This window comes from Magnolia sinica, unplaced genomic scaffold (genome assembly GCF_029962835.1).
Source record: "Magnolia sinica isolate HGM2019 unplaced genomic scaffold, MsV1 ctg39, whole genome shotgun sequence".
Lineage (NCBI taxonomy): Eukaryota > Viridiplantae > Streptophyta > Magnoliopsida > Magnoliales > Magnoliaceae > Magnolia > Magnolia sinica.
This window is the reverse complement of record NW_026682832.1, coordinates 228114-300202: the sequence shown is the minus strand read 5'-3', so window position 1 is coordinate 300202 and position 72089 is coordinate 228114. Positions and strand designations below refer to the sequence as shown.

At 40.2% G+C, this 72089-nt stretch overlaps 1 protein-coding gene and 1 long non-coding RNA gene across 3 annotated transcripts; both read right to left on the bottom strand.

Annotated features, from left to right (window-relative positions):
- Positions 1 to 25695: 25695 nt before the first annotated feature.
- LOC131236332 (4-diphosphocytidyl-2-C-methyl-D-erythritol kinase, chloroplastic/chromoplastic-like) lies at positions 25696 to 56093 on the bottom strand. The gene is made up of 11 exons (XM_058233454.1): positions 56042 to 56093; positions 55900 to 55997; positions 55268 to 55324; positions 53699 to 53914; positions 51205 to 51283; positions 51000 to 51113; positions 50796 to 50895; positions 47664 to 47749; positions 44634 to 44728; positions 28667 to 28752; positions 25696 to 25817 (listed from the first exon to the last, which is right to left on the bottom strand). Exons 1-10 carry the CDS (start codon positions 56091 to 56093, stop codon positions 28696 to 28698), a joined length of 954 nt encoding a protein of 317 aa, XP_058089437.1. The 3' UTR covers positions 25696 to 25817; positions 28667 to 28695.
- LOC131236329 (uncharacterized) lies at positions 33983 to 35823 on the bottom strand. Of its 2 annotated transcripts, none has more exons than XR_009166691.1 (3): positions 35494 to 35823; positions 34772 to 34876; positions 33983 to 34200 (listed from the first exon to the last, which is right to left on the bottom strand). It is a non-coding gene; the product is annotated as an uncharacterized LOC131236329 (long non-coding RNA). The 2 variants fall into 2 exon arrangements; XR_009166692.1 differs by having other exon boundaries at positions 35522 to 35823.
- Positions 56094 to 72089: the final 15996 nt, after the last annotated feature.

The window sequence follows — 72089 nt, the reverse complement described above, 5'->3', positions numbered from 1 at the left end:
AGGGTCCAAGTGGCCATCAAACGTAGGGGCATCTACTCTAACTTCCTTGAGGAGTTGTGCATCTAGGTCATATTGATCATGATATCCCTCGCGGGATGGGTGCACGGGTGCTCGCCCATGACCAATTCCTTAGCCACCTCCATTCCTTGGTCTAACCTCCTGACCACCTGCCCAAGATTGGGTGTCCCCCCAATGGTGGGGTTTGCCCCGAGGGAGGTCTCTAGTTGGGTCACGCGCACATTAAATTGCTCAAGGCGTTGATCCATACGTTGTTCCAAGCGCTTACCCAAAGACTCAAACTGTTGGGTCAACTTGTTCACTGATTCTTGAAATTGTTCTATGTTTAGTGTAGGGTGCAAACCAAAACCACGACCCGTACGTGTGGGCATACAACTACTAACTCACCTAAAGACCTACTACGACTACATGCGCCTAGATGGGACTAAATGCTCCTATAAGACTACGGGTAAAACGACACAATACTACACGATTTTCAGCAACCTACCTATCCAAAGAATCTGTCAGCAGAAAATCCAGCAAAGAGATATTGGGGATTTTCTGATAGCAGAAAACTCAGCAGCTTGTACCGGGAATTATAGACCTCTAAACAGCTCTTTATGATGGGGCCTGATGCATAACGGACATGACAAACTAAACCCTAAACCTGTAAAGCATTCCCCTATAAGAACCCTAAGCTCTAATACAAATTTTGATGCCGGACATGAAATTCAAATATGATGTGCAAGATTTTCAAGCTTAGATCACGTTAGTTCAAAAACAATCACACAAAAGTTCAAGCATTCAATTAAGGGGAATCTACGCAGGCCCAGGCCTACACAAGCTAGGGTTGGATCAATCAAAATTACAGACCAAACAATAATCAAAGGAGGATAAATTCATCCACACATGCACAGAAATAATTCCCCAATCCAAGGGGTTCACAGATTTCAATTCGGGGAACCCTAGGGTTGAAGAAAGGGCATAAAATTGGGGATTTGAATAACTTTGGGGTAGATTGAGGGATTTTCGGTGAAAGAGGTGTGAAAGAGAGGAGAGAGACGAACCAGAGAAGTACCGCCCGTGTGGACAGCAGCAATGGCCCAAACGTACATGCGTGTGTTCCCGGCCACACGTGTGTGGGGCCCTCTATTCAGAAAAAGGCCAGTTGGCCTTGGTCGGCCAGGGGTGGACTCCAAAACCCAAAAATATCATCTCGATCCGATGCACGGTTTGTGCGTGGTGATCCGCCGAAGTTTCGGCACTCTTGTAGGGCCAGATTTTGGAATTCTATTGTAGAGAGAAAAACTGTTGCAATAGAGGATGGATTTGAAGCGTAGATGATTGTAGGAGAAGAGAAATATGGATAGTAGAAGGTGGAGGCGAATTGGAATAGGTGTGGCTTCGCACCACGGTAGTCAGCCCTTCGAGGAAGGGAGGGTTTCACACCCAATTGGATTTCCACAGCTCAGAAGCTCAGAGGAGTAGAAAAACGCAAGAATTTTTATTGATCTTCAATGAATTAAAAAGACTACAAGGGGTGCCAATTTATAATAAAATTTTATACCCCAAAACTCACGTCTTGTGCACAACCTATTACATGGTGATGAAGTAATAAAAAATAACAACTAATCAAAATAATCTAAACCGTCCATGACACTTGTAATAACAATAATAAGAAAAACCTAAAATACGAGATTAATTAGACTAGTGGACCACGATCATGATAACCCATGGCGGGCTTTATATGGCTATTGGGCCCACTCCAATGAACCAAAACGTAGTCCTCTAACTAGGAGGCCCTCCGTGGACGTCGTCATCAATCCAGATCGATAGTGGGGCCCTCCTCCTTGCGTACGTGCGTATGGAGGGCGTGCGTGTGCGCATGATGTCCCCATCAATTTCTTTTTTTCTTTTTTTTCTTTTCTTTTAGAGATTTATATATGAGGTACTCTTTTTTTTTTTTCTTTTGAGATTCATATAAGAGGTACTCTATGATGCACAACAGAAATAAACAACAATTTTTTTGCTCAACCGAAGTAGGGTTAAGGGTGGCAATCGATCTGGTTCAAGTTGGGTCAAGGTCGACCCAAGCCCGACCTATTACTAAATGGGCCAAAAAATCTTGTCCAAACACAACCCACAACCCATCACCCTCTAACCCGACCCGACCTACCTAAAAGTTCATCAAGCTCGACTTGACCTATTTAATTGTATGGGTTAGGCTCGGCTGACCTAAACCCGATCTGCCATAACCCAACTTGGGTTTAAGAATGAAATATGACACAAAGGCTATGCAACCTAACGCACAAAACGGATACGTGGGTGTGTATTCTTCTTCTTTATTTTGTTTCGGATTCTGGGTCGTGCCAGGTCAGGTCATCTAGACAAATTCAATAATAACCTATATGGTTGGATTGGGTAGGGTTCAACCCAAGCCTGACACATTTAATTAAACAGGTCATACTTCAAGCCCGAGCCCGACTTGCTACCCATTAAACTTGCCCGAACCCACCTCAAAAGTGAGTTGGTTAAGTTGACCCACGGCCCAAACCCACCCATTGCCACCTGTAGCTATAGTACGAGTGTTGCCCACATTTCGGTATCATAAGCAGTTGATTTGATGGGCACCATCATGGGTCGTACCATGCTTTATTATCTCCCCTATCACAACATCCTAACCATCTGATGGAAATGGAAAACATATGGATCACATTTAACAAGGGCCCCTTGGGACAGATTATCTACTTCATCATATGACTCAAGCAATTAGGCACTTACACATCCATCACGTGTCTCGTCATTCAGTATCTCCCCACCCATATGATGGATGGTCAGATTTTTGAAGGATCACCCCTCCATGTTGCCCCCCATGTGAACAATTTGGATTGCCAAATGTGACATCATATGTACAGTATTGAGCCAAGAATTATCTATTTCCGCATATGATTCAATTAACTACGCATTTACCCAGAAGAAGTTGTCACTGCCGGTCTTTTTTCTGTAAAGGTTAAGTGCCTCGATAATCTGCAAACAACATGCTGAAAACTTAGTTTCAAGAAGAAACACTTCAAGCTAACAAAAAATAAAGACGTCACTTCCAGCGTCCAACAGAAAAAATGAGGATCGTTGATTTTCAGTGGACTGGATCATGTTTTGAAAAAATCGTCTGATATCACTTAGTATCATCCAATTTGTATTGGTTTCGGTCCAAAATGAAATGAGTTTCCATACTGATACGGGACCAAGTAAGACTGAGTCACGGTGAGTCATACAGGTATCAATCCCTAGGCGAGTTGCACACCAAAACTGCTACTTAAATCCATGGACTAGAGGCTTTCAGCCTATGTAGGAAGTGTGACCAGGTCAGCACAGAGGCACTCTTATTATCCCACTCGCCATTTGGATCGGAAATAACAACGAAACAGGAGCCTGCCTGATGTGGTTCCTGTTTCCTGCTCTGCCCCAAATGCAAGGAAGAAGCATGAAGCCAGTAGGATGTGACTGGAGATATATCAAGTAAGAATTTGATAATTTGAGGATCCAATGTATGAGTCGTGGATATTTAATCTACTCCTATGTGTGTACTACAACGATGTATTGGACAGTAACAAAACTAAGCCAAGAACTACTGACTCCAAATTTGCTACAACATGGTTGGAAGAAAAGGGAGGAACTAAAAGAAGAAGCCAAAATTAATAATTGTCTAGGGAGAATGGAAGGGATAAGTTATGTCGACCTTAAAGGAATGATTGATTTGTATTGGCGAAGGCCAGGAGCTTCACCTTGAGAATTGCTTTTATAGACTTTTGAGATGTGATGACCATGCGTAAGGTTCCGTGACTTGCGAATGAATCTTCGAATTATGCAGTGGTCGTATCTTGTTACAATATGAATTCCTTATTTGGTGACACCATCGTATGTGATTTGCTTCTATTTTCGGATAGTTTTTCATTATTCGCTCTTGGTTTCTCACAACTTTTGAGAAAATCTTGGGCATCCCCTTTGGGAAATTCCCCTTTCTCAGTTGATCCCCGGATGACTATGCCATGCATATGCTAGTTACAAAGAATCTGGCAGGTCTTTTAGAAACTTCCTTGACACACTAAGGGTCACACTTATCATGTGTCAAGTCCCATGAGAGATGATCGCCTTTTCATGTCCTAGTTGTGTGTATGATTCTGAGCATCAACTCATTGGTAGTCTCTGTTGGATCGAGTACGTTTTCCTCCCATGTTCTATACGAGTATGTCAACACGTGGCAGCTTCTTGTTGGTTGGTGTGGACTGCGTCAAGCCAGGTATAAATTATTGGATCTACTATTTTTGCATTTGTCTATTAATAATGTTGGTGTGCATATGTAGGATGGGTTGAATGGGAGCATAACACATGGGCCCCACAATCTCAATTCTCCACTTTGTTATAAAGAAAAAGAATGGGGGGCAGTAACATAATTTCTCCTCTAGAAAAGCACTGCTTGAGAATATCAATTATTTAGTAAAATCCAAATCCAGGGCAACTTTGAGTAAAAATCCCACGAAAAAAAAATCAGGGGCTGATGATCGCCGTCTAGTAGGATTGAGTAGATGGAAAAGTTTAATGGAGATGGTTATAAATGTAATTTACTTGAAAATATTTTAGATGGTACATTGTTACTCATGCATATAGAACTTCTTAATATTCTATTTGAAAATTTGTATTTTAATAAAAATTGCTAATTCCTCGCGTGTACAAAGCCCTACACAGCCATGCACAGATTTGCTAAATCCACATGAATATATAGAGCTACAGAAACCAATGTGCCGAAAATGTACAAATATGAAACATGTGTCTACCAATTGAACCTTACATTAGGTTAGAAACCATTCTTAGACCTATAGCATAAAGAATCAACGCAATTTCACTCTTCAAGTGGGCCACATCGTATAAAGTAAATTACCGGTTTAGAAATCTTTTCCATTGATTTATTGGTTTTGACTTGGTGGCTTAATTTTTTTATGCCAAAAAAAAAAAAAAAGTGTAGCTCACTTAATAAAAAAAACTAGATATCAAATGTTATATTGTGCTACGTGTGCTTGTGTGGATGCGTGTGGCTACCACACGTCTAAAATTAGTGAACCTTCTATTGAAAACTAGTAATTAGGACCAGTGTTCGAAATATCGGTATCGCACAATGTATCGCACCCTTGAGATACAGATACGTATCGGTTATCGCACGGGATATATCGTTTGTATCGCATAGTTTATCGCACTTTTTGGGAAACATGGGGAAACATTGGGAAAATGGTTGAATTTTTTAATGGAACTTTGGGGATTGTTAAAAAGGCCCTTAATACACACTTTTAAATCATAACATCTCAAAAAAAAGATGCACATAATAAATTTCCTTTGTATAGGGTCCTAAGTTATGCGGTGTTTAACTGAACTAATGCAACTATATTTAAATTGAATGAATGATATTTATAAATATATCATAGTCATGTATGAAAACACAACCAATTCATTGAAAAGCAAAATAAGAACTGAAGAAGTAAAATTTGATAAATATACATATCAATGATGGGGACTAGTTGTGGTCTAGACCCACATAGAGTTGTGTGGTGGCTCGTAATCATCATCTCCATCTCGACGAGGCTGGGCATAGTACTGCTGCTCCACAATTCGACAATATTGTGCCCAAGTCATAGTAGAGTGGTACCAGTTAAGATACTCCCTTACATAACGCTGGTACTCATCCTCTCCAAACTGAATCAATACGCCCATTCGTGGGTACTGTGTAATCGTCACAGGCTGTAACTGATATGGATCTGGGAAGGGCACATATGAAGCTCCTTGGTATCCATATTGTTGGCCATATCCATACTGCTGCTCATATCCTTGCCCATATGTAGAAGTGAACTCCTGACCAGGGTTGAAAAATGATGTGCCGTAACTGCTGGAGTCACTCGTCGCATATCCACTAGGTCCATATCCATGCCCATACTGTGGCACAGAACTCGAGCTACTCTCCAGTGTTTGTGATCCAGATTCATGTTGTGGCCTGTAACTCGAGCTCCCCTCCCTCGTCCGTGATCCAAATCTAGAGCCACCTCGCTTGCCACGAACGCTTGTGTCCCTCATGCATTTTGCTAGCAGTTCCTCCTCAAAATCTGAAAGTTTATGAGTCTTCTTTTTCTGCAGTAGCTTTTGACGCGTGTATGTTTTATTGTAAACAAGACGAGGTCGTGGTTCTCCTGGACGAGAACCGTGGTCAGGGTCCTGCGTGGAATGATCGAAATTCTCCTCCCCGGTAAAAGGGCTAAGATGCCTCTTATCCTGACTCCCACCCGTGTCGCCACCATCCCCGTTGCCACCACCATCATCATCATCATCATCCTTACTGTCATCAGAGTCATCGTCACCCTTATTGCCGCCATCATCATCACCGGACTCATTTCCTGCATCACTCTCTGACTCAGTCTCGGTGTCAGATAATGTTTCCCCGCCACGTGTCCCGCGTGATAGTGACTGCCTCGGGCTGCCCTCCGGACTCCTCGTTAATGGGTCGAATGCTTCATCAGGAGACCTCTGCTGCTCCACATGTTTGTCAACATTAATCCCTTGTGTCTCTGCTTCTGCCGCAATATGTGGCTCTGGTCGCCCATCCGAGGTATCTAAGTCATCCGACCTAACCCACTGGTAAACTAGGTCATCCTCCGCATCCTCAACATATGCATGCTGTCCGACCGTCATCAGGTCCAGTGGGTCTTCCTGTGCTTTTCTTCTTCTTTCCGAGCGGAGCAACCTCTCTCGTAACTTCATATTGTAGTGACAATACACTAGCTTCTGAAGCCTCTCATACCCTATTCTATTACGTTTATTTGTATGTATGAGGGAGAATGTACTCCAATTCCTTTCACAGGGTGACGAGGACGCCGTCTGTGCAAGCACACGGACAGCCAGTCGTTGTAAAACCTCACAGTCAGTCCCATACATGGACCACCATTCGCCTGCATATCATAAGATTCTTTCATTATCCTAGATTTTTCAAAATAATATAAAAGTTAAGTTTACTACAGTGACTCACATGGCATCATGGCGTTCCTTGACTTCACTGCAGGGTGACATCCAAACATCCCAACTGCATCGCGGAATTTAACAATCTGTTGATGGTGTATAGCAATTAGAATAAGTGTTTAATGATTGAGATGAAGATAAGGAGAATGTAAGTGCGGAACATATTTACCTCACTACCAAATGTGCCTTTCCCTGGACAGTCGGGGAATAAGTGATCGTACACCTCATGCACAGCCCTTTTTAATGAATTATCATCGAAGAGGTTCCGGCTGTAGTGGTATTTGGGATTTAGGAAATATGCTGAAAACCAACATATACACATCAATACAACCCTCATTTATTATTGCATATGGAAAAAAAAATCCATATAGGTACTTACCGGCCTGATGTAGTGGGTGAGAAAGCGTTCTTTCCCAACGATCGTCTATTATTGCATGCACCCACTTATATGCATTGGGAGCTTTAACCATGATAGCCTCTTTCATCAGCTGTATAGACGGATACAACGACCCCATCGACGGATTTGTCTCATTATCCACCATCCTCAACACCACATAAATAGGCTCTATAATACCCACAACACCACGCACTTTATCCCAAAATGAATTTCCCAGCACCAACTCTTCAATTCTATAGGTTACTTTTGTCAACCTCTTTTTCCATTCTACATAATCATGAGAGGCGAAAAGCTCTCGTAACCCTTGTTTGTGTTTGAGAAGGCTACTTAAGGCAATATAATTTGTGGCGAACCGCGTCGCTCCGGGGCGCACTATATCCCCACCACACCTCTCGCGCATTGCGGCTAATAACCAGCTGTGGTTGTATACAAAGTTTGTGATGAGTCGTGCATCAGTAATTACAGTCTTCACCGATAGCCTATCCCCGATCCCCTCCAGCATGAGATCGATGCAATGGGCTGCGCAGGGGGTCCAATACATATGATACTTGCTCTGAATATCCTTCCCCGCCTTAACAAATGCACTCCCATTATCCGTAACAAACTGCACAATATTTCTCCTCCCAACATCTTGCATGACGTTGTGCATTAGTTTGTAAATGTAGTTAAAATCCTTGATCTTACTACTCGCATCTATACTCTTTAGGAACACCGCCCGTCCCCTGGAATATACCATAAAATTTATAATCGACATCTTCGTCGGTCCGGTCCAACCGTCACACATGACGGTGCAGCCATACATCTCCCATGACTGCCGATACGAATCAACGTATGTCTTCATTTCTGCATGTTCATCATCCAAGTATTTTCCCATGATCTGGGCGGGTGTGGGAGGCTGCACACCCTCACCCCCACGCTGCACTTCACTTATCATATTTTTAAAGTGCGGGCTTGCTGCGGCATTTGCGGGGATTTGATCATATATAAAACATTTTGCTATAAATTTTCCAACTTTTTTCCTCACATCCCCTCCACTAAACATCTCTTTTATTTTTTTTTGTGTCCCTCCTGCCTCTTTGTACATCCTCGGATCTGAAGGTAGATCCGGTACCCGCATGCTGCTACTCCTGCCCATGCCCCATATTCCTCCCCGCCTACTACCCTCCCCTGATCCACCCTTAACACTCTCCCTTGCTCCACTCCCTCCTGCTCCACTCCCCCCACCACGCTCATGGATAGACCCCTCAAATCTAGGCCTACTTGTGTCCCATCTCCTATCCTGATCCCTCTCCCACTGATCCCGTATGGACTCTTGAATTGCACGTCTGTATTCGGGATCATCATCATTATCGAGATCCACTACATCATCCTCACCTGCATATGGTGGCCGCCCCAACTCCTCCCTAATCTCTCTCTCCCGTGCATGTCGTTCATCTTTTGTCTTCACATTTTTTTTCAATATGGTCCTCATCTGTTCTCGCACATCCTGTGGGCACTTCGGGCAATCCACAACATTGCGATACCCTCCCGCTAAATGCTCCTTTAAGCGGGTTACCCCACCACTCCTCGATACATGACCACACAAATTACATATACTCCCGAATCGATTATCGGGAATGGGCCGACCGTACGTCCACCCTATATCAGGTTGCCTACCTCCTCTTCCTCCCGACATATTTTATCTGTAAAATAATATTATATTAGTACTTGTTAGGGCCCATCTTGGGGCATGTGCTGTATATCCATGACACTCATCCATTTTGTTAGATTATTTTAAGGAATAGTCCATAGAGCACCATCCACATGTACATGGCATTGGACGCTTAGATTTGCCCGATTGGTGTGATTTTTACATGGTTCTCCATGACATGTATTGTGCATCCAATAGACGGTACAGATCAATAGATTGGACTATTCAAGTATCATGGTGCAACTAGAAGTACTATAACTTACAGTACCCCGAAGGCGCTGGAGCAATTTTTTCAAAATAGATGGGAAAAACTTGTTTTCTTTTTTTATCTTGGCCATGCGTTCACGTTACCTTTTTATTACTGTGTTTAGAAATGCTGCGCTGGGCTCATAGCAACATAACCTAGTGTGCCTCTAGTTGAAGTGGGGCATTTTGACAATTCCATCAATCAATCTGAACTGTCCATCAAGTCTAGAACATATTTGCTAGACTACCCAGTGAAAATCATACCAAACCGATGATCTAATTCATTTTTTATTTGGTCTTATATCTTGTGGACGTAGATTGGGTACTACCCCACGTATCTCAAAAGCTCAGCACAAGCAGGGCCTCTGTGGGGCCACCTTGATGTATGGATTTTATCCACACTGTCCATCCATTTTTCCATATCATTTTCAGCGTATAAGCCCAAAACAAGGCAGATCCCACGATGAAGTGGACCACACCGTGGTGTTTGAACGCACACCGTTAAAAGCTTATTGGGAGCCTTAGAGCTTTTTTTTTTGCTTTTTTCTTTTTTTTAACACACGCACAGACACAACCCCACACACTCACGCTATTGGAATTTCACCACCTATGGATGCTCGAAATCTAATATGGTTTTCCTTAATCTGGTTTCCACTGCTTGCTTCATCATCACCGTTTCTTCCATTAGTGTAGTCCACTTGAGCCTTGGATCTGCCTATTTTGATACGACAAAATGGATGAACGGTGTGGATAAAACCCATACATCATGGTGGGGCCCTCAGAGCCCCTGCCTATCCCGAGCGTCAATCAGGCAAGATGGTACCCATCCCCATCACTTTTTGGTAGCCATCCTTTGACTAAGCCATACATGCAATGGTTAGGATTGCCTAACCAAAGCAATCCACAGTGGGCCCTGATAAATAAATGAATGTAACTTTGATCTCCTTTGAACCGTTCGTACAGCTGGAGCTCGAGGAGCATCAGTGCTCCCCTTTTACAGCAGGAAGCGGATTGCGTACTGCGTAACTCAGTACGCTTAGCGCACTGAGTAAAATCTGTGGGGTCCACTTTGATTTATGCATTTTATCCACTCCGTCCATCCATTTTACCTGATAATGTTAGGGCTTTAGCCAAAAAATTAAGTATATCCAAACCTCAATTGGACCACACCACCAGAAACAGTGTTGAATGAATTTTGACCATTAAAAACCTTTTGGGGCATTAAAAGTATTGGATCAAGCTGATCTTTGTTTTTTCCCTTCATCTGGGTCTTTATGACCTAATCAATAGATTGGATTTCAGATAAACAGTACATTAGGCCTTAGGAGGATTTAAATGTTGGATATCCAATCACTATTGTTTTCATGTGGTGTGGTCCACTAAGATTTATATCACTCTTATTTTTAGTATGAAGGGCTAAAATGATCTTTTAAAATGTATGAACGGAATGGATGAAACACATACATCATGGTGGGGCCCACATACCACCGAACACCAGCCATGGGGCTGGTGTCAAGGGGAGTAGCCAATCCGTTCCCGTCTTGCGCGGAACCGGATGGACGCGGATTTCCTGCGAAAGCCTCTGGAAACCTGGGTGGGGCCCAATGTGATGTTTTTGAGAAATCCACCCCGGCCATCCATTTTCCGAGATATTTTTAGGATGATAGGCCAAAAATGAACCGTATCCAATAGTCAAGTGGACCTAAAATGTGATTATTGAAGGTACACAGTTGAAATATTTGTGGGCCACAGAAGTTTTGAATCAGGCTAATATTTGTGTTTTAAGTTCATCCAAGTAGTATTGACGTTTTTAACGGTCTACATAATCATTTAAACATCACAAACTACTCCAGAAAGTTTTCAACGGTAGGAATTTTCCTACCCACCTTTTACTCTAGTGCGGCCCACTTGAGTTTTGGATCCTTCTCATTTTTGGTCTTTAGTACTAAAATGAGCTCAGAAAACTGATGTACGGGGTGGATTTGTTAAAAACATCACGTTGGGCCCCACCCAGTTTTCCAGCGCCCTTTCGCAGGAAATCCGCGTCCGAAGCGGATTGCGTACTGAGTAACTCAATACCCTTAGCGTACTGAGTAAACTGTGTGGGGTCCACTGTTATTTATTTAATTTATCCACTCCGTTAATTCATATTAGCAGATAATTTTAGAGCTACAGCACAAAAATGAAGCAAATTAAAATCTCAAGTGGACCACATTACAGGAAACAGTTTGATTGAACCTCTACCATTGGAAATTTTTTGGAGGCCAAAGAAGTTTTGGATGAAGTTGATGTTTGTGTTTTCTCTTCATCCATGTCTTTGAGATCTAATGAACAGGTTGTATGACAAATGAAAATTAATTTGGACCCTAGGAAGATTTCAACGGTGGAAATCATTATTCCACACTGTTTCCCTTGTAATGGTCCCTTGAGCTTTGGATTCACTTCAATTTTGGTATTAACCCCTAAAATTATCAGTAAAAATGGATGGACGGTGTGGATAAACCATATACATTAACAGTGGGCCCAACTGAGTTTACTCCGTACCATAAAAGCGTACTGAGTAACTCAGTACGCAATCCGATTTCAAGTGACGCCACCAAGTTACGTGGGTCCCACCATGATGTATTTTTGCTATCCACACCGTCCATCCATTTCAACAGATCATTTTAGGGCGTGAGCCAAAAAATAAGTCAGATCCAGCGCTCGAGTGGACCCCACCACAGAAAACAGTGGAGAGAGTGACGTTCACCATTAAAATTTTCTTGAGGTCCACCACGATTTATGTATATTATCGGATCCATCCATTCATTTTACTAGATAATTTCAGGGCTTTATCCCAAAAATAAACCATATATAATGTTTGAATGGGCCACAAATTACAAAACAGTTGAATTGAACATCCACCGTTAAAACACCTCCACTGTTTCATGTGGTATGATCCACTGGCCCTCTCTAAGTTTTGGGATAAACCCCTAAATTTAAATGGGAAAACAGATGGACGGCGTGGATAGACCACATACTTTACAGGTGGGCCCAACTGAGTTTACTGAGTACGATAAGAACGTGCTCAGTAAACCACGGGATGCACCGATCCCTGTTTCAACCCGTCCCGCACGTCTCCTTCATTTTCCCCGTCCGTCGCGAGAGCCTTCCCTCTCCTTCACGCGGCGAGGGTTCCGGAGAGGATTTCTCTTCCGTTTCCTCAAATCCGGCCTGATTTCTCGCCGAATCGCCGAGAAATCCGCACAGGCATGCTCCAATCAGCGAAGGAACCGAGAAATTGAAGAAAATATCAAGAAAAATTCGAAGAAAGAGGAAGAAGGCTACTTACCTGTCGAATGGCCCACCTCCGATCACTGCTACAACCTCCGGCTACAGGTATGTCTCCGATTTCTCTCTCCCTCTTTTTTTTTTTTTATTCTCCACCACCTACGGCATCGGCTTTTTATCGTCGGGGGTTGTTGGCTACAGTGGGACTTGTGAGTCCCCTGCAAACGCACCCGTGACTGTCCGTGACTCTATTTGTCGATTTCCGACAATAATGGAGGCGGAAATACCGCGATATCTAAATCGGGGTGGGTTGTATCGGCGATGTCGACAATGTATCGTACGATATCGACGATATATCGCACGATATCGACGATAATATCGTACGATATCTTAAGTTTTGGATTTTTTGTATCTTCCGGGTGTTATCGGGGGTGTTTCGTCTCGCCGTGGTGCGATACCGATAATATCGGCCGATATATCGGCCGATAGTATCGATATTTCGAACACTGATTAGGACTTCACTCAATCTACCAATAAATCAATAAATCAAGACTCAGATGAGTTGACTCAATGGGTGACTCAGACAAATATCATTAATTTTAACCGAGTTTGACTAAAAAGTTAATAAATATTAAGAAGTAGAAAATAAAATTGATAAAATAGAAGAAGACCTCATTAGATTATTTGAAGGTATGATATGAAGAATTAAAATTTAAAGTAGTATATTAAGGGTTTGTTTGGGTAGTGGATTCTACCTAATCAAGATTAATCTAATCCTGATTTGAGTGGGCCCATGTCTTATATGTAAGATCGGGCATACTAAAGCGATGCTTTCCTCCACATAAACTCAATTAAAGAAGTATTAGAAAAAGAAAAAATAACAAAAAACAAAAAACAAAAAGATGCTGGTTTGGGATTAGACTTGATCACAATCATGTTAAATCCCCACCCAAACAAACCTGAAAATATTAAGATCTTGAAGGAAGAAATGTGTGGAAGATGTGTGGTAGAGAATAGTGAATTCTGGCACATTCACTTAAGAGACCATATGCTTCTAATGGACTAGGAACATCTTAATAAAAACCATGGTTGATAGATACATATTATTGATTTGATGTGCCTCATAGATAGGCAATCCAACTAGTAAGATCTTAGATATCCAACCTTTGGATCTTTTTACAACATTGTTATAATTTTTAAATAACTTTTTATTTTAGGGCACTCATTGAATGATTAGGATCTATTAACATGGGTTCATCAAATCGACGGTCTAGATGACGAAGCATGGCTCAACCCACAGAATATGAATATGCCACATCAGGATGCACATTCAGTGTCAGGGTCCATTGAGCTAGTGGGTCATCATTTTTATTTTTTCGAAACAATCATATGTTGTGCCGGTATCTTCTTCCATTGAGGCACTCGACCACCCCAATCACTAGCTCCAAATCATCCATTGGATACGGACAAAAAAAAAATCAGACTGATTGAATGTTCAAATCCATCCATGAGATGGCCTTCTTTTTATAGTCATTCACTTCTCAAGTGATGGATGCAATGGTTAGGATGGCATGATAAAAGAGAAGCTTCATAAGTATAAACAATCCAAGATTAGGCCTATAGAATGGAAGAATCAAATTGTTGATTAGACCTAGTTTTATATAATGATCTTGATATGTACCTTAACCGAATGTGTGGACTAGATAAGAGAAATAAGGAAGAAAGATTAGAATAGAACAAGGAGGAAGATAATTGGTAAAGATAAGAGAGAAAGTAAGAACGAAGGAGAATTGTTATTCTTTGCCCCCTTCAGGGATTGCATTGTATTCAATTATATAAGCATTACAATAAAGTTTCAATTAAACAACAGTAATTAAAAAAAAAAAAAAAAGACAGACAATTTAAAATAAATAATTAAAACATGAATTTGATTTTTATTTTGAAAATGAAATTTTCAAAAGAGAATGAGAATTAAATATTGGAATTTTCAAATTGAAAGAATTTGAATGAGACCTCATCACCCCGCCGCTATGAAAAGAACCTTATCCTCAAGGTTGAAATTAAGAAACAGGTAGAGAGACTCTCCCAAATCATCAACGTCCTCCGGGGTCAAAAGAGGTGGGATGATCTTCCGGCCAATCTCCCTCTATGAGAAAAAGTTGTTTCTTTTTGCAACGGTGACCTCGATGGAACTAGTCATAGTCATTATAATATAAACCCTGATTACTTAGTTCCTCCATTTGTTTGATGGGAATTGTTTCAAGGGTCGTGGATGGTTTGGGTGTGAATTGTACGACGGCAACTGAGGGAAGAAAACACTCCGTGTGGGAATGGTTGAATTTGTTGGCTAGAGCGATCTTTTCTTTCCATGTCAATGTCGATATGATATCTTCCATCCAATAATACTATTGAATGGCTTTGCCTTCAAGGTGGAAAGCCGCTAAACCAATCTTCTCATGTGTGTGGGTTTGGTTATTGTTAAAGAAAGCTGAGCCTAGTAGATCCAGCTGAGGAGATCCTCCCCACTGAAGCGGGGGAAATCCACCCATCTATATAGTCTGCAACGTGGAAGAACAGCCAGCTGTTATGGGATTATAGGCCAATGGAGGTGTGGGTAGCAATGGAGATGGATGGTGTGTTTAGGGTGACTCGGTTGTCTCGCCGGTGTTAAGTTGCAGAAGTGTCCACAAAGTGTCCTTCAGCTCCGCAAAATTACGGTCGCAGCGAAAGTAACTCGTTGTTCCTTAATATCAGCCATGTTTTGAGGATCCTTACTGTTGCTCCGGTGGTAGACTCTCAGGAGTTTCAACACCCGGTAAAGAGTTCGAGTATCCATGGGTGGTGAAATCCCACTACAGCGTGAGTGTGTGGGGGTGTGTGGGGGTGTCTTTGAGAAAAAAAAAAAAATGTTTTGAGAGGTTTGTTCTTATAGTTTTTCAATTTGTTCTGCCATGGCTGCCACTTGTAATTGAAGCTGGTTAATGGATTCCTATATTTTCGTCATAATGGATCGTTGTTATCTGATACCAAATGATATGTACCTTAACCAAATGTGTGAAAGAAATAGAATTGAATAAGATATGAGACGACAATTGAGAGATAAGGAAGAAAGATTAGAATAGAACAAGGAGAAAGATAATTGGGAAAGATAGAATAAAAGCACGATTGAAGGATAATTGTTATTCTCAGCCCCCTCCAAGGATTGCATTGCATTCAATTATATAAGCATTACAATAAAGATCCAATTAGACAACAATAATTATAGGTATTAAAGATTGGAATTTTCAAATTCAAATGGAATCTGAATGGGGCCTTATCAGATCTTGATAATCCACATGACTTATTGATTTGATTGATGTGGTTTTTCATAGTGCAATGATGCCAACGGCTTAAAGTAGCTTGATGCGTTCCATCAGTCCTATGGCTTTGGGCATATTGGTTAGGTTATCAGAGCCAACACCATGTCCACCATAAAGGGCTACATGGAAAAAAGGCTAGAATGAGTGCCACCATAGAGTGCGTTGCTGCGGATGTTGGTTGTGGCTCATAGTAGACTGATCCAACAATGTAAAGAGCCTAGCTTGACGTGTTCCATTAGTCCAAGGGCTTTTCGCATATTGGTAAGGTTCTTAACACATGACGGGTTGTAAATGAAATGAATGTTAGAAACAATGAAGCAACCATCTAGATATCATGATGGTTCCAAGGATCTCCACTGAGCTCAACAGCACCATCCGATTGTCAAATGGCCTGTTCTCCCCAGTTGGATTAGGTGGGTCAATTCCTTCCCTTAGAAACATACTTGAGACCTCACATGGCTCAACAGTCAATTCTTTTGGTGTCTCATCTTAATCTGCCATATATAACTGAATGAGATTTCTAGTAAATCTCTCCCAGTTTTTTTCTCGGGTTAACCAGAAGGGATTAATTACATGAGTTTCAAACTCTAATCTTGATCAATAATCAATTTTATCTTTTCTCCCACCTTCAGAACAACATAGGTATCTACCCAAATCGTTAGAATTTTCTGAAAAGTATCTCGATTTCATATAGAATCTTTGAAAGGGATGATTATTCCCCATGTATTTATAGAAGATTAATTTTTAATTGTAACCAGTTTTCTTTACCGGTAGGTTTCCATGGTTGTGTTAGAGTTGGCGGGTTCAAACCTCTTCTTTTCTTTTTTTTCCCATACCCTTTCCACTCCACAAAACCCATAAAGAATTACACAAAAAATGCTAAAACAATGTCAATTTGTATAAAATATATACATGCGCACATATAAATATTTCTACTCCGTTTTGTAATCACGTACATATCAAACACAAACTTCTCACTCATTGATTTCTTCTTGGAGAATTTTTACCGTCTCTTTTAATGATCAAAACATAATTAACCGTGAACATTTCCCATACTGCTTTTTTTTTTTTTACATATATCATTTTCCTACCCATCCTTCCAATCAAAACATTTACTGAACTCAGAAAGGGAAAATATGAAGGAAAAAAAAAAATCTTGTATTAATCAAGAAAATAAGGTTCTGGATCCCATTTCAGGAAACAATAACTATATCATATAAGAATTACTCAAAAGTAGGTGAAAGATCGGCAGGAGACTCCAAAGAACTTGTTGTGGAATTCAGCTCGGTGTACCACTGGTTCTCTCTGCGGGTAAGAAAGCATGCCTCTGCATCGAATAGTATTGAAAGTTGAGGATGCATTGCGCATGTATATGAAAGGAAACAGAAAAAAATACGATTCTGCTAACATGATTACTGATAAATAGAAATAAAAAACAAAAAATCAAGACACAGTCTCACCTTTTTAGTTGGCCATGGCTTGGCAAAGATGGAAGAACTTGTTTCAAATTTAATATTTTTAAGCCGTGCGCACACCTTAAGCAGATCATAGCTCAAGCCGTTCAAAAACTGCTGGCTATGTTCCGTCCACAACTGCTCTTTTGTGTCAACCTTAACAGGTTGATTTCTCAGAAGTACCAGTTAACTGGGGGGGTATTCTATTCAATAGTTGATGAGAGAATACAGACAGTAGGTTTAGCTTTTCATTTTGCGCAAGTGGCATCCAGATTCAATGATCCAATCCACTGATATGATCAGCCCCATTCTAGATTGCCAATGCATTAAACCTCCTAGAAAGTAAAAATACCAAATTTAAAGTTAGAAGCCAGCAAATGGATGGTTGGCAAGGAAATGCCGGAGTGGCCATATTCAATGGACCAAAGGTTCAATGGATAGGATGTTCTAATCTGGGAAATTATTTTGGTATATGGGATGTCAACAGACCGATCAATAACATCGATGCTTTGAATCAATGAACTGCATCTTCTGAACATATCCTCTGTTTGCACATGGTATAGTACTTCTAACTGTCAAAGGACATTCTTGGGGGCTTCACTTGGGTTGGAGTGATCTGCTGAACCATCTCAATTTCCATGGACCAATTATCGAACTCCACAAACTGGGCGCCTTTGCCCGTTCAAGGACCAGACGGTAAAATCCTCATATAGACCCATTAGTAATGATAAATGCCATCTAAAAGATCACTTCCCGATGGTAGAATCTGCGGCTTGGATGTCTCAAACAGGGATAGAAATTAACTTTCGGTGTATAGTATTGGTCGACACTGAGCCCGAATCGTATCACCCCACAATCAGTCCGATACAGCCGTATTGTTTATGGAGGAAACCAATTCACATTGGGTATTATTTTTGGACGGTACTTCAAACCTTGTTCTCAAATGTATACTTGCTGTAGGGTATCTGTGATAGATTGTGAAGGCAAGTTGAGGAGCAAGAAATGTAATTAAAGCACACTACTAAAAATACGTTCAGACCCATGAAGGGGGTCACCCTTGGACCTTGGTGATTGGGGCCCAGCTATACTGGGCCCTCAGATTCAACGAAGAAACAGTGCCTAAGACACTTGCATACAACATCCTATTAGTTGAATGAATCTTCTACTAAGGCAGCGAGACGTTCTTCATTTTGTGATCTTACACTTCAGCACGTTACATTCTCAACACTGCTTGGTTGTCACTTTTTGCTGCTGCTCCTGCTTCTTACACCAAGCAAAAGAGACCAATTTCCAAAAGAACTCCATCCAAATCCCCCGTCAGCATTATGACCCTTGTATCTTCATTTTGCCTACTTTTGATCTCTTCCTACTGATGTTGCTTGGACACATGGCACAGGCAACAAGTTTCCTAGAGTGTCTAGGAAAGGGACACTTCCATATTGAAGAATACATGTGTGGTTTTCATAGAGCTGCAAGATGGGATATTGCTCTCTTCTCCTCACCTCTACCAGAAGTTACACGGGACCTCAGGAAGGAGTACTCTCCATGGTTGCATGGATGCTTTTTTTATCAAATAACCCTCCTAGTGACTTATAGAGGTATCCTGTTTGAATTACTGGTTTTTTCTTTTCCCAAGCTGGACCAACAATCTGTAGAGATGGGCCCACCTTTTAGTCATCCAAATCATTCATCTGATGGGACACTGTTTTCATAGTATCACGGATGAAATATCTCCAATGAACAGTCCTGGCCATCACTAGTGGAAATTTCCTAGTTGCATATGGAGCGGAGGGAATAATTTCATTTTCACTATCCATTTGCATGCCAACAGTTGTACAGCGACAACCATCTTATTTAGGACAAACCAAGTGGAGGGCAGGATCACTGGAAGGTGGGTCCCAGCTGTACAGAGATCTGGCCAAGACAACGCCAGTCATTGTGGTGAAGCAGTGCAAAAGTACGAGTCCCTGCCTCTACCAGAAATGACATGCACAGCCTGAGCAACCAAAGGTTTACTGGACTCTACAAAACAAATTGAAAAATCTTGGGTGATTCGTACAAGAGATTGAAAAGGTGATTCGTGCAAACATGCCAATGTGGCACACATGAATGAGTTTTAGGCCATTCAACAAGTGGTGGACATTGTGAACATGCCGTGCCCCAAAAATGATGATGGTCCACGAATCAAGTGGCCTATGTGTATCAGACACATGGATGGTTAGTGGAAGGGGTTTAAATTCAGTGTTACCCACCTAGTGATTGGAATCTTATTTTTGGGTTATGTCAGGTTCGCATTGCCACCCACTTCATGAGTTGCCAGGATCCAATGTAAGTTTATCATTACGTGTGTGGTAGGTCTCGTCACCATTTGTGAAACAACTAAGGTGCTTTGCCTACTTCACAATAATCCTATGGGAAATTATCAGATGTGGGAATTGCTTCACAAGATTTATATCAAACATTTCCCACTGTATATTGACTGTGGGCAGAAATCCCTGTTCACATTTACAGTCTACTTTCGTAAAGTCCAGAAACCAAAATTTGAGTGTACACAGGAATCAGTGGATCACAGAAAAAATGTACGTAGGAATCCTGCCCACTTACAATGGGAGAGTGGGAGATGTTTGGTACATGATCTAATGTTTTGCTTCATCTAGAGGTCGAGTGTCCATTTAGAAATTCAGGGCTCCAAAACGAAAATTACATGTGAGAATGAGTTATGGTATCTTACCAGATACAAAGGCATTCTTGTACTCATCATCATCCTAGACAGACTGCGGGGGTTCTGGAGAACCGATTCCGACAATGGTGCTTCCACTGCAGGAAATCATGTGAAGTGTCAACCACAAGAATGTCTGTAAAAGATTATTATAAAAGATGTCCAGCAATATGTGATGAACAAACACATACAAGGTGTAAGCTAGGGGACTTGTATACACTGATCAGAGCCATTAACTTGGTGCCCCACCATGTGAATGGACCAGTGTTTGAGTTGTCGGTATCGCTACAAGTTTCGCTGGCCGGAGATAAAGATATAATATCGTTATCGCCGATAATATCGCTGATAACCGGAAATGCAGGGAAAAAGGGGGAAACATGGAGAAAATGAAGGAATTTTTCAGTGAAACTTCAAGACATGCCTAAATACACATATTTACATATTCAGGAATAAAAAAATTGCAAAAAGAATGCATTAAATAAGAAGTTTCCATTTAATAGGGGCCAAAAGGCATGCGTTGTCGTTAAAAATTACTCAAATAGTAACCAAAATGAGTTTATATAATACAAATGCAAGCTTATAACAATGAAGACATGCAAAAGTAAATGAATTAAACATATATATATATACATTTTTGGCCATATTTCATCCTCACATAGAATGACGAAGTGGCTCATAATCATTGTCCGGATCCAGTGGCAGTCGAGAGTAGTACTGTTGCCCAACATGTTGGGCACACCATGAATGTGAGTGGGTTATCCACGTCGTCCATCCATCTTTTCAGCTCATTTTAATGGTTGTTTCGAAATTTGAAGCATGTCCAAAGCTCAAGTGGACCACACCACATGAAACAGTGGTAATAATGATTTCCACAGTTGAAACCTTAGTAGGGCCGTTCATAAGATCACAAAGACATGGATGAAGGAAAAACACAAATAACAGATTGATCCAGAACTTCTTTGGCCTCATGGAATTTTAGACGGTATAATTTCAATTCACACTGTTTCCCATGGTGAGGTCCACTTGAGATTTGGATATACTTAGTTTTTGGGCTAAAGCCCTCAAATTATCTGGTAAAATGGATGGACGGAGTGGATAAAATATGTAAATCATGGTGGACCCCACATAATTTACTCGGTGCACAATTAGTGTCCTCACACGACACGTATGTACCCGTGTCCGTAGGGATGCAGATTAGCTATGACGGGTTGAGCAGCGAGACTTGCCACTGAAGTGACGTCGAGCGGTTATGTGGCCCCACCATAGTTTATGCTTCGTATCCACACCGTCCAAACATTCGAGGATATCATTTTAGTTTACGAGATAAAGAATGAGTCAGATCCAAATCTCTAATAGACCACACCGCATGAAAACAATAATGATTGGATATCCACCATTAAAATCCTACTAAGGCCCACTGTGCTGTTTATTTGACATCCAATCTGTATGATTAGGTCATACAGACCTAGATGAGGGGAAAAATCAAATATTAGTTTGATCCAATACTTTTATGGGCCCAAAAAGTTTTTAATGGTCTATGTTCATTCAACACTGTTTCCTGTAATGTGGTCCACTTGAGATTGGGATATACCTCGTTTTTGGTCTCATACCCTAAAATGTTCTACAAAAATAGATGGACGGTGAGGATACAACACATACATCATGGTGGGGCCTACAAAACTTGGTGACGTCAACTTGGTAGCGAGTCTCCCTACTAAACCTGTCAACAGGTAATCCGCGTCCTGGACAGGTTTAGTAGGGATACTCGCTACCAAGTTGACGTCAACAAGTTTTGTAGGCCCCACCATGATGTATGTGTTGTATCCTCACCGTCCATCTATTTTTGTAGAACATTTTAGGGTATGAGACCAAAAACGAGGTATATCCCAATCTCAAGTGGACCACATTACAGGAAACAGTGTTGAATGAACATAGACCATTAAAAACTTTTTGGGCCCATAAAAGTATTGGATCAAACTAATATTTGATTTTTCCCCTCATCTAGGTCTGTATGACCTAATCATACAGATTGGATGTCAAATAAACAGCACAGTGGGCCTTAGTAGGATTTTAATGGTGGATATCCAATCATTATTGTTTTCATGCGGTGTGGTCTATTAGAGATTTGGATCTGACTCATTCTTTATCTCGTAAACTAAAATGATATCCTCGAATGTTTGGACGGTGTGGATACGAAGCATAAACTATGGTGGGCCCACATAACCGCTCGACGTCACTTCAGTGGCAAGTCTCGCTGCTCAACCCGTCATAGCTAATCTGCATCCCTACGGACACGGGTACGTATGTGTCGTGTGACGACACTAATTGTGCACCGAGTAAATTATGTGGGGTCCACCATGATTTACATATTTTATCCACTCCGTCCATCCATTTTACCAGATAATTTGAGGGCTTTAGCCCAAAAACTAAGTATATCCAAATCTCAAGTGGACCTCACCATGGGAAACAGTGTGAATTGAAATTATACCGTCTAAAATTCCATGAGGCCAAAGAAGTTCTGGATCAATCTGTTATTTGTGTTTTTCCTTCATCCATGTCTTTGTGATCTTATGAACGGCCCTACTAAGGTTTCAACTGTGGAAATCATTATTACCACTGTTTCATGTGGTGTGGTCCACTTGAGCTTTGGAATTGCTTCAAATTTCGAAACAACCATTAAAATGAGCTGAAAAGATGGATGGACGACGTGGATAACCCACGCACATTCATGGTGTGCCCAACATGTTGGGCAACAGTACTACTCTCGACTGCCACTGGATCCGGACAATGATTATGAGCCCCTTCGTCATTCTATGTGAGGATGAAATATGGCCAAAAATGTATATATATATTTTTAATTCATTTACTTTTGCATGTCTTCATTGTTATAAGCTTGCATTTATATTATATAAACTCATTTTGGTTACTATTTGAGTAATTTTTAACGACAACGCATGCCTTTTGGCCCCTATTAAATGGAAACTTCTTATTTAATGCATTCTTTTTGCAATTTTTTTATTCCTGAATATGTAAATATGTGTATTTAGGCATGTCCTGAAGTTTCACTGAAAAATTCCTTCATTTTCTCCATGTTTCCCCCTTTTTCCCTGCATTTCCGGTTATCAGCGATATTATCGGCGATAACGATATTATATCTTTATCTCCGGCCAGCGAAACTTGTAGCGATACCGACAACTCAAACACATCATGGAACTACTCATAGTCATTAAAATATAAACCCCGATTACTTAGTTCCTCCATTTTGGAGGGTGTAAGGTGTTTGATGGGAATTGTTTCAAGGGTCGTGGATGGTTTGGGTGTGAATTGTATGACGGCAACTGAGGGAAGAAAACAGTTCGTGTGGGAATGGTTGAATTTGTTGGCTAGAGAGATCTTTTCTTTCCATGTCAATGTCAATATGATATCTTCTATCCAATTATACTATTGAATGGCTTTGCCTTCAAGGTGGAAAGCCGCTAAACCAATCTTCTCATGTGTGGGGGTATGGTTATAGTTAAAGAAAGCTGAGCCTAGTAGATCCAGCTGAGGAGATCCTCCCAATTGAAGCGGGGGAAATCCACCCCTGTATATATAGTCTGCAACGTGGAAGAAGATCCAGCTATTATGGGATTATAGGCCATTGGAGGTGTGGGTAGCAATGGAGATGGATGGTGTGTTTAGGGTGATTCGGTTGTCTTGCCGGTGTTAAGTTGCAGAAGTGTCCACAAAGTGTCCTTCAGCTCCGCAAAATTACGGTCGCAGCAAAAGTAACTCGTTGTTCCTTAATATCAGCCATGTTTTGAGGATCCTTACTCTTGCTCCGGTGGTAGACTCTCAGGAGTTTCAACACCCGGTCAAGGGTTCGAGTATCCATGGGTGGTGAAATCCCACTACAGCATGAGTGTGTGGGGGTGTGTGCGCGTGTTTAAAAAAATTTTAAAAATTAATAAATAAATAAACATATTTTGAGAGGTTTGTTCTTATAGTTTTTCTGCCATGGCTGCCACTTGTAACTGAAGCTGGTTAATGGATTCCTATATTTTCGTCATAATGGATCGTTGTTATCTGATACCAAATGATATGTACCTTAACCAAATGTGTGAAAAAAATAGAATTGAATAAGATATGAGACGACAATTGAGCGATAAGGAAGAAAGATTAGAATAGAATTAGGAGAAAGATAATTGGGGAAAATAGAAGAAAAGCGCTATTGAAGGATAATTGTTATTCTCAAACCCCTCCAAGGATTCTATTGCGTTCAATTATATAAGCATTACAATAAAGTTCCAATTAGACAACAATAATTATAGGTATTAAAGATTGAAATTTTCAAATTCAAATGGAATCAGATGGGGCCTCATCAGATCTTGATAATGCACATGACCTATCGATTTGATTGATGTGGTTTTTCATAGTGCAAGGATGCCAACGGCTTAAAGTAGCTTGACGCGTTCCATCAGTCCTATGACTTTGGGCATATTGGTTAGGTTATCAGAGCCAACACCATGTCCACCACAAAGGGCTACATGGAAAAAAGGCTAGAATGAGTGCCACCAACAATGTAAAGAGCCTAGCTTGACGTGTTCCATTAGTCCAGGGGTTTTACAAAGGGCTACATGGAAAAAAGGCTAGAATGAGTGCCACCAACAATGTAAAGAGCCTAGCTTGACGTGTTCCATTAGTCCAGGGGTTTTTGGCATATTGGTTAGGTTCTTAACACATGAAGGGTTGTAAATGAAATGAATGTTAGAAACAATGAAGCAACCATCTAGATATCATGATGGGTCCAAGGATCTCGACTGAGCTCAACAGCACCATCCGATTGTCAAATGGCCTGTTCTCCCCGGTTGGATTAGGTGGGTCAATTCCTTCCCTTAGAAACATACTTGAGAGTTTCCTGCCTCACACAGCTCAACAGTCAATTCTTTTGGTGTCTCATCTTAATCTGCCATATATAACTGAATGAGATTTCCCATAAATCTATCCCATTTTTTTCTCGGGTTAACCTGAAGGGATTAATTACATGAGTTTCAAACACTAATCTTGATCAATAATCAGTTTTACCTTTTCTCCCACCTTCAGAACAACATAGGTATCTACCCCTATCGTTAGAATTTTCTGAAAAGTATCTCGATTTCATATGGAAATGAAAGGGAAGATTATTCCCCATGTATTTATATAAGATTAATTTTTAATTGCAACCAGTTTCCTTTACCAGTAGGTTTCCATGGTTGTGTTAGAGTTGGTGGGTTCAAACCCCTTCTTTTCATTTTTTTTCCCATACCCTTTCCACTCCACAAAACCCATAAAGAGTTACACAAAAAATGCTAAAACAATGTTAATTTGTATAAAATATATACTGCTTTTTTTTTTTTTAACATATATCATTTTCCTACCCATCCTTCCAATCAAAACATTTACTGAACTCAGAAAGGGAAAATATGAAGAAAAAAAAATCTTGTATTAATCAAGAAAATAAGGTTCTGGATCCCATTTCAAGAAACCATAACTATATCAAATAAGAATTACTCAACAGTTGGTGAAAGATCGGCAGGAGACTCAAAAGAACTTGTTGTGGAATTCAGCTCGGTGTACCACTGGTTCTCTCTGCGGGTAAGAAAGCGTGCCTCTGCATTGAATAATATTGAAAGTTGAGGATGCATTGCACATGTATATGAAAGGAAACAGAAAAAAAAAATACGATTCTGCTAACATGATTACTGATAAATAGAAATAAAAAACAAAAAATCAAGACACAGTCTCACCTTTTTAGTTGGCCATGGCTTGGCAAATATGGAAGAACTTGTTTCAAATTTACTATTTTTAAACCGTGTGCTCACCTTAGGCTCATCATAGCTCAAGCCATTCAAAAATGCTGGCTATGTTCCGTCCACAACTGCTCTTTTGGGTCAACCTTAACAGGTTGATTTCTCAGAAGTACCAGTTAACTGGGGGGTATTTTATTCAATAGTTGATGAGAGAATACAGACAGTAGGTTTAGCTTTTCATTTTGTGCAAGTGGCATCCAGATTCAATGATCCAAGCCACTGATATAATCAGCCCCATTCTAGATGGCCAATGCATTAACCTCCTAGAAAGTAAAAATACCAAATTTAAAGTTAGAAGCCAGCAAATGGATGGTTGGTAAGGAAATGCGGGAGTGGCCATATTCAATGGACCAAAGGTTCAATGGATAGGATGTTCTAATCTGGGAAATTATTTTGGTAAATGGGATGTCAACAGACCGATCAATAACATCGATGGTTTGAATCAAATGAACTACATCTTCTGTACATATCCTTTGTTTGCACATGGTATAGTACTTCTAACTGTCAAAGGACACTCCTGGGGGCTTCACTTGGGTTGGAGTGATTTGCTGAACCCTTTCAATTTCCATGGACCAATTATCAAACTCCACAAACTGGGCGCCTTTGCCCATTCAAGGACCAGACAGTAAAATCCTCATATAGACCCATTAGGAAAGATAAATGCCATCTAAAAGATCACTTCTCCATGGTAGAATTTGCGGCTTGGATGTCTTGAACAGGGATAGAAATTCACTTTCGTTGTACAGTATTGGTGTACAGTATTGGTCGCCACTGAGCCCAAATCGAATCACCCCACTATCAGTCCGATACAGCCGTATTATTTATGGAGGAAACCGATTCACATTGGGCATTATTTTTGGACGGTACTTTAAACCTTGTTCTCAAATGTATACTTGGTGTAGGGTAATTGTGATAGATTGTGAAGGCAAGTTGAGAAGCAACAAATGTAATTAAAGCACACTACTAAAAATACCCTCAGACCCATGGAAGGGGTCACCCTTGGACCTTGGTGATTGGGGCCCACCTACACTGGGCCCTCAGATTCAACAAAGAAACAGTGCCTAAGACACTTGCATAGAACATCCTATTAGTTGAATGAATCTTCTACTAAGGCAACTAGACGTTCCTCATTTTGTTATCTTACACTTCTGCACGTTACATTCTAAAAACTGCTTGGTTGGTCCTTTTGCTGCAGCTCCTGCTTCTTACACCAAGCAAAAGAAACCAATTTCCAAAAGAACTCCATCCTAATCCCCCGTCAGCCTTATGACCCTTGTATCTTCATTTTGCCTACTTTTGATCTCTTCCTACTGATGTTGCTTGGACACATGGCACAGGCAACAAGTTTCCTAGAGTGTCTAGGAAAGGGACACTTCCATATTGAAGAATACATGTGTGGTTTTCATAGAGCTGCAAGATGGGATATTGCTCTCCTCCTCACCTCTACCAGAAGTTAAACGGGACCTCAGGAAGGAGTACGCTCCATGGTCGCAAGGATGCTTTTTTTTATCAAATTACCCTCCTAGTGACTTATAGAGGTATCCTGTTTGAATTACGGGTTTTTTCTTTTCCCTAGCTGGAACAACAATCTGGAGAGATGGGCCCACCTTTTAGTCATCCAAATCATTCATCAGATGGGACACTGTTTTGATAGTATCACGGATGAAATATCTCCATTGAACAGTCCTGGCCATCACTGGTGGAAATTTCCTAGTTGCATATGGAGCGGAGGGAATAATTTCATTTTCACTATCCATTTGCATGCCAACTGTTGTACAGCGACAACCATCTTATTTAGGACAAACCAAGTGGAGGGCTGGATCACTGGAAGGTGGGTCCCAGCTGTATAGAGATCTGGCCAAGACAACGCCAGTCATTGTGGTGAAGCAGTGTAAAAGTATGAGTCCCTGCCTCTACCAGAAATGACATGCACAGCCTGAGCAACCAAAGGTTTACTGGACTCTCCAAAACAAATTGAAAATTCTTGGGTGATTCGTACAAGAGATTGAATAGGTGATTCGTGCAAACATGCCATATTAGGCCATTCAACAAGTGGTGGACATTGTGAACATGCCGTGGCCCAAAAATGATGATGGTCCACGAATCACATGGCCTGTGTGTATCGGACACATGGATGGTTAGAGGAAGGGGTCTAAATTCAGTGTTACCCACCTAGTGATTGGAATCTTATTTTTGGGTTATGTCATGTTCGCATTGCCACCCACTTCATGAGTTGCCAGGATCCAATGCAAGTTCTTCACTACATGTGTGGTGGGTCTTGTCATCATTTGTGAAACAACTAAGGTGCTTTGCCTGCTTCACAGTAATCTTATGGGAAAATATCAGATGTGGGAATTGCTTCACAAGAGTTTTATCAAACATTTCCCGCTGTATATTGACTGTGGGCAGAAATCCCGGTTCACATTTACAGTCTACTTTCGAAAAGTCCAGAAACCAAAATTTGAGTGTACACAGGAATCAGTGGATCACAGAAAAAAGTACGTAGGAATCCTGCCCACTTACAATGGGAGAGTGGGAGATGTTTGGTACATGATCTAATGTTTTGCTCCATCTAGAGGTCGAGTGTCCATTTAGAAATTCAGGGCTCCAAAACGAAAATTACATGTGAGAATGAGTTATGGTATCTTACCAGATACAAAGGCATCCTTGTACTCATCATCATCGTAGACAGACTGCGAGGGTTCTGGAGAACCGATTCCGACAATGGTGCTTCCACTGCAGGAAATCATGTGAAGTGTCAACCACAAGAATGTCTGTAAAAGATTATTATAAAAGATGTCAAGCAATATGTGATGACATACACATACAAGGTGTATGCTAGGGGACTTGTATACACTGATCAGAGCCATTAACTGGGTGCCCCACCATGTGGATGGACCATATCCCAAAAATCAAGGTGATTGGTACCACCCAATCAGTGGCCTGAAAAGGGAGCAGTCAACTAATAAAGATGAGAAATGGTCGACAATCAATAAGCAAATCTTGCAATGTTCAGATTGGTCAGAGTTTCCAAATCACAATGCCTTTTGGCCTATATGCTATAGCCAGCTGCTTGGTGGTCCACCAGATCATTGATCCAAATCACCAGACATGTTTTTCCGGTGTGTATGATGGAACAACGCTTCATGGGGTGAATATGAAGTGATTTTGATGTAGAATTTCTCTAAAACAATTATGCTCTCATTCAGCGTATGTGAATAACGATTAAGTTTTCCATTGGTAAATAGGTTACACTTAAATAATAATAATAAAATGTAAAAAAAAAAAAAAAAATGTTCCATGTCTAAAACACACTAGAACAATGCTCTTGCACATAATTGCATGAAACGTGAAGCCAAGCGGCACCAGGTTAGGGTGCGGGAGTGAGGAAGCTTCTGTTTTGAATTTGTTAGCAAGTATAATCAGCTAGGATGCCTGTTTAGAAGGATCAGGTCTTGCCGCTAAAAGATTGGAACTGTGTTGGTGGGTGGGTGGGAAAAGGCTCTTGAAAACCCAATCAAGCTGGGCCAACAAGCTTTTAGACCTTGACCGGCCCAATTACAAATGGGCTTGAATTTTAGGCCTAGGGCCAGCCCTCAAGCCTGATTCGACAACCCAAGTTCAGTGAAAAGCAGGCATAGCCCAAAAGCCTGATGGTCCAGTCCAGCCCATTGATCTGGTGTATATTACGACGATTAATCTAACAAGGTGGAGACTCTAGTAGCACAACGAGAGGCTTACATATTGGTCTGGTCCCGTTTCAAGGAACTTTAGTCATTGAAGAATGGTCCTTGGAGTTATGTTTTTTGTATTTCCAAAATAAGATCAATTCTGTCCTAATGTTCCAAGGATTGCGAATGCCGAATAGGGTAGCCGATTCTCTTGCCAAAGGAATGACGAGAGGATCACTCAGAATCAGTTCCTCTGCACCCTCGTTTGATGTATACATTTTCTTTTTCCTTAAAGTTTCAGTTACCTTCCAAAAAGAAAGGGAAAAAAAAAAAAAAACCGTTAATAGAATGCTTCCCAAAGCAATCTGCTAGCTGAGGGCCTGTTTGGCATTGCATCTAGCAGCTGCAAAATTGATTCTCAAGAAATATATCACTGGGATTGTTTATTGAGAAATGCTAATGTGAAAATTGCATGTTTGGCAAACATGCAAGAGAAAAAAAAAAAATTCCCCATGAAGGTTTGAATGGTGAGCATTGAATCCTGACCATTTCCTACGGCGTAGTCCACTTAAGTCTCATTTTTTTACTAATACCCTAACATGATATGGCAAAATGGATTGACAAAGTGGATCTCACATGATTGTGGGCCCACATTGCTGCAGGCGGGTGTTATAGGAAAGTCACATTCATCCGGCTTCTCCAGAGATGAGATTTTCTAAGCCCACGCAAGTGTGCAATACAACTCGTTTGCACGCCACATGTTTTCCATCATGGCATGTAGGTCCTAGATCCAATCCATCCGTTAGAAAGGCACCACTATATTGATGTCCAAGCCCAAGCAGTAGGTTGATCCACTAGTTAAGTGGGCCACAATTTGTGTGTGTGTGTGTGTGTGTGGCTCTAAAACACTTGGCTGAAGTTTATTAACCTATTCACTTATTTCCAATATTGGACCAGATTAATTTTAGGGCAAACGTGGTCAGACCAACTGGTGGATGGATCTGATCTCAGACCTACATGCATGGATGGCACAAGTGTGAAGGTGTACAACTCTACACTCGTGTGCAATTAACATACTTTCCAAGAAGAGAAAGATATTCAATTTTATGAGTGCTTTTCGCAAGTTTGTAGGAAGTGGAAACTACCATGGGAAACAGGGGGCTAGGCGTGTTGGGAAAAAAGCGCAAATCTGGAAAAAAAAATTTCCCTTTTAAATTTGATTAATTAAGTGGCTAAACCAAACACATTTAGAGCCTTAAAAAGTGATTTTCAGAATCAAAATCACGAATTAAAAAAAAATAAAAATAAAAAATGTTTTTAGAAAAGCCAAACAAGCCCTGAGCTTTTAGCCCAACCACTATAATTCACACTAAATGGATCTAGAGTTCAAAGGCTGAGTGAAAAACAAAAAAAAACAAAAAGAAGAGGAAGAAAAAAGAGGCAGTTGAAATGTTACCTCCCCAACATAAAAACAGAATCATACTGTCCACGGCAATCTGCAGGCACGTGTTTTTTCAACAATTTCAAAGATGGCAAGACTTCAAATGCTGGAGGCTCTGGAAAGATCACAGATTAACATAGAATCAATTGTCATATGCCCAAAGAAATGACAAAATGAAAACAGGAAGAGAACCATATATCTTCCAACGGAACTGCATACCCAAATCATTGATACAAACATCTTGAGAAATCCCCATTGTGTAATCTTCTCCAGCAAGGTCAAAGGATCAACTGAACTACTTTGATCCAGCCGAAGGCGCTGCACATTCGAAGCTATTATTAGAAAAGGAGCTGCACATGCATAACTCAAACAACACAAGGAGTTGTAGATATACTGAATTTAGCATTGCCTCGTAAACTTCACCAGTTGGGCATGCCTGTTGGGGCTTTATCAGGACCATTGGCATGTCCAAAGGTATTGCTGGCGGGATATCTTCAACAACCTAGACACACAGATCCAAATTCTAGAGGGTCAGCTTACTCGAACATCAAATCCCATTATCCCGACTCAGGTGTCTGGTTGTCTTGCCATCACAGGTTTTTCATTTCTTGTTTCTTTTCTTTTCTTTTCTTTTTTTCTTTTTTCTTTTTTTCTATAGGGCTGTCAATGGGCTGGACTGAGGTCTGTCCAAACTCAGCCCACAAAGTAAAATCCAGGCCCAAGTCAGGGTCAAACAAAACAGGCCCAAGTCTGGCCCGTGATGATTATGCATGGCCCCCGAGCCCAAGCCCAGCCACCCTCTTTTGTGCAAGATATAGGCTGTTCGTTTGGAGTGCCCAATCATGCTTGATATTGACAAAAATTCCCTTGAAAACTTAAACGGGCAGGCCTGACAGGCACTTATGCAGCCCAAGCACAGCCCATTGACAGCCCTACCTTTTTCTTTTTAAATAGCTATGCATGAATGTTAAACCCCTGACCTCAACATTGTGTAATTTGGGGCCATTAAAACAAGACAGAGGCTCAACTATTCAGACATAGGGAAACCCAAAGCCTCATTGTAGATGGGTTACTTTAGCAATCACATCTAAAGCACATTGAGGTTTTCTGCAATTGGATCTTCTGTAAGCAGACACCCAGCCTCCGTAAAAAGTCCTCTTCAATAGAATCCATGATCCATGCATTTGGTAATGTTCATACCTCATGGGTCTCAAAGCTGCCATTAATTAACAGCTCTTTCATATTAGCTTACTACAGTCGAAATAAAACTGTGCAATTGCTTAGTTCATATTTACTCATGCAATACATAAATTGGATCTGTATTCCCGAAAAGATTCTCCCACTAATTTAGAAAGACAAGCACTATCTTATGTAATATGAGCTTTGCTGAGCCCAGACACGTGTACAAGTCAGCTAATGCACATTCCACACCATGCTGGAATGGTAGGGTGAAATATCCAATCCATCCATCAGGTGGACCTCACCTTGTAGATGTTACTGCCAAAAGATAAAGGTGGTCCGTTCAGTAGGTATGCCATGATATGAGAAATAAATTGGTGGGTTAGAAAACTTCACAGATCTTTTATAATTGTACATTTGTTCAGTTAATTGTGGCCCACCTGACTAGTGGACCATCCAGATTCTTGGGGTAGGCAATCTATAAAGTGGTACCTTTTGATGGATGGCTCGGATGCACTTGTCAGCCATGCTGGCATGAGGTGGCATGTGCATTAGATGATTTATTAATGCAGGGGCATTTTCACATCGGACTCGAGTGGGGTGGCCTATGGGATGTAGGGGCACACTCGGGGTGGGCGGCCCGTGTGAGGCGGGCCCCACCCGTGTGAAGCGGGTGACTCATGTGAAGCGGAACCTATGTGAAGAGGGGCCCGCAAGGGGGGTTTGACCGAGGTCCTAACCCATGGGATGTGGGGCCTGGGCTATGAGATAAAGGGATTGATTTGCCATGCTCTATCAGTTCGAGCTTTTAGAGCATGTGGTTTATTGTCTTGCATCAAAGTGGTATCAGAGCGGAAGGTCTCGTGTTTGAGACTCCTCACCGGGGGTGACCACGAGGGGGGTTTGAGCCTAACACTAGTTTATTTAGACTACGGTTGGATATGCAATTGATTTGAATTGCAATAACTCAATTTAATAAAGAATAACTGACCAAAGTGGGACAGTTCATAATGATCGACTAGACCACAAATTGCAACTACTATGGTTTCAAGTATAAATTTGAAACACGTGGTATTGCGATTACATGTTTGGTTGTGATTATGATTTAATATAATTTTGCAATTACCTTTCTGCTCAGTTGATTTAATATGATTGTATCATAAATTTTAAATTTACACAAAATTCTAGAGATTGTATATTAGCAATAGTTGAGGTTAGATTTAATGTTCAATGGGAATATCTGTGCATTGTGTAACTCTTATGTAGGGGTGGCAATGTCCACTTTAAATCCATCAAGCCTGACTCATTTACTTAAACAGGTCATGCTTCAAGCCCGAGCCAGACGTGCTACCCATTAAACTTGCCCGAACCCACCTCAAATGTGAGTTGGTTCAATTGACCCCAGCCCAAACCAACCCATTGCCACCTGTAGCTATGGTACGAACGTTGCCCACATTTCGGTATCATAAGCAGTTGATTTGATGGGCCCCATCATGGGTCGTACGAAGCTTTATTATCTCCCCAATCACAACATCCTAACCATCTGATGGAAATGGACAACATATGGACCACATTTAACAAGGGCCCCTTGGGACAGATTATCTACTTCATGTCTTCATCATATGATTCAAGCTATTAGGCACTAACACATCCATCATGTGTCTTGGCATTCAGTATCTCCCCACCCATATGATGGATGGTCAGATTTTTGAAGGATCACCCCTCCATGTTGCCCCACATGTGAACAATTTGGATTGCCAAATGTGACCTCATGTGTACAGTATTGAGCCAAGCATTACCTATTTCCGCATATGATTCAATTAATTACGCATTTACCTAGAAGAAGTTGTCACTGCCGGTCTTTTTTCTGTAAAGGTTAAGTGCCTTGATAATCTGCAAAGGACATGCTGAAAACTTAGTTTCAAGAAGAAACACTTCAAGCTAACAAAAAATAAAGACGTCACTTCCAGCGTCCAACAGAAAAATGAGGATCGTTGATTTTCAGTGGACTGGATCATGGTTTGAAAAAATCGTCTGATATCACTTAGTATCATCCAATTCATATTCATTTTGGTCCAAAATGAAATGAGTTTCCATACCGATACGGGACCAAGTAAGATTGAGTCACGGTGAGTCATACAGGTTTCAATCCCTAGGCGAGTTGCACTCCAAAACTGCTACTTAAATCCATGGACTAGATGCTTTCAACCTATGTAGCAAGTGTGACCAGGTCAGAAAAGAGGCACTCTTATTATCCCACTCGCCATTTGGATCGGAAATAACAACGAAACAGGAGCCCGCCTGATGTGGTTCCTGTTTCCTGCTCTGCCCCAAATGCAAGGAAGAAGTGATACCAGTCCTGATTTTAGGTGGATTTCCAAACAGGCCCCAAATGATTCATAACCATGGAACTGTAAAGCTTTTCAAGGCTGAATTAGAGAGAGAGAGAGAGAGAGAGAGTTACCACATTCTTGTCATCAAGTGGGACACCTGGCACATTGGTAGACAAACGATCTTTGCTTTTCATTGGCGATAGAGAAAACTTAATTGTATCCCCTAGACTTATTACCTGCCTTTACAACATGATGCCTGAATTCTTTAAAGACCATTCAAAAGTACACCATACATGATATAACTATCACCATACAAAAGTAGACTTATTTCCCAAACCTATCAGTATTAACAAGAGTTACGATTCAGGAAATTTCAGCAAAGCTATTATTCTTGATTCACATTTTTTTTAACGTAAAAATCAGGAAAATAAAATTATCTCCACTTTTCTTCTTTCATTGTTTCTAACAGCCACTATAAGAGTTTATGGTGGCACAATCACACCCTTATGATGTGTTCATGCATGTCTCTATGGGTGGAGCACCACAGATCATTCATATCCATACTTCCATCCATAAATGTGCCATCCATCAATGTCAATCAAGCTTGTCCAAAATCACCGGGCCCACTATGGACGGTATATTGGCCAAATCTTTTGATGATTGGTTGAACCTGGCTGTCTGAATTTGGTCATCAAATGGACATTTGGAATGAAAAATGGTCAATGGCCCAAATTTTTATTTGACATGGTTGTTACAGTCATGTCAGTGCATTAACAGCCACAATCTCAGCCACTACAATAGCTCATATGGGCAATTTAAAACATAAAGAACAAAGAAAATTGTCATAGCTGACCGCAAATTGCCGTAAAAGCCAATATAACCTGAATAGTCTGAATATCTGATTGGCATTGGCTGGTATGTATGAGCTGAAATCTTTCTGTTGATTCTTCCCGTTTCCCCTGTTGTTGAATGCTGCTGCAGTGGAGGAGTTTCAAGCCGGGAATTGGGGAAGTCCTCAACTCTCACAATTTTCGCATAATGTATAAAAGAATACATTTAAAAAGAAACCATTCTTCTGGTTTCTTTTTCATTTTTTTCTTAAAAATCCTTTCTTTTTTGTTTTCCTCATAAAGTTCTCCAGTAAAATTTCCAAAAATCAGATAACATTGTTACCATGGTATCCGTCGATCCAATCAGGGTAGGGTTTATGGTATATAGGTCGGGTGACCCATTGGTAGTGGGGTTGGATGCCATACTCTTAAATGATCCCAATGAAATTGCCACGGCCAAGTGATCGTTGTGGCTACGCAGGGTATTGCATTCGCATAGCTGGATTTCTAGCCACGGCCAAGTGATCGTTCCAGTTTACCATTTTCCTAGGAAGGAAATCTTGTTTCCACATCAATAGGTTCTGTCAGTTAACTCTCATCTTGTGGCTCTTTCATAGTCTCAGGGGGATTACTAGCATTTGCTCTTAATTTAGCAATCATCTTGTTTTATTGAGAAACTTTGATTTAGCACTGTGTCCCACCAGGCATGCCAAAAAATAATATTGTTCAATCTAGACACATGGCCATACGTGTTACGAACGGCCTGAATTCTGTCAAACATGTGTGATTAGATTTAGTGTCAAGTATGTCGGATTCCTATTCGACTCGAATCAATTGAACACATGTGACCCCTGGCACCGAATCAACATGATTAGGACTAGATCTCTAAAGATTGGCTTGATTGTTTAACCACATTGTTACAACGATTGGGCAATTTTAGAAGGGGCGGGTTAGTCCTTCTGAATGTGATCTTTTTGCATAGAAAAAAAAAAAAAAAAATTCCTTCCAATGGTAATAGTAGATAAAGTTTCTCAATGAAGTAATAAAATATTAGACAATTAAAATATGGTTGGATTGCCAATTTTATTTATTCGAATGCTAGAGTAGTAACATCAACAAAAAAATAAAACCCAAGTAGAGGAAAGAATAAAATACCTACGACAATTTGTTCTCGTAAAACGGTCGTGAAAACTACCATACGGTCGTGAAACGGTTGTGGCATGAAGCCAGTAGGATGTGACTGGAGATATATCAAGTAAGAATTTGATAATTTGAGGATCCAACGTATGAGTCGTGGATATTTAATCTACTCCTATGTGTGTACTACAACGATGTATTGGACAGTAGCGAAACTAAGCCAAGAACTGCCGACTCCAAATTTGCTACAACATGGTTGGAAGAAAAGGGAGGAACTAAAATAAGAAGCCAAAATTAATAATTGTCCATGGAGAATGGAAGGGATAAGTTATGTCGACCTTAAAGGATTGATTGATTTGTATTGGCAAAGGCCAGGAGCTTCGCCTTGAGAATTGCTTTTATAGACTTTTGAGATGTGATGACCATGCGTAAGGTTCCGTGACTTGCGAATGAATCTTCGAATTATGCAGTGGTCGTATCTTGTTACAATATGAATTCCTTATTTGGTGACACCATCGTATGTGATCTGCTTCTATTTTTGGATAGCTTTTCATTGTTCGCTCTTGGTTTCTCACAACTTTTGAGTAAATCTTGGGCATCCCCTTTGGGAAATTCCCCTTTCTAAGTTGATCCCCAGATGACCATGCCATTGATATGCTAGTTACGAAGAATCTGGCAGGTCTTTTAGGAACTTCCTTGACACACTAAGGGTCACACTTATCCTGTGTACATTAGTCAAGTCCCATGAGAGATGATCGCCTTTTCATGTCCTAGTTGTGTGTACGATTCTGAGCATCAACTCGTTGGTAGTCTCTGTTGGATCGAGTACGTTTTTCTCCCATGTTCTATACAAGTATGTCAACACGTGCCAGCTTCTTGTTGGTTGGTATGGACTGCGTCAAGCCAAGTATAAATAATTGGATCTACTACTTTTGGATTTGTCTATTAATAGTATTGGTGTGCATATGTAAGATGGGTTGAATGGGAGACATAACACATGGGCCCCACAATCTCAATTCTCCACTTTGTTATAAAGAAAAACAATGGTGGGCAGTAACATAATTTCTCCTCTAGAAAAGCACTGCTTGAGAATATCAATTATTTAGTAAAATCCAAATCCAGGGCAACTTTGAGTAAAAATCGGAAGAAAAAATAAAAATCAGGGGCTGATGGTCGCCATCTAGTAGGATTGAGTAGATGGAAAAGTTTAATGGAGATGGTTATAAATGTAATTTACTCAAAAAGATTTTAGATGGTACATTGTTACTCATGCAAATAGAACTTAATATTCTAATTGAAAATTTGTATTTTAACAAACTTTGCTAATTCCACACGCGTACAAAGCCCTACACAGACACGCACAGATTTGCTAAGTCCAGATGCATATATAGAGCTACACAAACCCACATGCCGAAAATGTACAATTATGAAACATGTGTCTACCAATTGAACCTTACATTAGGTTAAAAACCATTCTTAGATCTATAGCATAAAGAATCAAGGCAATTTCACTCTTTAAGTGGGCCACATCGTATAAAGTAAATTACCAGTTTAGAAATCTTTTCCATTGATTTATTGGTTTTGACTTGGTGGCTTAATTTTTTTATGCCAAAAAAAAAGTGTAGCTCACTTAATAAAAAAAACTAGATATCAAATGTTATATTGTGATATGTGTGCTTGTGTAGATGTGTGTGGCTACCACACGTCTAAAATTAGTGAACCTTCTATTGAAAACTAGTAATTAGGACTTCACTCAATCTACCAATAAATCAAGACTCAGATGAGTTGACTCAGGGGGTGACTCAGACAAATATCATTAATTTTAACCGAGTTTGACTAAAAAGTTAATAAATATTAAGAAGTGAAAATAAAATTGATAAAATAGAAGAAGACCTCATTACATTATTTTAAGGTATGATATGAAGAATTAAAATTTAAAATAGTATATTAAGGGTTTGTTTGGGTAGTGGATTCTACCTAATCAAGATTAATCTAATCCTGATTTGAGTGGGCCCATGTCTTATATGTAAGATCGGGCATACTAAAGCGATGCTTTCCTCCACATAAACTCAATTAAAGAAGTATTAGAAAAAGAAAAAATAACAAAAAACAAAAAACAAAAAGATGCTGGTTTGGGATTAGACTTGATCACAATCATGTGAAATCCCCACCCAAACAAACCTGAAAATATTAAGATCTTGATGGAAGAAATGTGTGGTAGAGAATAGTGAATTGTGGCACATTCACTTAAGAGATCATATGCTTCTAATGGACTAGGAACATCTTAATAAAAACCATGGTTGATAGATACACATTATTGATTTGATGTGACTCATAGATGGGCAATCCAACTAGTAAGATCTTAGATATCCAACCTTTGGATTTTTTTACAACATTGTTGTAATTTTTAAATAACCTTTTATTTTAGGCCACTCATTGAATGATTAGGATCTATTAACATGGGTTCATCAAATCGACGGTCTAGATGATGAAGCATGGCTCAACCCACAGAATATGAATATGCCACATCAGGATGCACATTCAGTGTTAGTGGGTCATCATTTTTATTTTTTCGAAACAATCATATGTTGTGCCGGTATCTTCTTCCATTGAGGCACTCGACCACCCCAATCACTAGCTCCAGATCATCCATTGGATACGGAGAAAAAAATCAGACTGATTGAATGTTCAAATCCATCCATGAGATGGCCTTCTTTTTATAGTCATTCACTTCTCAAGTGATGGATGCAATGGTTAGGATGGCATGATAAAAGAGAAGCTTCATAAGTATAAACAATCCAAGATTAGGCCTATAGAATGGAAGAATCAAATTCATGAATCATGATTAGACCTAGATTTATATAATGATCTTGATATGTACCTTAACCGAATGTGTGGAAGAGATAAGAGAAATAAGGAAGAAACATTAGAATAGAACAAGGAGGAAGATAATTGGGAAAGATAAGAGGGAAAGTAAGATTGAAGGAGAATTGTTATTCTTTGCCCCCTTCAGGGATTGCATTGTATTCAATTATATAAGCATTACAATAAAGTTTCAATTCAACAACAATAATTTTTATAAAAAAAAAAAAAACTGACAATTTAAAATAAATAATTAAAACATGGATTTGATTTTGATTTTGAAAATGATATTTTCAAATGAGAATGAGAATTAAATATTGGAATTTCCAAATTGAAATGGAATTTGAATGAGACCTCATCACTCCGCCGCTATGAAAAGAACCTTATCCTCAAGGTTGAAATCAAGAAACAGGAAGAGAGACTCTCCCAAATCATCAATGTCCTCCGGGATCAAAAGAGGTGGGATGATCTTCCGGCCACTCTTCCTCTATGAGAAAAAGTTGTTTCTTTTGCAACGGTGACCTCAATGGAACTACTCATAGTCGTCATAATATAAACCTCAATTACTTAGTTCCTCCATTTCGGATGGTGTAAGGTGTTTGATGGGAATTGTTTCAAGGGTCGTGGATGGTTTGGGTGTGAATTGTATGACGGCAACTGAGGGAAGAAAACACTCCATGTGGGAATGGTTGAATTTGTTGGCTAGAGCAATCTTTTCTTTCCATGTCAATGTCGATATGATATCTTCCATCCAATAATACTATTGAATGGCTTTGCCTTCAAGGTGGAAAGCCGCTAAACCAATCTTCTCATGTGTGGGGGTTTGGTTATAGTTAAAGAAAGCTGAGCCTAGTAGATCCAGCTAAGGAGATCCTCCCCATTGAAGCTGGGGAAATCCACCCCTGTATATATAGTCTGCAACGTGGAAGAAGAGCCTACTATTATGGGATTATAGGCCATTGGAGGTGTGGGTAGCAATGGAGATGGATGGTGTGTTTAGGGTGACTCGGTTGTCTTGCCAGTGTTAAGTGGCAGAAATGTCCACAAAGTGTCCTTCAGCTCCGCAAAATTACGGTCGCAGCGAAGGTAACTCATTGTTCCTTAATATCAGCCATGTTTTGAGGATCCTTACTCTTGCTCCATTAGTAGACTCTCAGGAGTTTCAACACCCGGTCAAAGGTTCGAGTATCCATGGGTGGTGAAATCCCACTACAGCGTGAGTGTGTGGGGGTGTGTGTGCAAAAAAAAAAAAAAACATGTTTTTAGATGTTTGTTCTTATAGTTTTTCAATTCGTTCTGCCATGGCTGCCACTTGTAATTGAAGCTGGTTAATGGATTCCTATATTTTCGTCATAATGGATCGTTGTTATCTGCAGTGTTTGAAATATCGGTATCGCACTATGTATCGCACCCTTGGGATACAGATATGTATCGGTTATCGCATGGGATATATCGTTTGTATCGCATAGTTTATCGCACTTTTTGGGAAACATGGGGAAACATTGAGAAAATGGTTGAATTTTTTAATGAAACTTTAGGGATTGTTAAAAAAGCCCTTAATACACACTTTTAAATCATAACATCTCAAAAAAAATATGCACATAATAAGTTTCCTTTGTGTAGGGTCCTAAACTATGCGATGTTTAACTGAACTAATGCAACTATATTTAAATTGGATGCATGATATTTATAAATATATCATAGTCATGTATGAAAACACAACCAATTTATTGAAAAGCAAAAGAAGAGCTGAAGAAGTAAAATTTGAGAAATAGATGGACGATGGGCGTCCCTCTCCCCACTGTTTTCTGTGGTGGGGTCCACTCCATATATGGATCCGACTCATTATTTGTCTCATGCCTTAAAATTATCTAGCCAAATGGAATGACGGTGTAGATAAAACACATACATCATGGTGGGCCCCACAGAACTTGGTGATGTCAATTCAGTAGCCAGTCTGGCTGTGCAAATGTTAGTATCTAATCCGTGTCCTACGCGGGTGAACTCCCTCACACCAGCCATGCACGGTCGATGCTATGTGGGCCCCAACATAATGTATTCGTTTCATCCATTCCGTTCATCCATTTTTACGGATCATTTTAGGATTTAATAAAAATAATTATAGGGATATAATTCTAAGGTGCACCACACCACAGGAAAACAATAATGATTGGATATCCACCATTTAAATCCTCCTAAAGCCCACTGCACTGTTTATTTGACATCCAATCTGTTGATTGGATCATAAAGACCCAGATGAAGGGAAAAAATAAATATCAGCTTAATCCAAAGCTTTTATGGCTCCCAAAACATTTTAAATGGTCAACATTCATTCAACACTGTTTCTGTAATGTGGTCCAGATTATATTTCAATATACCTCATTTTTTCTCTCATAACATAAAATGATCTATAAAAATAGGTGGACAGAAATGATGAAACACATACATCATGGTGGGGCCCATAAAGCACCAACCACCAGCCATTGGCTGGTGCCCGTGGGAGGAGCCAATCCATTTCGGACACAGATTTCCTGCGAAAGCCTTCCGTAAGAAGTTCCTGTGCTGGGAACCCAGGTGGGGTCCACTGTGATGTTTGTGAGAAATCCTCTCCATCCATCCGTTTTGTGAGTGCATTTTAGGATATGAGGCCAAAAATGAACCGTATCCAATACTTAAGTGGGCCGAAAACGGGATAATTGAACGTCCACAGTTGAAATATTCGTGGGCCAACAGAAGTTTTGAATCATGCTAATGTTTGTGTTTTCAGTTCATCCTAGTAAGAATGATGTTATTAACGGTATGGATGACATGTAAACATGACTGTGGGCCCTAAAAAGGTTTCAACGGTGGAAATCATTATTCCAACTATTTCCTATGGTATGATCCACTCGATCTTTGGGTATGATTAAATTTTGGGCTCAACCGTTAAAATAAGATGGAAAAGCCGATGGACGGCGTGGATGGACCACATACATTAAAGGTGGGCCCGAGTGAGTTTACTGAGACCCTAATAAGATGCCGCGATACAAACGATGGACGGCGCGATACAAACGATATATCCTTCTTTCGCTTTCCCTAATACGATGGACTCGTTCGTTCCTCTAATTGTTTCTATGATTTCCCCATCCGTGCCCCTCTTTCACTTTCCCTCTCCATTTTTACCCCCATCCACGCAGTCCAATCCATCTTTCACGCACGCAACCCCTCAAATCTCGTTTCGGAAGGAACGATTCATCGATTCGGCCTGAATCTTCGCCGGAATCTCCGAGAAAGAGAAGAAAATGGCAAGAAAATCGTACTTACCTGTCGAATGGCCCACCTCCGATCGCCGCTACAGCCAAGTACTCTCCGATTTCCCTTTTTTTTTTTCTAATTCAAATTTTTGGGTTTTTTGGTGCGATATCGACGATATATCAGCCGATATTTGGGTTTTTTGGTGCGATATCGACGATATATTGGCCGATATCTGGATTTTAGATTTTTTGGTATCTTCCGGGGGTTATCGCGAGTCTATCGTCTCGTAGTGGTGCGATAACGATAATATCGGCCGATAGTATCGATATTTCGAACACTGGTTATCTGATACCAAATGATATGTACGTTAACCAAATGTGTGAAGGAAATAGAATTGAATAAGATATGAGACGACAATTGAGAGATAAGGAAGAAAGATTAGAATAGAATAAGGAGAAAGATAATTGGGAAAGATAGAAGAAAAGCACAATTGAAGGATAATTGTTATTCTCAGCCCCCTCCAAGGATTGCATTGCGTTCAATTATATAAGCATTACAATAAAGTTCCAATTAGACAACAATAATTATAGGTATTAAAGATTGGAATTTTCAAATTCAAATGGAAACTGAATGGGGCCTCATCAGATCTTGATAATCAACATGACCTATCGATTTGATTGATGTGGTTTTTCATAGTGCAATGATGCCAATGGCTTAAAGTAGCTTGACGTGTTCCATTAGTCCTATGACTTTGGGCATATTGGTTAGGTTATCAGAGCCAACACCATGTCCACCATAAAGGGCTACTTGGAAAAAAGGCGAGAATGAGTACCACCACAGAGTGCGTTGCCGCGGATGTTGGTTGTGGCTCATAGTAGACTATTATGATCCAACAATGTAAAGAGCCTAGCTTGACGTGTTCCATTAGTCCAAGGGTTTTTGGCATATTGGTTAGGTTCTTAACACATGATGGGTTGTAAATGAAATGAATGTTAGAAACAATGAAGCAACCATCTAGATATCATGATGGGTCCAAGGATCTCGACTGAGCTCAACAGCACCATCCGATTGTCAAATGGCCTGTTCTCCCCAGTTGGATTAGGTGGGTCAATTCCTTCCCTTAGAAACATACTTGAGAGTTTCCTGCCTCACACGGCTCCACAGTCAATTCTTTTGGTGTCTCATGTTAATCTGCCATATATAACTGAATGAGATTTCTCGTAAATCTATCCCATTTTTTTCTCGGGTTAACCAGAAGGGATTAATTACATGAGTTTCAAACTCTAATCTGGATCAATAATCAGTTTTATCTTTTCTCCCACCTTCAAAACAACATATGTATCTACCCCTATTGTTAGAATTATCTGAAAAGTATCTCGATTTCATAAGGAATCTTTGAAAGGGAAGATTATTCCCCATGTATTTATATAAGATTAATTTTTAATTGTAACCAGTTTTCTTTGCCGGTAGGTTTCCATGGTTGTGTTAGAGTTGGTCAGTTCAAACCTCTTCTTTTCATTTTTTTTTTCCCATACCCTTTCCACTCCACAAAACCCATAAAGAGTTACACAAAAAATGCTAAAACAATGTTAATTTGTATAAAATATATACATGCGCACATATAAATATTTCTACTCCGTTTTGTAATCACATACATATCAAACACAAACTTCTCATTCATTGATTTCTTATTGGAGAATTTTTACCGTCTCTTTTAATGATCAAACATAATTAATCGTGAACATTTCCCATACTGCTTTTTTTTTTTTTTTTACATATTTCATTTTCCTACCCATCCTTCCAATCAAAACATTTACTGAACTCAGAAAGGGAAAATATGAAGAAAAACAAATCTTGTATTAATCAAGAAAATAAGGTTCTGGATCCCATTTCATGAAACAATAACTACATCATATAAGAATTACTCAACAGTAGGTGAAAGATCGGCAGGAGACTCAAAAGAACTTGTTGTGGAATTCAGCTCGGTGTACCACTGGTTCTCTCTGCGGGTAAGAAAGCGTGCCTCTGCATTGAATAATATTGAAAGTTGAGGATGCATTGCGCATGTATATGAAAGGGAACAGAAAAAAAATACGATTCTGCTAACATGATTACTGATAAATAGAAATAAAAAACAAAAAATCAAGACACAGTCTCACCTTTTTAGTTGGCCATGGCTTGGCAAATATGGAAGAACTTGTTTCAAATTTACTATTTTTAAGCCGTGTGCTCACCTTAAGCTCATCATAGCTCAAGCCATTCAAAAAATGCTGGCTATGTTCCGTCCACAACTGCTCTGTTGGGTCAACCTTAACAGGTTGATTTCTCAGAAGTACCAGTTAACTGGGGGGTATTTTATTCAATAGTTGATGAGAGAATACAGACCGTAGGTTTAGCTTTTCATTTTGTGCAAGTGGCATCCAGATTCAATGATCCAAGCCACTGATATGATCAGCCCCATTCTAGATGGCCAATGCATTAAACCTCCTAGAAAGTAAAAATACCAAATTTAAAGTTAGAAGCCAGCAAATGGATGGTTGGTAAGGAAATGCCGGAGTGGCCATATTCAATGGACCAAAGGTTCAATGGATAGGATGTTCTAATCTGGGAAATTATTTTGGTAAATGGGATGTCAACAGACCAATCAATAACATCGATGGTTTGAATCAATGAACTGCATCTTCTGTACATATCCTTTGTTTGCACATGGTATAGTACTTCTAACTGTCAAAGGACACTCTTGGGGGCTTCACTTGGGTTGGAGTGATCTGTTGAACCCTTTCAATTTCCATGGACCAATTATCAAACTCCACAAACTGGGCGCCTTTCCCCGTTCAAGGACCAGGCAGTAAAATCCTCATATAGACCCATTTGGAGGAATGATAAATGCCATCTAAAAGATCACTTCTCCATGGTAGAATTTGCGGCTTGGATGTCTTGAACAGGGATAGAAATTCACTTTCGGTGTACAGTATTGGTCGCCACTGAGCCCAAATCGTATCACCCCACTATCAGTCCGATACAGCCGTATTGTTTATGGAGGAAACCGATTCACATTGGGCATTATTTTTGGACGGTACTTTAAACCTTGTTCTCAAATGTATACTTGGTGTAGGGTAATTGTGATAGATTGTGAAGGCAAGTTGAGGAGCAAGAAATGTAATTAAAGCACACTACTAAAAATACCCTCAGACCCATGGAGGGGGTCACCCTTGGACCTTGGTGATTGGGGCCCAGCTATACTGGGCCCTCAGATTCAACGAAGAAACAGTGCCTAAGACACTTGCATACAACATCCTATTAGTTGAATGAATCTTCTACTTAGGCAGCTAGACGTTCCTCATTTTGTGATCTTACACTTCTGCACGTTACATTCTGAAAACTGCTTGGTTGGTACTTTTTGCTGCTGCTCCTGCTTCTTACACCAAGCAAAAGAAACCAATTTCCAAAAGAACTCCATCCTAATCCCCCGTCAGCCTTATGACCCTAGTATCTTCATTTTGCCTATTTTTGATCTCTTCCTACTGATGTTGCTTGGACACATGGCACAGGCAACAAGTTTCCTAGAGTGTCTAGGAAAGGGACACTTCCATATTGAAGAATACATGTGTGGTTTTCATAGAGCTGCAAGATGCGATATTGCTCTCTTCTCCTCACCTCTACCAGAAGTTACACGGGACCTCAGGAAGGAGTACTCTCCATGGTTGCATGGATGCTTTTTTTATCAAATTACCCTCCTAGTGACTTATAGAGGTATCCTGTTTGAATTACCGGTTTTTTCTTTTCCCTAGCTGGATCAACAATCTGGAGAGATGGGCCCACCTTTTAGTCATCCAAATCATTCATCTGATGGGACACTGTTTTTTTTTTGAAAAGTAATAAGGATAATCTGCACGATTTCAACAACTACAGTCCTCCGCTCTACCAACTGAGCTAAGATGGGACACTGTTTTGATAGTATCACAGATGAAATATCTCCATTGAACAGTCCTGGCCATCACTGGTGGAAATTTCCTAGTTGCATATGGAGCGGAGGGAATAATTTCATTTTCACTATCCATTTGCATGCCAACAGTTGTCCAGCGACAACCATCTTATTTAGGACAAACCAAGTGGAGGGCTGGATCACTGGAAGGTGGGTCCCAGCTGTACAGAGATCTGGCCAAGACAACGCCAGTCATTGTGGTGAAGCAGTGTAAAAAGTATGAGTCCCTCCTGTACAGAGATCTGGCCAACCAAAGGTTTACTGGACTCTCAAAACAAATTGAAAAATCTTGGGTGATTCGTACAAGAGATTGAATAGGTGATTCGTGCAAACATGCCAATGTGGCACACATGAATGAGTTTTAGGCCATTCAACAAGTGGTGGACATTGTGAACATGCCATGGCCCAAAAATGATGATGGTCCACGAATCAAGTGGCCTATGTGTATCGGACACATGGATGGTTAGAGGAAGGGGTCTAAATTCAGTGTTACCCACCTAGTGATTGGAATCTTATTTTTGGGTTATGTCATGTTCGCATTGCCACCCACTTCATGAGTTGCCAGGATCCAATGCAAGTTTGTCATTACATGTGTGGTGGGTCTCGTCATCATTTGTGAAACAATTAAGGTGCTTTGCCTACTTCACAATAATCCTATGGGAAAATATCAGATGTGGGAATTGCTTCACAAGATTTATATCAAACATTTCCCGCTGTATATTGACTGTGGGCAGAAATCCCTGTTCACATTTACAGTCTACTTTCGAAAAGTCCAGAAACCAAAATTTGAGTGTACACAGGAATCAGTGGATCACAGAAAAAAGTACGTAGGAATCCTGCCCACTTACAATGGGAGAGTGGGAGATGTTTGGTACATGATCTAATGTTTTGCTTCATCTAGAGGTCGAGTGTCCATTTTGAAATTCAGGGCTCCAAAACGAAAATTACATGTGAGAATGAGTTATGGTATCTTACCAGATACAAAGGCATCCTTGTACTCATCATCATCGTAGACAGACTGCGGGGGTTCTGGAGAACCGATTCCGACAATGGTGCTTCCACTGCAGGAAATCATGTGAAGTGTCAACCACAAGAATGTCTGTAAAAGATTATTATAAAAGATGTCAAGCAATATGTGATGAACAAACACATACAAGGTGTATGCTAGGGGACTTGTATACACTGATCAGAGCCATTAACTTGGTGCCCCACCATGTGGATGGACCATATCCCAAAAATCAAGGTGATTGGTACCACCCAATCAGTGGCCTGAAAAGGGGGCAGTCAACTAATAAAGATGAGAAATGGTCGACAATCAATAAGCAAATCTTGCAATGTTCAGATTGGTCAGAGTTTCCAAATCACTATCCTATTGGCCTATACGCTATAGCCAGCTGCTTGGTGGTCCACCAGATCATTGATCCAAATCACCAGACATGTTTTTCCGGTGTGTATGATGGAACAATGCTTCATAGGGTGAATATGAAGTGCTTTTGATGTAGAATTTCTCTAAAACAATTATGCTCTCTTTCAGCGTATGTGAATAAGGATTAAGTTTTCCATTGGTACATAGGTTACACTTAAATAAAAAAAAATTTAAAAATTGATCCATGTCTAAAACACACTAGAACAATGGTCTTGCACATAATTCCATGAAACGTGAAGCCATGCGGCACCAGGTTAGGGTGCGGGAGTGAGGAAGCTTCTGTTTTGAATTTGTTAGCAAGTATAATCCGCTAGGATGCCTGTTTAGAAGGATCAGGTCTTGCCACTAAAAGATTGGAACTGTGTTGGTGGGTGGGTGGGTTGGAAAAGGCTCTTGAAAACCCAATCAAACTGGGCCAACAAGCTTTTAGACCTTGACCGGCCCAATTACAAATGGGCTTGAATTTTAGGCCTAGGGCCAGCCCTCAAGCCTGATTCGACAACCCAAGTTCAGTGAAAAGCAGGCATAGCCCAAAAGCCTGATAGGCCAGTCCAGCCCATTGATCTAGTCTATATTACGATGATTAATCTAACAAGGTGGAGACTCTAGTAGCACTACGAGAGGCTTACATATTGGTCTGGTCCCTTTTCAAGGAAATTTAGTCATTGAAGAATGGTCCTTGGAGTTATGTTTTTTGTATTTCCAAAATAAGATCAATTCTGTCCTAATGTTCCAAGGATTGCAAATGCCGAATAGGGTAGCCGATTCTCTTGCCAAAGGAATGACGAGAGGATCACTCTGCACCCTCGTTTGATGTATACATTTTCTTTTTCCTTAAAGTTTCAGCTACCTTCCAAAAAGAAAGGGAAAAAAAAAAAACCGTTGATAAAATGCTTCCCAAAGCAATCTGCTAGCTGAGGGCCTGTTTGGCATTGCAACTAGCAGTTGCGAAATTGATTCTCAAGAAACATATCACTGGGATTGTTTATTGAGAAATGCTAATGTGAAAATTGCATGTTTGGCAAACATGCATGAGAAAAAACAAAAAATCCCCATGAAGGTTTCAATGGTGAGCATTGAATCCTCACTATTTCCTATGGCGTAGTCCACTTAAGTCTCATTTTTTTACTAATACCCTAACATGATATGGCAAAATGGATTGACAGTGGATCTCACATGATTGTGGGCCCACATTGCTGCAGGCGGGTGTTATAGGAAAGTCACATTCATCCGGCTTCTCCATAGATGAGATTTTCTAAGCCCACGCAAGTGTGCAATACAACTCGTTTACACGCCACACGTTTTCCATCATGGCATGTAGGTCCTAGATCCAATCCATCCGTTAGAAAGGCACCACTATATTGATGTCCCAGCCTAAGCAGTAGGTTGATCCACTAGTTAGGTGGGCCACAATTATGCAGGACAATTAACCACTTGCTTTAAAAGCTTGAATTATTACAGTATGATGAATTAATCCCCTCATCTCATAGCCCAGGCCCCACATCTCGTGGGTTAACACCTCGGCCGAACCGCCCTCGTAGGCCCCATATCACATGGACCGCCCACCCCGAGTGTCCCCACGTCCCACAGGCTACCACACTCGAGCCCGGTGTGAAATACGCATAAATCACCCCCGGTGAGGAGTCTCGAACATGAGACCTCTCCCGTGGGCCTCGCCCACCACGAGTGTGCCCCTGCATCCCACATGCGAGCCCACTCGAGCCCAGTGTGAAAATGCCCTTGCATTAATCAGCCCCAGTGAGGAGTCTCGAACACGAGACCTCTCCCGTGGGCCTCGCCCACCACGAGTGTACCCCTGCATCCCACATGCGAGCCCACTCGAGCCCAGTGTGAAAATGCCCCTGCATTAATCAGCCCCGGTGAGGAGTCTCAAACACAAGACCTCTCGCTCTGATACCAATTTGATGCAAGATAATTAACCACTTACTCTAAAAGCTCGAAGTGTTAGAGTATGACAAATTAATCTCTTTATCTCATAGCCTAGGCCCCACATCTCATGGGTTAGGACCTCGGCCGAACCCCCCCTCGTGGGCCCCAAATTACATGGGCTGCCCATCTCGAGTGTGTCCCCACATCCCATAGGCTACCTCATTCGAGCCCGATGTGAAATGCGCATTAATCACCCCCGGTGAGGAGTTTCAAACACGAGACCTCCCCCGTGGGCCTCGCCCACCCCGAGTGTGCCCCTGCATCCCACAGGCGACCCCACTCGAGCCCAGTGTGAAAATGCCCCTGCATTACTCTACATGTGTGCAATTAACATACTTTCCAATAAGAGACAGATATTCAATTTTATGAGTGCTTTTCACAAGTTTGTAAGAAGTGGAAACTACTGTGGGAAACAGGGGGTTAGGCATTGGGAAAAACGCACAAATCTGGAAAATTGTTTTTTTTCCTTTTAAATTTGATTAATTAAGTGGCTAAACCAAACACATTTAAAGCCTTAAAAAGTGATTTTCATAATCCAAATCACAAAGGAAAAAAAAAAAAAGTTTTTAGAAAAGCCAAACAAGCCCTAAGCTTGTAGCCCAACCACTATAATTCACACTAAATTCCAATAACTAATGGATCTAGAGTTCAAAGGCCGAGTGAATATATATATATATAAAAGAAGAAAAAAAAAAAAGAAAAGAAAAAGAAAGAGGCAGTTGAAATGTTACCTCAACGACATCAAAACAGAATCATACTGTCCACGGCCAGCTGCAAGCACGCGTTTTTTCAACAATTTCAAAGATGGCAAGACTTCAAATGCTGGAGGCTCTGGAAAGATCACAGATTAACATAGAATCAATTGTCATATGCCCAAAGAAACGACAAAATGAAAACAGGAAAAGAACCATATATCTTCCAACGGAACTGCATACCCAAATCATTGATACAAACATCTTGAGAAATCCCCATTTGTGTAATCTTCTCCAGCAAGGTCAAAGGATCAACTGAACTACCTTGATCTAACCGAAGGCGTTGCACATTTGAAACTGTTCTCAGAAAAGGAGCTGCACATGTATAACTCAAACAACACAAGGAGCTGTAGATATACTGAATTTAGCATTGCCTAGTAAACTTCACCAGTTGGGCACGCTTGTTGGGGCTTTATCAGGACCATTGGCATGTCCAAAGGTATTGGTGGCGGGATATCTTCAACAACCTGGACACACAGATCCAAATTCCAGAGGGTCAGCTTACTCGAACATCAAATCCCATTATCCCGACTCAGGTGCCTGGTTGTCTTGCCATCACAGGTTTTTCATTTCTTGTTTCTTTTCTTTTCTCTTCTTTTTTTTTTTATTTCTTTTTTTCTATAGGGCTGTCAATGGGCTCGACTGAGGTCTGTCCAAACCCAGCCCGCAAAGTAAAATCCAGGCCAAAGTCCGGGTCAAACAAAACGGGCCCAAGTCAGGCCCCTCATGATTATGCATGGCCCCCGATCCCAAGCCCAGCCACCCTCTTTTGTAAAAGATATAGGCTGTTCGTTTGGAGTGCCCAAGCATGCTTGATATTGACAAAAATTCCCTTGAAAACTTAAACGGGCAGGCCTGACAGGCTCTTATGCAGCCCAAGCACAGCCCATTGACAGCCCTACCTTTTTCTTTTTAAATAGCTATGCAAGAATGTTAAACCCCTGATCTCAACATTGTGTAATTTGGGGCCATTAAAACAAGACAGAGGCTCAACTATTCAGTCGCAGGGAAACCCAAAGCCTCATTGTAGATGGGTTACTTTAGCAATCACATCTAAAGCACATTGAGGTTTTCTGCAATTGGATCTTCTGTAGCCAGACACCCAGCCTCCGTAAAAAGTCCTCTTCAATAGAATCCATGATCCATGCATTTGGTAATGTTCATACCTCATGGGTCTCAAAGCTGCCATTAATTAACAGCTCCTTCATATTAGCTTACTACAGTCAAAATAAAACTGTGCAATTGCTTAGTTCATATTTACTCATGCAATACATAAATTGGATCTGTATTCCCGAAAAGATTCTCCCACTAATTTAGAAAGACAAGCACTATCTTATGTAATATGAGCTTTACTGAGCCGAGACACGTGTACAAGTCAGCTAATGCACATGCCACACCATGCTGGAATGGTAGGGTGAAATATCCAATCCATCCATCAGGTGGACCTCGCCTTGTAGATGTTACTGCCCAAAGATAATGGTGGTCCATTCAGTAGGTGTGCCATGATATGAGAAATAAATTGGTGGGTTAGAAAACTTCACAGATCTTTTATAACTGTACATTTGTTCAGTTAATTGTGGCCCACCTGACTAGTGGACCATCCAGATTCTTGGGGTAGGGAATCTATAAAGTGGTACCTTTTGATGGATGGCTTGGCTGCACTTGTCAGCCATGCTGGCATGAGGTGGCATGTGCATTAGATGATTTATTAATGCTGGGGCATTTTCACATCGGACTCGAGTGGGGTGGCCTATGGGATGCAGGGGCACAGGGCAGCCCATGTGAGGTGGGCCCCACCCGTGTGAAGCGGATGACTCATGTGAAGCGGAACCTATGTGAAGAAGGGCCCGCAAGAGGGGTTCGACTGAGGTCCTAACCCATGGGATGTGGGGCCTGGGCTATGAGATAAAGGGATTGATTTGCCATGCTCTATTAGTTCGAGCTTTTAAAGCATGTGGTTTATTGTCTTGCGTCAAAGTGGTATCAGAGCAGAAGGTCTCGTGTTTAAGACTCCTCACCGGGGGTGACCATGAGGGGGGTTTGAGCCTAACACTAGTTTATTTAGACTACGGTTGGATGTGCAATTGATTTGAATTGCAATAACTCAATTTAATAAAGAATAACTAACTAAAGTGGGACAATTCATAATGATCGACTAGATCACAAATTGCAACTACTATGGTTTCAAGTATAATTTGAAACACGTGGTATTGCGATTACATGTTTGGTTGTGATTATCATTTAATATAATTTTGCAATTACCTTTCTACTCAGTTGATTTAATATGATTGTATCATAAATTTTAAATTTACACAAAATTCTAGAGATTGTATATTAGCAATAGTTGAGGTTAGATTTAATGTTCAATGGTAATATCTGTGCATTGTGTAACTCTTATGCAGGGGTGGCAATGTCCACTTAAAATCCATCAAGCCCAAGCCTGACCCACTGCTCATAATTAATCGGATCAGTGTTGGACAAACCTGACCTAACCTGACCCAAAGCAACCACTTGGGTTTAAGAATGGAAAATGGGGCCAAAGGTATGCCCAACCCTACACAATTAGTGGATACATAAAACATGCGTACATCATGTGCATGCATCTCTCCTTATTGTCAATTGATTTGTTTCAGTTTTGAGGTTGGGTCGGGTTGAGTCATCTAGCCCAGCCCATTGATAAGCCATACGTACAGGTTGGGTTAGGTAAGGTTCAAATGAGCTCAACCCACTGCCTTAGATGTGGGTCGGACAGGCCAATTGACCCAAAGACCGATCTGACCCATTGCCACCCCTTCCTCCGAGGACAGTAGGCATCAATGTTGTGTGCAGCCACAAGGTAATGAAAGAACATTTAAACCAAATGAATGCCCACTCCAAGATACCTGTGGTAAACATATCTCACCTCCACCAGTACAATATGCTGCTCCATGAGAGAAAAAGAAGGGAACATCAGAACCAATTTCACCTGACCATTCCTGAAGCTCCTTTTCAGTGGCAAGACCACCGCTGAATTGATTTACGGCCCATAATACAGTCGCAACATTACTACTTCCACCGCTGAGCCCAGCACCAATAGGCACTTTCTTATCAAGGTGAATCTGCATTCATATTTAAAACACACAGTAGCTTAAATCCAAATTCAAGAAACAATATTCTTTTTAAGAAAATGAATTGGAAGTTTTCTAAATACGCTCATTGAAGAGGTTTTTTTTTTTTTTTTTTTTTTCTTTGAGATACATATAAGAGGTACTTTATGATGCACAACAAAAGGAAACAACAAATTTTTTTCTCAACCCAAGTAGGGTTATGGGTGGCAATCGATCTGGTTCAGGCTAGGTTAGGGTCGACCCAAGCCTAGCCCATTTACTAAATGGGCCAAAAACTCTTGCCCAAACACGGCCCACAACCCATTATCCTCTAACCCAACCCAACCCACTTAAAAAGTTCATCAAGCCCGACTTGACCCATTTAATTGTATGGGTCAGGCTTGGCTGACCTGAACCCAATCTGCCATAACCCAACTTTAAGAATGAAATATGACACAAAAGCTATACAACTTAGCGCACAAAACGGATACGTGTGTGTGTATTCTTTTTCTTTATTTTGTTTTGGATTATGGTCGTGCCAGGTTAGGTCATCTAGCCAAATTCATTAATAACCTATATGGTTGGATTGGGTAGGGTTCAACCCTAGCCTGAGTCCTGACTCGTTTACTTAAACAGGTCATACTTCAAGCCCGAGCCCGACTTGCTACCCATTAAATTTGCCCGAACCCACCTCAAAAGTGAGTTGGTTCAGTTGACCCGCGGGCCAAACCAACCCATTGCCACCTCCCCACAGGAAATTTGAACTGCAAACACTCCAGCGTTTGCTTCCATATATGATCGTAAAAGGCTCGGACAGTGGTCGCATTCGCACAAGACTTGCCCTCAAACACGGGACCCCATCTGGCCTCCACCAGGCGCTCCATCAACAGATATTCCCCAAAGAGCTTCTCGTCCACGTGTGCCTCAAAAAGAACCTCGCAGCCCAAACCAACCCATTGCCACCTGTAGCTATGGTACGAACATTGCCCACATTTCGGTATCATAAGCAGTTGATTTGATGGGCCCCATCATGGGTCGTACCATGCTTTATTATCTCCCCTATCACAACATCCTAACCATCTGATGGAAATGGACAACATATGGACCACATTTAACAAGGGCCCCTTGGGACAGATTAACTACTTCATCATATGATTCAAGCTATTAGGCACTTACACATCCATCATGTGTCTCGGCATTCAGTATCTCCCCACCCATATGATGGATGGTCAGATTTTTGAAGGATCACCCCTCCATGTTGCCCCCCATGTGAACAATTTGGATTGCCAAATGTGACCTCATATGTACAGTATTGAGCCAAGCATTATCTATTTCCGCATATGATTCAATTAATTACGCATTTACCCAGAAGAAGTTGTCACTGCCGGTCTTTTTTCTGTAAAGGTTAAGTGCCTTGATAATCTGCAAACGACATGCTGAAAACTTAGTTTCAAGAAGAAACACTTCAAGCTAACAAAAAATAAAGACGTCACTTCCAGCGTCCAACAGAAAAATGAGGATCGTTGATTTTCAGTGGACTGGATCATGGTTTGAAAAAATCGTCTGATATCACTTAGTATCATCCAATTCGTATTAGTTTCGGTCCAAAATGAAATGAGTTTCCATACCGATACGGGACCAAGTAAGATTGAGTCACGGTGAGTCATACAGGTTTCAATCCCTAGGCGAGTTGCACTCCAAAACTGCTACTTAAATCCATGGACTAGATGCTTTCAACCTATGTAGCAACTGTGACCAGGCCAGCAAAGAGGCACTCTTATTATCCCACTCACCATTAGGATCGGAGATAACAATGAAATAGGAGCCCGCCTGATGTGGTTCAAGTTTCCTGCTCTGCCCCAAATGCAAGGAAGAAGTGACACCAGTCCTGATTTTAGGTGGATTTCCAAACAGGCCCCAAATGATTCATAACCATGGAACTGTAAAGCTTTTCAAGGCTGAATTAGAGAGAGAGAGAGAGAGAGAGAGTGAGTTACCACATTCTTGTCATCAAGTGGGACACCTGGCACAATGGTAGACAAACGATCTTTGCTTTTCATTGGCGATAGATCATGATGATTTAATGAGAGGGCAACTGTAATCACTCTGGCAGGGGTACGCAAGCAGGTGTACCAGTACCATGCACCATGCCAGCTCGTGTATTGACATGAGCAGCTTCTGTGGGTCCCATCATGAGGTATGTGTTATATCCAGACCGCTCATCCATTTGGCGGGCTCGTCTTAAGGCTTGAGCTGAAAATAAGACAGATCTAAATATCAAGTGGACCACACTGCAAAAAGCAGTGGGAGTTGAACGTCTACCATTAAAATGGAGGATTTGATCCGAACCATACCTAACCTAATCCAACTCCGTCAGGGTGACTGAGTCGGACTTGGTTCAGGTTAAGCTAGCAGTGCAACGGATCGGATCGAGTCAAAGGACCCGGACTCGGTCCCAGATCGGATCAAGTTTCATCAGGGCATTGAAAGTTTCGGACCCAGTTAAGTTGGACTCAATGCGGTATGACTCGACTCGATGCCCACCTCTAGCCCCCGCCCACTATCCCTCTTAAGTAAGATCTGTAAGTCCCATCATGAGGTATATGTTATATCCAAACCGTCCATCCATTTGGAGAGCTCGTCATAAGGCTTGAGCCAAAAAATGAAACAGATCCAAAGATCAAGTGGACCACTATGCAAAAAGTAGTAGGGATTGAATATCTACCATTGAAATTCTTTTGGGGTTCACAAAAGTTTTGGATCAATATGATATTTGTTTTTCCTCTTCATCCACGTCTTTTTGACCTTATGAACATACTGATTAGAAAATAAACATTATGATGGGACCTATGAATGTTTTAACGATGAAAATCATTATCCTATTTCTGGTGTGGTCCATTTGAGCTTTGGATATGATTAATTTTTTTGTTCATGCTCTAAAAATGGATGAACAGTGTGGATATAATAAATACATCATTTTGAGGCCCATTTACATGAAGTTGACTGACCACTGCATGAAATTAACCAAGCACCACATGAAATTGAAATTCTCGTTCAATTTCACTAAGTTCTCGGTCAATTTCATGAAGTTCTCAGTCAAGTTTTCATTCAACATAAATTTTATACAAGATTTCATTCACAACAAAATACAAAATTTCTCTCTTCTTCTCATGTGTGGTTTCTTTGATGGATGCACTATTTTCGTCATTTCTTTGGAAAAAAAAATGAACAAAAAGAAGTAATGGTTTGTGGTATCAGGGGTATTCTCATCTGAAAAAAGATCTAACGATGAAGAAATGATAAGATTTGGAAGGGAAGAGAAAATTTCAAAAATGAGTTTTTGGTAAAAAGATATTTTCATTAAGTTTTTTGTGGTAGAGTATTCTTGTATGAAAAGGAGAAGGTTTCAGGAATGAATTTTTGGTGGTAGGGCATTCTCATATGAATGTGAGAGAAGATTTGAGGAAGAGAATACCGAGAAAAAGGTTGTGGTTTAGTTAAGAAAAGTAAAGTTTGAATGATTTAGAAAAGCCGGTTGGTAAAAGGTGAGGTTTACAATAGAAAAAATTTCTTTTGTTTCCATCATTAGATAGTACTAATCATCTAGTTCGTTTGGTCCATCCTTATATTTAGAGTTTACTTAAAGCCATCCTTTGATGTGAATTATTCATTCTGTAGGTCCCACTTTTGATTTGGGTTGTCCACTATGCAAGACTTACCATGGATGTAAGCCATTCATCATTAGGAGCCAACTTTTAATGTACATTGTCTATTATGTAGGGCTCACCATTAATGTTATTGTCCATCACATGGGGCTCACCTTAAAGATCCGCAGTATGGACTATTCATGATGGAGCCTCACCTCCAATGTAGAGATGATATACAAATAAACATGGCATTAGCATGCATATAAAACATCTGATCATCAGGTATAGGCACACCTTATGACCGACCTGAACTAGTACCATGTGATAGTGTCCCTTGAACAGTTTAAGCCATACTAAGAAATCCAACAAGAAGGAAGGCAGAAAGACAAGAAGAGAGGATGAGAAGAATAAAGGACATATGAAACTATAAAAATCACATTTTTATTAGAAAATGAGAATTTTTTATCTTCTTTTTATTTTTTCATATTCTACAGTTAGTTTTTTTTTTTTTTTTTTCTTACTTACTTACTTTTGTGTTTGGTTTAATTGAATTTCATTTGATGCAAAGATAAGATGGAGAAGTACATAAAGATGACCCTATGATGGGAGAACATAGTATGTAAAAGAAAAGCCCATCTACAAGCGACCTTTGACTTAGGTTATGCCGCGCAAAAACAATTTGGGCCGAGCTTGGGCTATTATGGCCTGTCATAGGCCTGAGTCAAGTATATGCTTAGGTCAAAAAATGCAGGCCATGTTTAAAGGGAGCTTGGCTTGGCCCATTAATACATATAATCAATCCTACTCTATGAGATGTATTTTGGGATCCCACTGTGCAACGTGTGAAGTGTTGGAAATTATACAGATTAATATATTGTTGTATAATGTGGAAACCGAAAAATTGCAAAATAATCTGAAATCAGGACAGGCTGAATCACATCTGAAACACTATCCTTAAAGCATTATTTGCCCCTACGTAAGTGAATTGAGTATGCTGATAGGTTACAGGCAAACCGATTATAAGATACAACGAGCCTGATGTGGGTCTGCGTTCAGCAAACACAAAGGCCTACTAATGGAACTCTGTTATACAATCTGGCAAAAATACAATAAAAGAAAAAATTCCAAAAGAAAGAAAGAGAAGAAAATTATGTGATTTAGACCACTACACTGGTCAATTCTTCAGCCACTAGTTCAGTAGAACCGTTTGTTATAGACCACAACTTTGGTCTGTTCTTCAAGCAAAGGTTAGACCCTTGCTGTCTTGCTGAAACTACTGGAGTAGAAGAGAGGAGTAGTAGGTTGTCTCAATTCGTATGGTAGTGCTAAATTAGGTTGTGAGATGGTTTGAAAATCCATCTAGGCCCTCCTTTTATAGGCTATGGTGGCTGGGGGTTATAGTCCAGAGAAGTAAATCTCATGACCGTTTTCTAGCTGTTGGAGAAAACTAGCCATTTCATGGCTTTTTTTTACTGTTGTGCATGGGCCATTAAGCTGTTGCATGCTGACTATTGTGAGACAGCAGCTAGCCGTTTTCTAGCTGTTGGGCTAGTCATGCAACAGTTATTGCTGGTCCCTACACTAATAGCACGGCTGTTATAGATCTACTGCAACAGCTCTTTTTTTTAGCTCTCTATATATACTGAAGGACTCTCATTCAGTCCTCTAGTCTTCCCTTCATCCCACAAAAGATATTTTTTCAAACACTTTTATATATTATATTATATTTATTTTTAAAATATATAATTTATATAAAATCAATAATTTTTGCAACAATCTCCCACTTGATTTTTTATAAAAATATATTTTCTTGATTAAACATTTCTACCATAATTATTAGCTCATATGCCTAAAGAAAGATATCTTTCGATTTTAATATTTCATTAGTGTAAGTAGGTTAAAACTCTGTCGAAATGACTGGTAGCCGTAGCGTTGAGCCAGTTATTTCTAGATAACAGAGTCGGAGAAACTACACACATATTCACTATGTGTTTGTTAGAGTTTCCACAATCTTGCTCAGCACAATTAATGGTCATGTGCTTATCCTAATTCGTGAACGATCCCGAGAGAAAACTCCTAACTCTCATGAGAGACGACACCATCTCTACGTTCATATAGGTGAAATCATTCCAGTGTCTCCATTACTATAAGACACTTGTCGTATAGTGTAACGTTTCGAAAAAATCCGTACAAAGGCTCAAGCACCACCTCAGGCAGAAAACACACAGGACCAAATCCTTTAAAAATTAGGCGGGAATTAGCTAGTGCTAACCAGTTCATCTGTGAAATTAGCACTAATCACTTTAAATATGATCTGCAAGACTCAAAATGTGTAGAGTCATTGACGCTACATTACCCTGAAATCTAGAATCCATCCTTAAAACCGGTTGCTCTCGGGAGCACATCGAAACTCCATATCGGACCTGAACCGCACGTCGAAAGTTCGATAACCGCAAAACTATATAACTATGACCGCATTACTGGACTTAACAACCCCCTCGAAAATCAAGTCTTAATTGTGTCTAGAAATGTACAACTTAAGCCCGGAACAATGTGTGTAAGAAACGTGAATAATTTTAGAAATAAAATTCGAATTTAAGTAAACTGAGTTGTGTCGCTTGTAGGCAAAATATAAGGATTCAGACCGTCAGAATCTGACCCAAATACAAAGTCCGACCACACGTGGAAAAGGGACCACCAGAAGTACTCTGTTGGGCTGAAACAGACGCCCTTTGGATATAACCTAAGTATACCTTGGCCCTGGGGCCATTTCCATCAGACATGGGCCTATATAAGGGCCTTAAACCCTCTCTCTAATATTTCATACGAATTTAAAACCCTAAGAGAGAAAAGGAAAGGAAAGAGAGAGAAAGTGAGAGTGAGAGTTGGAGATTCATCTTGGGATTTGATCCCGTTGTTCCACGCACTTAGCCACCCTATCTGTATCACTGTACGGGCGATTCCAATTCCGTTCTTAGGTAAGAAAACCTAACCCTAACCTGTTTTAGGGTTTCCAACTATTGTAATAGATGAAATAGCTAACCTATTCCCTGATATAGGTTGTTGTGGTGTCGTAGACAAAGACTTAGTGGTTAAACTGAGTTCGATACGCGTTTACCGGCGTAAGGTGCAGACTATAAATGTTTAGGTTATGGTTTTCAAGGCTTTCAACGTCAGTAATGATTTATGACTAACTTGATTGCTATCTCATATGCTTAGACACGATGTTTCCCGTATATTACACATATATGTGAACTATGTTGATTGTAAATGCATTCTAAGTGTTTGTTGAAATGACTGAATGAATATGGATTCATGATTTGTGCTTACCATGATTTATATTTAAGGATATATGATAGTTGTACGGGTGGCAACTCCTATGTAGAAGGATTTACTATGATGTGCGTTTTAACTAATTTATTACATGTACGTAATATGTGTAGTCTAAGTGTTTAATAAAATGCTTGAGTGAGAAAATGTTTAACGTAATGTGCTTAATGAGGGTGTTGAGATAGGATTCTCAATCCCCTTATCTAGAGTTACAGTTTCCTTCATGTAGTCTATTTTGCTACTATGTGATTTGTGAATTAAATACTCATGTATGTTGACATGTATTCTATGTGTTCGTTAAGATGCTGAAATGGGATCTATATTTAATTGTGTTGTTACATGCTGTCTGGACTTTACATTTGAATGCTATTGATCTGGAGTGTGTTTGGGGCTACGTTGTAATCCAGGCAATCGGTAATGATTTACGACCGGTGGCTGAACTGTTTTATCCACGACAGATGCATTCGACGAATCCGAGTCGTACATCACTTGACGAGAGTGGCTAGGCCACGCGGAATGCTTATGCACTCCATGTCGATTAAGTCTACGTACGCTCATACTGGTCGAGCTCGTCAAGTAACCCGATTGACCCAATGTATATTCACCATGTATGGACACTACTGCTTGAATTTAAGGTACCAAACTCACCAGTGAAAATCCTTTTAACCTTGGTACCTCGATCCGCTAAGACTCATGAGCCGAGCATGGTAGTATGGGACACCGTGGTCGAGCTGTCGGCCTACGCTGGGGTGACGAGCCTCCCCGTAGTGACCAGTGAGCAACATCACCTCGTGAGCCTAATACGGTGGTATGAGACACTGTATTCGAGCTGTCGGCCGACACTGATAAAGTGACGAGCCCTTTTGTAGTGACTTCGAGCATACTCTAAGACTGCGCAGAGGCGACGAGCCTTTACATAGTAACCAGAGTACATACTAGGCCTGTATTGATAAGGTGACGAGCCCTTTGCAGTGACCTAGAACCGTAACATCGTATAAGATTTACTAGGACTGACGACCTTAGAATGGATCACCGTTTGGGAATTGATATAAGGGAGGTACTTTAGCTTCCCAATCCTGCTGTATGAATAAACTTAAGTAAGCAACCTAGCTAATCATGTGCATGCACGTGTGCTTTTGGCGTAGCAGGTCAAGCACTAAGGAAGTGTTTCATGCGCGATCGTGAGATGAAGTCGCTGAGGGAGCGCAGGTGAGAGCATGCATCATTATTTCATATCATTATTGCATTAACAAGAGTACTTAAGACCTGATTGTTGTATTGCATTATCATTACTGCTTGACTGAATTGATAACATGTTAACCTTTGCTTTATTATTCCACTGAGTTGATCACTCATTCCCACGTTATGGGACGGTGTTTTAAACTCCAACCACACCCTGTTGTAGTTTCAGATGATCGCGCAGCCTGCAAGGCGGAGCCGGACTTTGAGGGTGATGAGGAAGCATTCTCATATATGCAGTATTCAGGTGAATTTACGTAGACCGTTCTAAATCGACGGGGCTTCTAAGTTCATGCTTTGTAGAGGACTATCACTCCCTTAACATTTTGTATTTTGAATCAATACTTGTAATTATTTAACCTGGCAATGTGTTCATACTTTGGGGACCTACAATGGTATATATCTATTGTATTCACTTATCAAAGTCTTCTGCTTGCATAAAATTTAACTGTCTCTGGAGTATGATTTGCTGATTTAGCTCAATCTCATTCATGTTTTATGCACTCACATGGACAACATCAAATTATCATTATCTATGTTGCATAAGTGATGCGTTGGAACTCGGGAGTTGGGTACCTACTCGACCCCCGATTTTCAGGGCGTTACATATAGACTGGATTTCATTAAGAGTTTTAAGACTCAACTCTCTATCATAACGCTCAGCACTTATCTATTATGGATGAGGATATAAAATTTAGTGCTGAAAACTTTTCACATATCAATGACTTGTTCATACCCATTAAACCCAAAATTAGAGATTTTCTGACTTTAGGTTAGGTTACCATCACTGGTGGAACTTTGGTTGAAGAGTTTCAACCCCATTCCTGTAGATGTATCATTTACTACATCTTTCGGTAGAGGTTTAGTAAAAAGGTCTGCTAGGTTATTGCTTAATTTCACATATGAAATAGCAATGATTCCATCTTGAATCAATTGCCTGACATAATCATGTCGAAGACTGATATGTTTAGATTTACCATTATATATGCCGCTATAGGATCTAGCTAATGTGGCTTCACTATCACAGTGTAGTGACACTGCCGATATAGACTTTACACAGAAAGAAATTTCTAATAGAAGATCCCTTAGCCACTCACCCTCTTTGCCTGTTGCAATCAGGGTTATGAATTCAGACTTCATAGTCGAGTGCATTATGTAAGTCTGTTTCTTGGATCCCCAAGATACAGCTACACCTAATAAAGTGAATACCCACCTTGTAGTAGACTTGTTGTCCCCTACACTCGATATCCAGCTCGCATCAGTATATCCTTCCAATACGGCAGAAAATTTTGAATAAAATAGTTTCAAGTCTTTGTTGCTTTTAAGTAACTAAGAACTCTACTGATTGCATTCCAGTGTTCAGTACTGGGGTTACTAGTAAACCTGCTAAGTTTACTCATAGCATATGCGATATCAGGTCTAGTGCATTGCATAGCATACATAAGACTTCCTATAGCACTCGCATATTCTAATTGTGCAACTATTCTTCCGGTATTTTCTTTTAGCTTGATATTTGGATCAAATGAGATTTTTGTTTCCTTTATATTTATATGGTTAAACTTATTTAGTATCTTCTCAATATAATGAGATTGACACAAAGCATAACCCCCACATTGTTTTTTAACTTTGATACCTAGAATAGTATCAACTTGTCCAAGATCTTTCATTTTAAATACGGAAGATAGAAACTTCTTTGTTTCAGTCACATCTTCTATTTATTACTTATTATTAACATGTCATCAACATATAAATAAATAATAACAATATAGTTACCATCTACTTTAGAATATATGCATTTGTCAGCTATATTATGCATGAAACCATGAGATAGTATTTTTGAATCAAACTTCTCATGCCACTGTTTTGGTGCTTGTTTTAATCCATACAAAGATTTGACTAATCTACATACTTTATTTTCATTTCCTGGTAGAAGGAAACCTTCAGGTTGTTCCATGTATACCTCTTCATTGAGGTCACCATTCAGGAATGCGGTCTTTACATCCATTTGGTAGATTTGAAGATGATGTATGGAAGCTAGCGCAGATAATATCCTAATGGATGTTATCCTAGCTACAGGAGAGTATGTGTCAAAGTAATCTATTCCTTCGTTTTGTCTAAAACCCTTGGTTTCTAATCGAGCCTTAAAGGTTTGGATAGTCCCATCAGTGTGATATTTCTTCATAAATACCCACTTACAACCTATGGGTCTAGAACCTGGAGGTAAGTTTACTAGTTCCCATGTTTGGTTTGACAGTATGGATTCCATTTCATCGTTTATAGCTTCTTTCCAGAAAGCTGAGTCTCTAGAGGACATAACCTCTTTATATGTTTCAGGATCATCTTCTATAGTCATTACTATAGGTATTTGTCTTACAACATTTTCTCTATCTGCTTCTACAAGATAGAAAATGATGCATGTGAGTCTATGTAGTCATCTCTTAGAATCTTCTCTATTCTTGTTCTTTGACTCCTACGAGGTTCAATAGGAGCTTCCACTATCTGTGGAGCTGTACTATCTGGTTCTTTATTAGGAGTTTGGATTTCATTATCTTTTGACTTCAAGGATAGTGTGCTCTCAAAGAATTCAACGTCTCTTGATTATACTATTGTATTAGACTCTATATCTAGAAGTCTGTAAGCTTTACTATTTTGTCCATACCCTAAGAAGGCGCACTTAATAGCTCTTGGTCCTAGCTTAGTTCTTTTTAGATCAGGGGTTCTGCAATATGCAAGACACCTCCACACTTTTAAATATCCTAGATTAGATTTTCTACCTCTTCATGTTTCATATGGAGATATTTTATATTTTTTAGACGTAATTCTGTTTAGTATATGGCACACTATAAGCAGTGCCTCACCCCATAAATTTAGTGGCAACTTTGCTCTTATTAGCATTGAGTTGACCATCTCTACTAATGTTTTATTTTTATTTCAGCTATTCCGTTTTGTTGAGGTGTGTATGGCGTTGTACATTGATATATCAGTCTATGTTCTTCACAGAAGTTATCGAATTCATTGGAGAAGTATTCTCCTCCTCTATCGCTATGGAGAATTTTTATCTTCTTATTTAATTGATTCTCTACTTCTGCTTTATATATTTTAAACATGTTCAATACTTCATATTTGCTCTTTAGCAGATAAACATACACATATCTAGAACAATCATCTATAAAGGTTATGAAGTACCGTTTACCTCCACGAGTAAGAATGTCGTTTAACTCACAGATGTTATTGTGCACAAGATCCAATATTTGAGATGATCTTTCAACACATGGAAAAGGTTTCTTTGTCATTTTGGATCGTATGCACACTTCACATTTATCAGTTTTAGTATCTGTGTATGAGATTAAACCATTCTCAGCCATGAACTTTAAGGTATTATACCCTATATGGGCTAGTCTATCATGCCACAGTCCAACGGATTCAACCATATACGCAGAAGTGCTACTTTCATTCAGAGAAAACTTAATCATCCCGTTACAAGCACATCTCTTTCCGACAAAATTCTCATTCATAGACAGAATCAGTTTACCTGACTCGTACACCACCCTTATGCCGGTTTTTCCAAAAGATCCCCAGAAACTAAGTTTCGCCTCATGTCTGGGACGTGCAGTACATTAGTCAGAATCACTTTCTTCCCAGAGGTGAATATCAGTTCGACAGTTCCATTGCCAACGACCTTCGATTGGATTTCATTACCCATTTGGACTTCTTGACCATCGAACAATTCTTCATAGGTTTTGAAGGCTGATTTGTCGTAGCACACATGTATTCTAGCGGCAGTGTTATACCACCACCCTGGAACTTTGCCTTGAATAGTATTCACCTCAGTGATCGTAGCCACAATATCGTCTTTTTCTACTGCACTTGCCTCTTTTTAGATTTGCGATATCGGCATACTCGAGCATAGTGCTCGGTTTTCCCACAAATATGGCATGGGCCTTTGAACTTTCCGTTTTTCTTTTGGGCGTTTTTCTTAAATTTTCCTTTATTGAGTTTCAGGGAATCGTCATTCTCAGGATTCTTAGTGTTAGTGTTCTCTACTGTATGTACCTTGGAAGAGGTATTCCCGTTATCATTCTTTCTATCACGGTTATGAGATTCTTCCTCAATTCTGAGGTATTTCTGGATTTGTTCCAGTATATAATTCTCAGTTTTATGCAGCAACTTCTTTCTTTAGTCTTTCCACATCGGTGGCAATTTGGCGATTATAGCCCTGACTTGGAATGATTCAGGAAGATCGATTTTAATTGCTTTGATTTTGTTTACTATTAGCTACAGTTCTTGGATTTGGGGCAGCAGCGATTTATTATCTACCATACTGAAGTCAAAATATCTGGCGATGAGAAACTTGTTGGTACCTTCTTCTTCAGCCTTGTATTTGAACTCCAAAGCGGCCCAGATCTCCTAAGCCGATGACGTCTGTTAGTACAGATTGTATAGTCGGTCGGAGAGCGCGTTCAGAATGTATCCTCGACACAAGAGTTCGTCTTCGACTCGTTTCGTGTGGGCAACCACTTGTTCGGGTGTGTCGTTGTCAGATGCTTCAGGTAGCGCTTGCATATTTGGATCTAATATGTAATAGGTCTTCAGCGCCGTTAGAAGAAATTTCAGCTTGTCTTGCCACCTTGTAAAATTGGTTCCATCGAACTGATCAAGACGTATCAAGTCCTGATTCATCAGCTTGATGGATGAAACACTGTTGGCTTCCATTACAAATAACGCTTTAAGATTGTTGGAAATTATACAGATTAATATATTTCTGTTTAATGTGGAAACCGAAAAATTGTAAAATAATCTGAAATCAGGACAGGCTGAAGTAAGTTTGAAACGTAGTCCTTAAAGCGTTATTTGCCCCTACTCAAGTGAATTGAGTATACTGATAGGTTACAAGAAAACCGCTTCTAGGATACGACGAGTCTGATGTGGGTCTGCGTTCAACAAACACGAAGGCCCACTAATGGAACTCTATTACACAATCAGGCAAAAATACAATAAAAGAAAAAATCCCAAAAGAAAGAAAGAGAAGAGAATTATGTGATTTAGACCACTGCATTGGTCAATTCTTCAGCCACTAGTTCAGTAGAACCGTTCGTTCTAGACCACAACTTTGGTCTGTTCTTCAAGTAAAGGTTAGACCCTTGCTGTCTTGCTGAAACTACTGAAGTAGAAGAGAGGAGTAGCGGGCTATCTTAATTCGTATGATAGTGCTAGATTGGGTTGTGAGATGGTTTGGAAACCCATCTAGGCCCTCCTTCTATAGGCTATGGTGGCTAGGGGTTATGGTCCAGGGAATTAAATCCCATGACCGTTTTCTAGCTGTTGGAGAAAACTAGCCGTTTTATGGCCGTTTTTTGGCTGTTGTGCATAGGCCATTAAGCTGTTGCATGCTGATTGTTGTGAGATAGCAGCTAGCCGTTTTCTAGCTATTGGGCTAGTCATGTAGCAGTTACTGCTGGACCCTGCACTAATAGCACAGCTGTTACAGATCTATTGCAATAGCTCTTTTTTCAGTTCTCCATATATACTGAAGGACTCTCATTCAATCCTTTAGTCTCCCCTTCATCCAGCCATCTGCCTTAGGCACTTAGTCACACCGCGACTCGCACACGTCTTGCTCAAGGTCGTGAAGGAGCGACCTTTTGCAACACGATGCGGACGTGCGAAGTGCGCCACTAATGCCTCTACAGTCACACTGCCTCACATGCCCATGCCCTCGCACCGAGCCGGTGATCGAACCCATGTCCGAGTCCAAGTTCGAGACCATGCCCGTGCCCGAGCATGGGACACGCAAGGTTCATAGTCCTTGGACTAGGAAAGTAAATATTATAATACTCCACTGTTTTCATTTAAACCACAAAATTTTCTCTTCTCTTTCCCATGTGGGACTATTCTTAAAAACCAGCAAAAGATGTTTTTTCAAACACTTTTATATATTATATTATATTTACTTTTAAAATATATATTTTATATAAAATCAATAATTTTTGCAACATGAAGTTTTTAAAAAAAAAATAAGAAAAAAAAACATATTATGGACACTATCCAGTTCCTTATGGGTGAGAGCTCGACCATGAGACCCACTTTGATGTACATGTTGTATATTTATGCTGTCTATTAATTTTAGAGGCTTATGTTAGAACATTGTCTCGAAAAATAATGTAGTTACAAATCTCTAGTGGACCAAAGAGTAGGAATTGAATTCCTACCATTAAAAACTTTTTGGGGGTAACAACAGTTTTGGATCAAACTGATATTTGTGTTTTCACGTGATGCATGTCTAGGTGACTTCATCATAAGTTTGGATTATAAATAGACGCTACAGTAGACCCTTGAATGTTTTAATGGTGGCATTCAATGACCATCGTTTCTTGTGGTCTGGTCCTCTGTGCCTCATGTTTTGGTACCAAGCCCTAAATGAGCTAGCAAAACTGATGGACAACTTGACTATACAACATATACCACAAGGTGGGTCTCACGTTCAGGGCCTCACCCACGATGATGGATATGGAGATGCTGGTGGTTAGTGCTCCGTGGGCCCCACCATGATGTATTTGTTTCATCCATCCCGTTTATCCATTTTTACAGATCATTTTAGTGATTGATTATATAGCATTTTAGGGGAGATAAATTTCAAGTGGACCACACCACAGGAAAACAATAATGATTGGATATCCACCATTAAAATTCTCCTAAGGCCCACTGTACTGCTTATTTGACATCCAATCTGTTGATTAGGTCATAAATATCCAGATGAAGGGAAACAATAAACATCAGCTTGATCCAAAACTTTTATGGCCCCAAAATGTTTTTAATGGTCAACCTTTATTCAACACTATTTCTGATAATGTGGTCCACTTGAGATTTCGATATACCTCAATTTTTTTTTCTCATAATATAAAATGATCTATAAAAATAGATGGACAGCATGGATGAAACACATACATCATGGTGGGGCCCATAGAGCACCGACCATCAGCCATTGGCTGGTGGCAGGGGGAGTAGCCAATCCGTTTCCGCTGGATATGGGTTGCAGCTATAATCTTGGAGGGATAGAGTGTATTTTACGTATACAACGTGGTGGGCGCACAGATGTTTTGGGGTTTTAGGAGCTGCAGAAAACAAGGACGCATATTGGGTAGTACCACCGCGGGCTTTGAGGGGCCGCCCTGATGTACGGGTACTATCCACACCGTCCATTCATTTTTTTTCCATATTATTTTAGTTTACAAGCTAAAAAAATGAGCAGTTTCAAGTATCAAGTGTCCCAGATAGTAGGGACGAAACACCCACTGTTGAAAACTTTTTTGGAGGCTACAGAAGTTTCGGATTAAGCAGATATTAGTGCTTTCCTTCTTCCAGGTCGATGTTACCTTATGAAAAGGTTGGATGGCAATTATCCATCACTGTAGCCCTAGGAAGGTTTCATCAATGGATGTCATTATCACCATTGTTTCCTGTCATGCGGTCCACTTGAGCCTTTGATCTAAATCAATTTTGAGCTTGTACCCTAAACTGATATGGAAAAATGGATGGACAGTATTAATAAAACCCATACATGACACTGGCCCCTCAAAGCCCATGTACGTTCATAACCAGGGACTGGCGAGGTATGTTTGTGAGAAAGCCACTCCGTCCATCCATTTTTTAGCTTATTTAGGACTCGCGACTAAAAATAAGGTGTATCCAAAACTTCAATGGGCCACACGAAAGGAAACGGTGGGGATTTAGTAACCACTGTTGAAACATTTATATGACTACAAAAGTTTTGTACAGGTTTAAGTGCCCTAGGTTTTCACTTCATCTCAGTGAAAATGAACCTATAAACAGGAGTTTTTTCCTACTGTATGCCTCACCTTAAAGTCAACAACCTTATGACGCCCTCCAAACTTACTATACCAAACTAAGCCCCTGGTGTATGGGCGACTTTCCACCATACCAAAATACCCCACCATTCCTTCCGAAAGTGGATTGGCTGGTGTGCGAAGATGAGCATTGACGCTCCTCGAATTCCAAGTTGTACGAATGGTTCAAAAGAGATCAATGTTACATGGGCCCCACAGTTATGTATTTATTATATTACAATGTTCATCCATATTTCGGGATCATTTTGGAGCATTATCGGAAAAAAAAAAAAAAGGAATCATATCCAAAGATCAACTGGACCACACCACAAATAGCAGAGGGAAAATTGATTTTCACCGTTATAAGTTTTGTAGGGCCCACCATAACATTTATTTTCCATCCAATCAATTCATAAGATCACAAAGACCTGGATGAAGAGGAAAACCAAATTTCATAATGATCCAAAACTTTTGTGACCCCTAAAAGGGTTTCAATGGTAGACGTTCAATCTATAAGTGTTATGTTTTAAATTTAGCACCTTTTGTTGTCAAATTTTGTAGTGTCAAACCATTTTGGAGTAATTGACTTGTTTGATAAATGAAAAGTTCACTTTCAAGTTCAATAGATGGAGAGCTCACCTTCATATGAAGATGAGTGTCAAGACATCTACATCAACAATCTAGAGCTTCTACAACTTCAAGTCGAAGAGCATGTTCAACTACAAGTACAAGTTCAAGTTCATATACAAGACAGAGTGCAAGTACAACTTCATATACTACTTCAAGTCCAAGAGCATTACATGATCAAGTTTAAGATCAAGTATACTAGCTCAAGTTCAAGTATTCAAGCTCAAGCTCAAGTTTCAAGATTCAAAGTGTACAAGGTTATAGCTTCAAAGTACTTCAAGTTTACTATCCGCCGAAGCGATTGAGTTGACAAGTTCAATGCTCACATTTAAGGTATACGTGACCCTAAAAAGACCTTAGGGTTAGATCATGCACATTGCATATAGAATTTGGGTCATTGTACTTAATTGGACATTGCTTCGACTAGTCCTAGTCATGTTTCGACTAGTCCAGGTACTGGCTCGACCAGTCCAGACTTTTTCTCGACTAGTTTAGAAATTTACTCGAATTTTCGGATAAGTCTGGTGGTTCCGTCAAGTGCTATGCTCGACCAGTCGAGCAGGCCACTCAACCAGTCGAGGGTCGATTTTATCTAATCATGACAGAATTTTTGAAATTTGGTTACTGCTTGGACCAGTTGAGGGAACCGAATTTCACCCGATAAATAAAGGACTTTTCTCAGCTTTTTTCATTCATTCCAAGTTAAATCAAGCTTCCTCTCTGAGAATTAAGTCTCCACTATTGTAAAGCTATTGCTCGATAATTTAAGATTCTTTTATGGCTTTTTTTATTTTAAATTTCTTGATCTCTTGTTATTCAATTCTACTTATTAGAAAGAGAATTTTGCTTTACCCTTTTGAGATCAATAAATTGAATCAAACTAGCCCGAGGTTGGATTTAAATTAAAATTCATTTAGACCTAAAACCCTTTCATTTGTGAGATCGAACATTGAATATCTACGTCTATAAAGAAGTGGTTCTACCGGGCTACATCATAGAAGAAGAATCTTCAGATAAGTATATTTCATTTATTATATTATGGTTTATAAGATTGTCAGAAATTTTTTCTTTTTGGTTTTGACTGAGATGACCAGAAAATCTCAGTGTAAGGTTTAAATTGTGTTAGCCCATTGAAAAACAATTGTATAGGTTTTAAGGTGAACCTTGGAAAACCTTCTTTCATAGTGAAAGCCAATATCCCGCGGGTTGTGGATATTGGGAGTGGAGTAGGTGTGACTGTTTGAGAACAGTTGGTGTACACATCGAACCACTATAATTCTCAGAGTTTGGATGATGATGATGATGATGTATGTGATGTGGTGAATGCTGTAATTTATTTTCATGTACATGCGGTGAATGTTGTAATAATTAGATTTATTTCATTTGCCTTTGGTATTAGTTTGAGTTTTTTTTATCCTTACTAAGTTCAAGAAATTAGGTTGTCCTACCATAAACCTTGGTTTTTAGTGTAAGGTTGTCTTTTGAATGAAGTTTGTATCA

Bases quoted from the DNA above. Each gene is read 5' to 3' on its own strand.
- LOC131236332 (XM_058233454.1), bottom strand. From the start codon at position 56,093: ATGGGACCCACAGAAGCTGCTCATGTCAATACACGAGCTGGCATGGTG. The intron at 51,284-53,698 runs GTATCTTGGAGT...CTGTGTGTCCAG, and splicing joins GTGAGATATGTTTACCACAG to GTTGTTGAAGATATCCCGCC. The intron at 51,114-51,204 runs GTGAAGTTTACT...TTCTGAGAACAG, and splicing joins CCAACAAGCGTGCCCAACTG to TTTCAAATGTGCAACGCCTT.